General features: G+C 38.5%; 1 protein-coding gene across 2 annotated transcripts; it reads right to left on the reverse strand.

Moving 5' to 3' along the window:
• Positions 1-30523: 30523 nt before the first annotated feature.
• On the reverse strand, positions 30524-59415 carry npr3 (natriuretic peptide receptor 3). Of its 2 annotated transcripts, none has more exons than XM_036527671.1 (8): positions 58424-59415; positions 48287-48406; positions 46651-46820; positions 38428-38563; positions 37026-37120; positions 36541-36661; positions 33997-34081; positions 30524-31097 (listed from the first exon to the last, which is right to left on the reverse strand). In XM_036527671.1, the coding sequence occupies exons 1-8, from the start codon at positions 59082-59084 to the stop codon at positions 30986-30988; spliced, it is 1500 nt and encodes a 499-aa protein (XP_036383564.1). In that variant the 5' UTR covers positions 59085-59415; the 3' UTR covers positions 30524-30985. The 2 variants fall into 2 exon arrangements, with proteins under 2 accessions (XP_036383564.1, XP_036383563.1); XM_036527670.1 differs by having other exon boundaries at positions 33997-34084.
• Positions 59416-60948: the final 1533 nt, after the last annotated feature.

The following is a 60948-nucleotide window of genomic DNA, read 5'->3' on the forward strand; positions in this document are numbered from 1 at the left end:
GGAATGTGTCAGGTAAACCTTCCACACTGGCGAGGCCTCAGAACTTCAATCTACAAAATACAGCCTGGCAATAAAACAGGGTGGATCAGACACATTCTTACAGCCTGAGTGCTTTTGTGGATTTACGTCCCATAACACAGTTTTAAAGTCACACGTTATTTGCCTGAGATGTTAAAGCGAGGTCTGTTCCCCCCAGGCTGCACTCTGAAGTATTTCAGAGCAGAGGAGGAGCCCTCTTCAATGAATATGTTCACCCCGAAAGATCTGAGAAAAATCGAGTTTGACATTGGAGTTGCTGTACCCACGAGATGTCTGATGGCATGGCTAGCCGGAGACTCCAGAATTAAGATCATATTTTTTAAGGGAACATTTCAAAGTTCAAAAACAGCCACAGTTGAGAGCACACTCACGAATAGCATGACTCTCTCGGAGGAATGTTCGTGCAAAAATCAAATCATCTTAGGATGAATACAATTTCTGTGTTTTCATTTCCCTGTCAGAAATCCTCTTCTTGAGAAAATAAACAGTTCCTATTTTGGTGTTAAGACAAATGAAAACAAAATGGTGTCACGGTTTTGTAATATATGAAATGCATATGAGATGGCAGTGGTGAATGAGGTCTGTGTTCTCAAAATATCTAAACTAACTAAAGAATTGTCAAGTAGTTTTGGAAATGTAGACCTGCAAATCACAATGTGTATTCAATATATGTTGTATCAAAGCATGGTTAAAAACAATTAAATCTTCAACAGACTAATATCAATCTATTGATAAAACGTTACAATAAATCTTTGTTAGACTTCAGGCTCCTGACATTTCCCAGCAATTACTGTGCTTTTGTTTTTAATGAGACCTGACAGTTTAATGTAATCATTCTATTTTAGCCAAGACACATAATTTAGTAGTTGAAATAGCCCCAAAGCATTGTTCCACTTATTTCAATGTGTTTTTCTTTTTTCCATTGTACCATGTGTAGCTATTTTATTATCCTGTTTTGTGACACGCTCGTACTGAAGAAGAAGAAAAAAGAGAAGAATAAGGTTATTTGAGTGCAATCATTTCTGAGTGGAAATGACAAAGGGCAAGTATATTGACATAAGAATAGTAAATAGGATGGAAGTTCGGGGGATTGCTGCTTTTTGGCTTATCAGATGTGCTAACTTAATCAGGCTACTGAAGTACTCCTGTTCTCCTCTACTTCTCAAAGTTCACCTGTTCAGATAATCAGTTCTTGTCAGGGACATCTCTTGTTCATTCAGGCTTGTATATCAAAACATCACGGCTCTAGTAAGGTACTGTATGTTTACATTGTGTATTATTTTCATGCATTCACAACTTGGTATCACAGGCTGTTTATCTAATCTTTCTCTAAGCATATCTTCATGCATATGTGTGCATATTTCACCAAAAGCACAAACCTGAAAATAAAAGGTGGAAAGATGAGCAGAGTAAATAAGATTAATATTTAATGCTTTAAAAGTAGGATTAGGATGATGATGGTGTTAATATAGGATTATTGCTGGTGCTATGCATTGTTTGTAAACACATTATCAATTCATACAATACCAAGAATTTCCATGTAATTTTTTTTCCACCAGAACTCATTGGAGAGTAATGCAGTATTCAGAGCCGCAGAATTGATTAATAGCACTTTCATAATTCTTAGCACCTGTCTGTGCAGTAATTCACTACAAAACATGGTTTAATACATAATACCAAAAACTGTAGTGTGAATCCCTTAGAGCTTTCCATAGAGGTACATGACTTGCATTGTGTTCTAAAAGGATTTGCTTTTTATTAGAAAAGTTACAGATGTGCATTTTGAAACAATACACAGATAAGACACAAACTTTGATTATCCTTGCACAACATTTTCAACACATCTGCCAGTTCCATTCTGAAACAAACATGCATTCAGGCTCATTCCTGACTATTAAAGAAACCTCAAGATATCAGGACTGATACATATATTTATATATTTGTCTCCTGAAGCATTGTTGCATGTTTCAATTCAATAGGAACAGATCGCTGTAATAAGATATGGTAGTTCAGTCATTGTTGTTCACTGCAAGGGGGATGGCAGGTATACTTCAGACAGAAACAGTACTAAATTGAACATCATGTACATTATGCTCATGTTATGGAAATCTCTAATGTTTAGGCATTCTTAAGTTGCATTCTCTGACTTGGGATTATATAAAAAATACATTACCCTATTTCCACATCCATTCTGTGGCCATCTAATTGACTGGGGGGATTTTAATAATGTGTGCTATTGATGCCTTTAATATAAACTGTTATGTTATATGTCGTACCCCCAAAAATGACTTGCAGTCACGATCTTTCAGGTCTGACGGCTACGCTTCCCTTCCTCACCCATAGCCTTAGGCCCTAGAAGACTAATTCTTAAAACTACAAACACGTCTCGTGTGGCCTGTATTTCTCAAAGCCTATCCAGTTACTGAATCTTGCGCTGAGAGTACCTGTGGGGAGAGGGAAGAGGAAACACAGCTGAGAACGTCTGCGGTTTGACGGCACTCCAGAGCCTTTCAGACTATTTTGGCAACAGGCCAAATTTCAGTACAACTGTTTCCTTTGGTAATGCACTGAGAACTGCAGGTTTTTTTTTTTTTTTTACATTTTTGTATTTAGTGGAATAGAACTTCAACAGGGAAATGTATATTCAACCAAATGTATACTTGGTCATATAAAACGCACATCACAACACTGTCATTTTTGATGTATTTATGTAAGCAAATCATGCAATAAACCAGTGCAGAACCTGCTGCTTAGAGCTGTAAATTGATACTGAATAAATGTTGTTTGAAAAATGTGTGTCCATTTTGTTAAGTCTGTTACAACTGTAACTGTATATTTTTTACACCTCTGAATGGAATGGCCGGAGCCATTTCAATATTGGTAAAACCTTGTTTGCTTATGTTTACTTTACCTGAAGTAACCAAGCTGACCGTCTTTTTAAAGCACGCAAGTTAACTATGCTTCCATTATACAAAGAAAAATGCTTTGTGTCAAAAACAACAGGCGTAGGAAATGTATAGGAAAGTACTATGTGCTACAAGTGTTTTAAATTTTGTTTGTGAAAGGTTTGCATTTGCCTGAATCCTGCTTCTATTCACTGGATACACTGACCTTCTTTCAAGTGTTTTTGTGGTTAGCATGTTGGTTTAAATGTTAAGATAGCTGTTTATTTAGCCATTACCATGCCCTTATGCCAAGCTTTTTACCAAAGTGTAAATCCCAAGTGAGGCTGCTCTGTGTTGCTGCAGTATGACCTCAGTATGAAATAAAAAAGATAATTTGCTTTAAACTCCACTTCATTACAGTAGACAAAGAAAATGTAATTTTTCATTCGAGACAAGGTTTTGAAAATATTTTGAAAAACTCAAGAATAGATTTGAATTAGTAGCATAGATTTAAATTAAATATTTTGGAAGTTTTCTTACAACAATTGGCTGTTGTGCCCCTAAGGATTAAGAATGAATTGTTCTTCAGTACCAAGAGGACAAATTTTCAGTGTAGATTAATGATTAATTCCTGCTCTCTAAAAATGGAATAAGCTAAATGAAAACATAATCAGCTTTGTCTGTTCACAAATGATTGACCGAGGCCATCTCTGAACATTAAGAGACAGAATTGCTTTGATGAAAAATCTCAGTAAATAATTAGAAGACCCAGGGTGAAACTCATTTGCCTTTTCCTGCACTGTTACATGGGGGGTACTGATGGGGTATAGGGCTGATGAGAAAGGAAGCCCTGAATCAAGTAGGAAGGAAGCCTGCAATTGCTGGTGCAAAAGTTGGTGCATCTCAAATGAGGAGATTGGAAATTTAACCGGGGGAATCATAACTGATAAGCAATCTCTGACGTCTTCTGCACAGTAATACCAGAGGCCACACAGGTCGTGGTAGACTGAGAAAATTGTAAAAAGGCATGGGGAATTATGAGAAAGTAAAACATTGTTGAGACTGAGGCTGATTTTGGGCTGCCACAATGTTTGTTATAACATTGATGCCAATCTGCCCCCGAGTTTATCTTTGCGAGTCAATTTTAATGTGGGCATCACTCCAAACTCCCGCCTGGATGACAATATTTACAGTACAATGCATCCACTTGCGTAAAATGTGCAGCAATCACTCAGTGTTCTTCCTGACCGCTCCGTTAAGTGCTGAAGGGTTGTACCTCCATGTGAAACCTTATTACATAAAGGTCTGACAACTAGAGTGGTTTCTGACAGTCAATGAGGGATGTGAACTGCAATCACAGCCATATTGCAATTCTGGTTGAGAAATAGTTGTTTTTAATCATGGGAAAAGCAAGTCATAAAAAGTGCATGTTCTAAGCTGCAGTACATCTTGTCATTTGTACAGAACATAATTTCATGCCCTTAAAGGACGCCCTTCTCAAAATGTGTAATGCTGTTGACTATGAAACTTTGGCTATTTTCTGTTGGTGGCAGTTTATAAAACATTGAACAAATGGTTTGCTGACCCAAAAGGGTATTGACAGCAAACAAATTAAATCTATTTAATCCAATCCAGGAAATGGTAACAATTCCAGTTTAAAAAAAGAGGGATGCAGCCAGCTGCTATTTAAAAAGGTAACAGCTGTATTGAAATTCTTGAAATGCCTTGTGCCTCTCACAGCATCAGCTGTGACTGATACAGGATGCCTGTGGCACGCTTCACCGGTCAGTGCTTTGGGACCGACTAATGGCTTCAGTGAAACGATTACTCTGGGAGCTGTTTGTAGATTTTGAAAGAAAATGCTTTCTAAATTAATAAATGGTTAGCAGAGCAAGGAAAACGACAGTCTGTCTCTGTACGTTAACTCTTTCAAGCATTGACATGACCGCAAGTTCGCACAGTGGTTTACAGCTCTGCCCCACATAATGTCAAGTAGCGATCACAGAGTGATGTTGGATGTAATGTATTTTTCCCATCGTTGTGCAGATGCGTACTTTTGTTAAATCTCGAAGCCCTTCTGATGTTTTCAATTACCTGACATTTGAATGGTAGCACTTTAGTCAGAGACAGAATTGGAATGCTTTGATAAGTACAATGGATGAATAGGAACCCACCCTTTTTTCATAATACCAAGGTCTCCATTATGTGAACTTTTTTTTACATTTACATGGATTCAGTACAGTACATGCAAATTTTACATCGGCAGACTAGTACTCAACACTAGCAGCAGTCAAGCAATCTCATGGTTTCTGAGCTCAACCAGTAACTGCGTGTATTGCTGTGTGTCAGGATTTCATTGATTTGTAATATCTTTTCTACAAATGGTTCAAAAATCTGTATCAAATGACATTTTTGTACAGAACTGATAGTAACAATCATATTAACACCCCATTATTGATGAATGTTTCAAGAAAATCATTTTCATTTTAAAAATTGATAGGCTTAGACCCTCCAACATACTAAGGAATGATGTTATAAATTAACATAAAGGGTCAGACAATATAAATGAAATGCCACATGTAGTTCTGTCTTCACTGATACTGTTCTCTCTTTACATTTGTGAAAGAAATGGGGTCTTCATAGGAGAATATTTGGCTCATACTCTTGCCAGTGCACACTTAGCAATGTTGGGCCAACGTCCCATTTTCCATTCCATCTATGAGAGTTAGGATGTTTTTCAACTCAGCATGGCCAGTTTCCAGTGCTTTTGTCACTGAATAAGGCCTACTGTCTTTGTTTTACTTACTACAATGGCATTCCATGGTTATGAGCTACCACTAAGACTTGATGCTTGACTGTGAAAACCAATTCATATTAAATAATTACAGCAATACATGAGAATGTTATTTGTGTTTCATGCGAGGTTAATATAGGGTTTTATGTTGGCTGCCAAAGTACAGAGGACTGGAAACTATACTGTTTGGTAAACCAAAAATTAACCTGTAAAGATGGCAAATTTAACGTGAATGTAGTACAGTCATTACAATACAACACAACAGTACAGACAGATTGAAACATATTTAAATGATGAGGAAAGAAGACGAGGGGTAAGCAGTGTGTATTTTGTAAACCAAGGTGTGTGATTGGGCCCTTTGGGAAGAGAGAATTGTGCGCAGAGGAAGAAGGCGGTCATTGGCCGTATTTGGGCCAAAATTATTATAGTGGCTTTCCTCAATGTATAATTCACTGAATTGATATTAAAGGCAACTGGTAAGTGAAAAATGGTGGTATCGAAGGCACCTTCCATCTATGGATAATTAATAATTTTAGTTAATATTTTAGGGTTAAAAAAATTATTAACTAAAATTTTACTAAAAAACTAAAAACTAAAAATGTTTGCCTCAATGAGTAAAACATGGGTCTTAAAGTCTTTGAATGTTTTAAGGGTGCTTTGCTGGAGGTCAGGAATGGTGTGCATGCCCTCAGCCCAGCCATGGCCCTAGACAGAGAAGGGTTTAACTGAGGTGTTTGGTGTGGAGTTTAACCGATGCCGTTAATCCTGCAAGTGAGACATGAACAATAAATGACTACTCAGCACCTAGACAAAAGCCTGGCAGTTTCATAGGATGCTTGCTTGGCTAGGTGACAGGTTACTTATCGTGATGGTTTGACTTCACCTCAGGAGGGTTCCACTGATGTGTGCAAAGGAACAGATATTATTTTTAAAAGTCAAATCAAGAAGTAATAGGTTTCTGCATACTCATCCTGTACATAACATACAATGTTTGGTATACCACAATAACTCGGTAAAGTCTGGTGTACGTATTTTCTCTATATTTTGCTCTTTTAAGATTGAAGAGTATGTTTGTTTTCAGATGGTTAAAGGAATATAAACTATATTCGATTACTATACCCAAACTAGGACTTTGTAAATTTGACAATTTTATCAGTTATAAATGAACTGGATAAAACTCTTTAATTTCTTCACTGTCACCAGATCTGTAATATTTAAAAAGCTGCTAGTGAAATCTGAAAAAGATGAAAGCAGTCCCCTGCAGTTCAAAAGAATATGCCAGTATGAAAAAACACAAGGTTTTATAGTTTAATATTAAGAGTGGTTTGAGAAAGGGGAGTTGACTACCCTTTCAAGAACTTCAGTGTCTTTGCTTCACCGTGCACCCACCCCACTTCAAAAAAAAAACAAACACATTTAAACAACGTGTTCTGCTGTGTATGTGGAAGTGCGTAGATTCAGATGGCTGTGGTGACTTTTCCTCTGGTCCTTTCAACAATCCCATTATGTAAGGAAGTTTTCACTGGGCTAGTTAATATACTCTCTCGTCAGTGTGTTTCTTAAGTACATAGATTCCCCCCCGATTTTGTTCAGTACCATCAGAAGAATGTGAACAGGACACCTGATAGTGTTACTTTGATTTTACCTTGCTGCCAACTTTCCCTATTGTTGTTTCCCAAACAACATCAACAAATTAAACACAGTCAGACTTTTGTCATCTAATGGGTTAATGTAAGAAATACACCATAATTACGTATCACTAGTTTAGTTTCCTACTCTAGTGTTTTCATTGGTTATAATTGCAAGCATACATGTGACTTCATGTACCACACCACCATGTCTATCATATGGTCGTCTGTAAGAACACATTGTTTTGTGTCCCATATGATGCGCTCTTATACTCATGAGGTAAGTGAATTAGTGGCAAGGTACCATGTTTTCACTGAAAACAGTGACTAACTAGACAGCAAATACTAAAGGAAATTATTGTATAGTAACACATTGTACTACAATGCTGTTGTTTTAAAGGGGAGATAGGCATGAGGATTTCAGCGTATAACAGCATTACCTATAGTTTAAAAGATTAACTACCTTGTTGCTTGTGCTTTTGTGTCTATACCTAAAATATTTTTGAAGTATTCATCATTTCATGTCAAAAATTTTCCCATTGACTAACATGGATAGAACATTCATAATCTACACATTCTAAACATGTGCCGCTGACATCACAATGGGCCTATTACAGTGGCCACTGATACAGACCAGCTCTCAAACAAAGTTTGTAATCATGCTAAGCTTTTTCAAACCAATGTAAAATTTGTCCCCAAACTTTCCTTTCTAGTTTCCTCAAGTATTTGTTCATTTTACAGTGTTTGCAATGAGGTGTTTGCAATGTGGACTACTAACTATAACATCTTTTGGCTACCAGGCTCTGGGTAGGAAGGTGTGCAGGCAGTTTTGTACCGCCCAATTTAAGAGACACATGGGTGTGTGAGTGAAGTTTGAAACCCATAAATGAGTGAGTGAATTGTTTTATAAACAAAACTATTTTGTAGTAAGCCTGAAGTGAGACTTTTCACACAAAAAGCAGCAGAGTGCTAAAACCGAGTGATCAGAGCTCAGGTTTTTCTTTCACATGTGTCATGTGTGTGTTGGATATACACCTTCAGATTACATTGGTGGTTAAAAAATCTTTCTTCTTTTCATTGTCCTTTAATTAGTATACAACCTCAACTACTTAGCATTTCTTAGATTCTTCTGTAAGGAAGAGGTTTTAGGGATATGCTGTAATATGATCTTTATTTAGATTTCCACATCCATAGTAACCATGAGATAAAACTGATTTGCTGAAAAAAATGAAGTGTTCTTTTACTATACCATAGATGTGTCTGTCTAGTAATACTGAGGTAAATGACCAGGCAAATAACTGGAAAGGTAAATATACGCAAGTATAATATAATAATATAGAGTATTAACTTAAATTAAATACAGTGTTCTTATAAAATATGACACCCACATTGCCAACAATTTGATTCTAGTTTGAAAAAAAATGGCAGTTAAAGATGTTCATGGGAATGGCAACAATTTTGGTTTTGGCTTTAAATGAAGTCAGCAGATACCGTATGTCACAAACGGGATTTGGGAATCTCGGAATGCCGTGACCCATCCAACACTTGCAGAGTTTTCTGCTGAAACTAGAAACTAGGCTTATAAACACCCCTGAATCAGCTTCTTTGTCCCTGCAGGTTTTGTAAGGATAAAATTCTTTGTTAAACTATCAAATAAAATCATTTAAAATTTGGGATACTGCTCCATTCACTCTGTAATTTAGCTCAGTCTGGGGTCGGCGTGAGAGGAGAAGCCTGTTCGTTTCTTGGCATATAGCATTTGTGGTCGGATTTAAGTGATTGTGGAAAATGAAGGTTTTTAGACTTTGCAGGTTTGAAGCTCCAGCTCAAAACAGAGGGAAAATAGGACCCATAGTGGTGTGTGGTGTGAACTAATTAGTACAAGAGAGTTGTATCCAATTGAGGATGGCTTTTTATATTTATATCAAAATGGTAAGCAGCGATATTCATCAGATTTCCACAGCATAAGACTCACAGGAATGTCTGTTTTACCTCCCTCATATGTTCAGTGTCTTTCAGCTCCATGTTAAAATGTCAATTTTAAGAGCAAAGGGTTATTGTCTAGTGTGAAACAGATGGTAATGTTTTAATGAAGAGGAATAAAAAAGCTAACAAGTTCTGTTGGAAGAGGGCACTCAGATATCCTACTGCATACCTTGACATGAGTGTCTACAGCAAAGACGGTAGTTGTCAGAGACAAAATACATTCAATATATTTATTATGAAAAACAACTTAAGCCAAGTTACCCATTGTTGCTCATAAATGATTTTTTTAAATCTCCTGAGTCCATCCCTGCTGTCAAATACATGAAATTATATTGCCTCTCTTGAAATACAATGCAGTGGCCTTCCGTGTTTTAATAAAGCAAAACCTTTGGAGGGATTTTGGAATTCATACATGTGGCTCAGGGGGGTCAAACTGAAATGCAATAATGATAAATGGACAATGAAATGTATTTCCCCCCCCAACCCCCAAGATGGACTGAAAAGTAAGTAATCTGAATAACATGAAGTAACAGTATCGAGAGTGGTTGGTATGTGTGTGCTGGGTAGGCCGCTGACACCATCTACTCTTTTCAAGGGTTCTGAACACCAGTCCTAACACAAAGGCGTGACACAGTTATGTTCAAAGGATAGAGTGGCTGTTTTGAAGGATTTGAAGTCATTTTACAACTGTGGCACAATACTGCTTGATCATTTTTGACTAACTAATCTAGGGCGAGATTCAGGTATGGTATAATCTGGGAGCAATCAGGCACAGGTAACACATCTGTACTTTTTCAACCATGATTTCAAACCATGACTGTCTGTTCAGGAACCTGTGGCTTGGTTTGTACAGTAAATCCAGGACAAATATATTTTATAGAACATGTTTGTTTTGACAGATGTATATTAGATGTAATTAGTAAAGAGAATCCAAAGCAATAACAGTGAAATTTGCCATAAAAGTTGTGTATGACTGCTTTGAAAGTAAAAGAATGTCTACAGTCAAGCCTCACTGCAGCCTTTGTGGCCAAGATTTAAAATATTGGAGGTCACCCCTCGGACAGTTTTTTTTTCCTTTTACATTACTGTTTGGAGTTTGCACTCTGACAACAGGTTCAGCCCCATAGTATGTAGTCCTTTGATTACAAAGCATTCAAGGAATTTTTCCACTTTGGGTTTCCACTACCAGATGTGAAATAAAAGGGGGACATTGTAACAAGTGTGATTTTATGGGCTTTTTAAATCCTTTAGAGCTAGTTCTTAGATGTGCCGCATTTCTGCAACAGGAGCCTTGAAAGCCATTGATTATTCATAGCTCATATTCTTTAGTATTACACTGTAATCACAAGGAATGATAAAATCATGAAATTGCATACTGTGCTTTTCTCTTTGCAAATTTCCCTTTCTTGATTTTTGATTGAAATGAGAAATTTGAGAAGTGTTCCAAACAGGCAAGCAGCTCTTGGGGTGTGCCCTGTGATAATAATATCAGATGTGGATCCTGTTTTAGCTGCATGCACAGTTTCCCTTGTGGACAGATACATACTCTGTGTTGTTGTCAAGAGAAATAGTACAAAATGAAAAGAGTTATTACCTGAGCTGGTTATGTGCTATTGTAACTGACTGTTTCTTTTGTTCTTTGTTCTTACACATTTTCATACATTGTCTGTATGACATACTACTAACTAGCTGGGGTAGTCTTCTGGTCCCTGAAGTCCAGATTGGTAGTATAGCCTTTTAATCGTTGTGTTGAGTTTCTGTGTCGGGTACCACAGATGAATTGACTTCCAGTCCCCAGAAAAGAATGTTAAGCATGTAATTAATCCTTATTAGTCTATAATTTAAATTGGAAAATGATTTTAATGCTCAACTGGCTTTCTGAAAATACAAGTTTAGAAGTTTGTGACTGGCCATTTAATCCACTCAGACAGCACAGACAGGAAAACAGTTCTGTTACATATCTTTAAACATTAACTATTTACAACTGTTAACAACCATTACCAACTACCGAAAAATGCCTATAACAATAAAAAGAAAAATATTTTTTGACAATGGGCATTTAGTTAAGTGAGAGTATGTGGCCCTTCTGAGCACCCTGCCAAACATGTCTTAAGTAGCATATCTGCCTAGCAACAAGGCCACTCCCCCATCAGAGAGGTCCATCAAGGTTATTGAAGCAGGGGAGGGACAAAACAGACAAATTTAACTCAGCATGGGGTGAGGTGCACTCGGCATGATGTTAGATAAAGCCTTGCTACCCACTGGATAATCATTTAACTGATGATCATCACTTGCTTGAAGTTACTGCTTTGCTCTCATCTATCTGTAGATAATTTAAAAAAAAAATCTGTTAAAAATCAAATGATGAAGATGGAAAAAAAAAACATTGAAACATTGATTGGGAAGGTGTATTACAATAAACTAACCAAAAACTGAAACATAGAAGTATATTCATTGTAATGACAGTGTTTAAATACTGTTCTTAAGGAGGATATCTATATTGGATATTAAAATGTTTTGTAACCAGTAAAAACAGCAAAAAGATATGGGAGAAGTAGAACTCAAAATATATGCAGGCATTTAAAGACCATGACTACCTGTTGATTGGACAGTCTGGTAAGGTGATAATAGGAATTGTAATGGCTTATGACTGATTTGACTTGTACATATTGAAAAATGAAACTGGAAGGATTAAATTAAAAAAAATCTTTTAAATTACTCTTCTCCATCAACTACAATTAAAAATGAAACATTACCAAAGTCATTTTCTGTATTTACTTTATTACACTTTTAAGAAGCAACATTTTAAGCATTTTAACCTTATCAGTTTTTCTTTTGTGTTTATTTAGAATGGAATACCATGGAAGCCTCAGGGAAGTGATCTTGATTTAATGAGTGTCTTGGGAGAGGTCCAGGAAGTAATCAGATAGTTAAAAGATAAACACATGATGCATTCTTTTGATATGAATTATGTGGATGCCCACAGGAGAGCAAGGAAATCAGCTGAGGAGGCATTTGATGTGGTCCAGACATCTTAAGTGATTAGAAAAAAACACTGGCATTCTGCACGGCTAATTTATCTAAGAACATTTATCCCATTGAATTATGTTAAATCAGTTAAATCTTAAAGTGTGTTCCGCAGACCACTGGTGCACCACAAAGGTCTTCCAAGTGTCTTGCCATCTAAAATTGATCTATTTAAAACAGTAATAAGAGAAAGAAGAAGAAGAAAAGGGTGAGAGAAATATTTATTAATAATAATTATCGATCATACTTAATGTTAATGTGTTAATTAATGTTAAAGTGCTAATTAGCGATTTGGCGAGCTATGCTGTCATTTATAAAAAGTGGAGTTAGAGCCATGTTACCATTTCCCACTAAAGCAGTGTGATGAAAGTAAGTCAGGCATATCACACAGGCCAAGGAGACTGGGCAGTGACACCAGCTCAATATGGAACCTGATATGAGACTTAAGCTCTCCAAGCCAGACATCCCCTTGCTCATGTCTCAGTACCATTTGACCCCATTAGGATGGAAACAGAGAGCTTGGGGTGAATGCAGTGACAGTTGTATAGCTTCATGTCAAAGTTAATAATTTGAGAACATTAATGATTGTGAGCAGAGTTTGCCAATACTGTGAAGTAAGCATGTGTATTTATTCATTCCCTAGAGTTATAGGTGGAGGTTAGGTGGTCTTTTTACTGCTGGTTAAGTGGACCGCCTAAAATATTTTAGAACCACTGTTCTAAATAATAAAATAAACTTAAAACAGGAATGAGAAACACTGTTGAGTGTTATGGTGTGAAACCATCATAAACACTTAACACCAAGTCTACAATGTGCAGACACTCACCAATGTCTTCCAGAGAAATGTGTTTTCCATCAGTTTATAAGTAATGTTAATCTTATAATGACATGAATAACGACAAAAATATTAGGTTAAAGCTTCAGATAGTATTGTTAGTTCAAAAAGTATCTAGCAGGATGAAGATTAAACAAAAATACTTTACAAGGACAACACTAGATAAAGGCATTTGTTGTAAAGGAAAAAAGATTAGCTGGAGTTCCTGCCTGATTGCCTTCTCTGACCGCGCAGATATCTTTTCAGGGGAAACTGGCTCCCTGACAGGCGAGAGAAAAGGCACACTTTGATCAGAGCTTTCCCTCCACCTGTTCTGGATATCAGGCTCCTCTGTTTCCAGGGCTCTGCCGTGGCATTTGACCCCCAGAGGGAGCCTGTCTCTGTGGGTTTGCGCGACCGGCTCCCAGCCGTCTTATCTCCCTGAGACACCTGCTTCACATTACATCACTCTCTCATGCACATCGTTCCTTCCTCTGTTCAGGAGACCCTGTGCCAAGACTTGCAAGAGGCTCAAAAGCTAGTTTGAAATGATTTCTTTTTGTGAGGTTTTATTATGTTGCCAATTTCCTCTGTGCTGCCAGTGTGTCAGACAACTCCCCAAACGGTGTGTGTTTGAGATACCGTACAAATCCTCACTGTGATTTTTTTTGTGCTGTTTGTTTTCTTAGCTTGCTTTCTTTGTTCTGAGGATGTATATAATAACATATAGATGAAAATTACCCACATTAACTCAAACGGGAAAAAAACATCACCTTACTTTTGATTTGGGGTGGTCTTTGCCCAGGACAGATCACAAAAGGAGATGGCCCCCTATAAGGCAACTAGCATTGCTTATATTTATACATAGACTAATTTGTTTCAGTGGATTTACAAAGGTGCAGGTCTTTTTCCACCTGATGCTTTGTATCTGGGATCTTAAATTACAGTCCTTATGGTATTCTTATGGATCTTGCACAAGTTGCTCAACATAATGGGCAACATTTCACACCCCCTACACAACCGCTGCAATAAGGACCGGAGGTCATTCCTGCCCACTGCAATAGCCATCTACAATGACTCCCCTCTGTGCCAGAAGAGGAGACTCCTCCACTGAGTGGTAATGCACAATACTTTTAATTTGCACATTCTATTTTTATTCATGAATTGCTACTGTAACACTGGAATTTCCCCTTGGGGATAAAGAAAGTAAAGAATCTATCAATCTATCCAGTCTATCTATACTGCTGAATACATCTCCTGCAGTTATTTCTTAACCTGCAACACTGTGTGTATCATAGACTCTACTACAAACTCTATGGAAAATTTAAGAGAACATTCCTTAATAAATCTCACAGCTGTGCAATCATAGCTACAACTGTGGAATAGCTTATGCATACCTTGGAAAAGAAGAAAAAAGTTTTGTTTTCCTCACATCAAATCCAAATCTTTTCTTGAAAGTTCATTTGGGGCTCACGAGTTGCTCACTTGACAAGGTGCTCATCTTGTGTGCATTCTGAGTCTTGCAGCCCAGGTTCAATTCTAACTATGACATCAGATAACAGTGACTGGTAACCTACAGCATGGAATGGATTGACATTGTTCCGCTAGGGATAGGTTTGGGTAGGCCAGCCAGGGTTTCCTCTCTCACTGCACTCAAGCACCTTGTGATTTTTCAGGCACCTGTGAGTTGCTCAGTTGTGGTCGGTAGAGTATAAGCTGATCAAATGATCAGCTTGTTATTAAGCAGCTTCAGGAGTTCATAACGAGTTGATCATTTGAATCAGCTGTGTTGGAGCAGGGAGAGATCTAAAACATGCAGGACAAGGGGTCCTCCAGTAGAGGTTTGGGAAAGGCTGGTATAAGCTACCCTCCAATTATCACACACTTCACTGTGTAACTTGTAGTGCAGAAATAGCCCTTTGGATGTGTCGATTGCATTCACCGTATTATAGCATTTCTTCACCATTGTACAGGTCGTGGCAGTGAGACAAGTCTAATGGCAGTTTCACAATTGGGTTGTGTAAAGGAAAAAAATTGAAAATAAAAAAGGGAATAATGTATTTTTATGAAAATCAAAGGAGAGGAACTTTACAATGCAGAGGAGATAGATGTTTTACACTCAGTCAGATATTTGACAATCGCTGCAAAGTGAAAATCCAAATGGATGGCAGAAAATAAAGACCTTATTTAATAATGAATTAATAAAGCAACTATATTGAGTTTAACTACAATTAACACAATATGTTTCATGAAGAAGTATCATTTTCAGCTACAATGCAACATCATTATGCTATTAATATACTAAACAAGGTATTTGGAAGGACAAAGTTTGGCAGGCAGGGTCTGTCTACCTCTGATCAAAATCGTTGCAATGTTTGGCCACACTGCAATATGAACCCATAGTGAAAGATTGAGAACTCTTATCCCCAGATGGCAGCAGTCAGCTGAAAAAAGTCAGACAGCCAATTACATTCACACAAAACAAGAAGTAGGTGGAGAATGTCCCCACACAAGACATTGAACTTTTATGGTTATTTGAATTTCTACATTGAAAATGAATGTGAAGGGTCATATGCAATTTGTAGACATTAACTAAATCTAAGAATTCAGGTTGTTTAAATCAGGCCACAATGAAGAATCTTGAGTTCATGCCAGACTTTTTCTATTTCAAAGGTAGAGTAAAATAGATCTGATACCTGTGCCAAATGTCCATTCTGTTCTCTTTTCCTAACAGGCCACAGAGGGTTAGGATCATGTTATGTGTATTCTAAAACACACATTTCTACGTTATTGACAGAGTAGTAAGAGTAGTAATTAAAAAAAGGCAGTCATGTCCAATGATTACACTCTTCTGACAATCGATCAATCTTTTTTTAATGGAAAAGCATAAAGTTGTTCAACTTAAACTAAAATTGCTTCTGGTGCAGATCATAATTCCTCTTACTTTTGCATAGCTCTCAATACCCTGTACTGTATCTGTCAGAAGTGAATAGGCTGAAAAGAGCATTATGGACATAGGGGAGTGACAAGGGCAACATTTCCCTTGCCATGCATCAAAGACAAAGGAGCAGGACCGAATGCTCATGCCACTGGACTTCAGCTTTCTCTGTTATCTTGCAAGCTGCAGTATATTTTGTTTATTAAAAAACAAGGCTCTTTGTATGCTGAAGTTAAAAGTACTTTTTTTTTTTTACACTTTGCAGTTTTTGCTCCTATTCTACTTTGGCATTTGACCCCCCTAGGGGGAGGTCACTCAGGGTCGTAGTGTTTTGTTTGCAGTCAGAGCCCGGAGTGGGACATTCTGTCTCAGGGGACACTTGGAACAGTCAAAACAAGCAGAGAGCTGTTCCTCTGGAACTGACAGCTTCAAGTGTTGAGTCCACCACTTACCAACTGGGAAAAAGTAATTGAGTTCTATGAGGTAGAGACTGAAGTCCTTTGTGGAGCTAGAGCTTTTAGAAAGTAGATACATTGCAAATTGTGTTTATGCTGTACCATTTACTCCATTTTTTACCTCATGTGGGAAAACTATATGGCACACGATAAGTACTGTTACATTTGAAAAATGGTACACATATTTTAAATGATTTTATCTATTTATAAAATGATCTTAATCTGTTATTGAAGATTTTGTCAAATAACACCCTTGAATAGTTACCATGCAATCAAAAAATGAATGTACCTTTAACAGACTGGCTGATTAAATTCAGGTTACATCAACATGTTGCAAGTGCCATTTGCAGTGTTGCTATGTGATTGGTACTCTGTAGTACAGCACGTACTAAGGCCTGATCCCAATGTGGTTTGTTGTTAACTTCACTGAAAATCTCAAATTTGATTTGTTGTTCCTTTCTGTACACTTTATTAGATAGTCAAAAAGAAAAGTAAGATACTTATTTCACAGAAGAAAAATACCAATTTATGTCATTTTAATGTAATACAAATAGATTGTTCTTATCCCACCTTCCCCACTAATAGTCGTGTTACACTACTAAATATTATACTATCATGAATATGTGTATATACATAATATTAATACTTCATCCCATATCTAGCCTGTTCTGCTTCTGTAGGAAAACAAGATTCATTCTTGATAATCCTGTTAACGAGCAGTAAAATAGGGGAACTGCTGTGTATGTAGTATTTATAATATTCCGCTCTTACTGAATATACCTAGGCCTCTGGCTTAGATGTGTCATGTGGGGCTTCTGGGCTAATCAGAGTCAAATGTGTTGAGTGTCTGTTGAGTAAAAATATCCCCCTTGTTGAATTTAATTGTAAGCCAAGCTACTGCAGAATATTTTCCCTGGGACATTAACGTTTAAAACAAAGTTGATTTTTGATGGTTCACAGGCACTGGACAATGTTCAGCAACCACATAGGTAAATTACAGCCAACTTTTTTTTTATGTAGCAAAATCACTTCTCCGCTTGTTACACATAAAGGCTCGTGTTTATGTTGCAGTGTGTCAGTCTTTCCCTTTTCAATTTTGTGGTGGGGTTTGGAGTGTTTTTGCATACACATAAACATTTTTCATAAATACATTATTGCGGCAGTCCTTCTGCTAGAGGATCAAGCATGGATACGGAAGCATGAGCCATGCCAAAGAAATGCAATGTCGAATTTGAACTTGTGGATTACACTCCCAGAATCCTATATATACACTTTTCACAACAGTCCTCAAAAGGACAAAAGTAAGCGAGTGGACAGGGTCAGAGGAAACCAGTAGGTAGGTGGCAACAGTTGCAAGGCTCAAGCAGAGTCCAGAGACTTTACCTCATGCGCTGGTGGTTGATAATATCCACAGGAAAGGATAGTTGTATGTAAATTGTCTCTGTGAGTCCTAAGAGCTGAAGTTGTGTACCGGAAAAGCAGTGTCACTGATGTGATGAATTGTCCTTCAGCACTATTAGCACCTACTCTACAGATGTGACAAGCCAACGAGCCGAATCCTCCTCTATCCAGACATATGTGCATAATGTTTTCCAAAGAGTGTGATATTGAAATCCTCAGAGGTCATGAGGCATTGCAGACTCCAGTATGTCTAAGCTGAATGCTTATAATGTTTTGCCCATAAAAAGAAAAACCAGAATTGTGGTCAATCGCCTTTTTTTTTTATTTTTCAGAGAAAATTGTCTTTGTTGTGGAAAGCTGAGTTGGTCTGCTCTATTAGCATTGGCAGGATGGCCTGTGTACACACACTTAGCTTACAACCTGGAATCGTATGCCCACAGCAACTTAAAAGTCTATGAGGAATTTGAGAACAGATGTACACTACTTATGCAACACCAAGGCCTTTGCAGCCTAGATCTTGTACTGACAAAGGATTTCATTAAATGATTGCTGGTGCTTTCGTTTTTATTTGAGGGACTACAACATCTTGCTGTACCAGGCGGTCACCTGCCCACAATTTATTGTTCAGAGTATATATAATGAATGCACAGTTCTGTGAAGTCTAAATATTTTGTGACAGTTTTGCAACAATGCTTGATTTAAAAATCAGAATTTAAGCAGCAATATTTGAATGATTAAGCTACTATCACACCAGACAATATTTTAAGGACACAAAATTTTCATTTTTTAATTTGGAATATTCAGGCAGTTGTGCATGAGGATGGTAAAACTACATGAATGTCACACACTGACAGGAGCCAAATACTTGCTAATGTCTCTTATGTACACAGATCAGATACTGTATAATTAAAGGTAGCCTGAAGCATACCTATCTAATGCACCTATACAGATCAAACTAACCGGCTGTATCTGTCCTTTAGTATGTTTAAAAGTCTGAATACTTTTCAATACGTAGAACAACTGCTGCCAGACTTCTTTCTCAGCAGTGAAATAATTAATGTCTTGTTCCTTCCTGGCATAGCTGGCATAAGTCATTTCACACTCTGTGCTGCCTTTCTTTTGTGACAGAAGAGCTCCAAATCTAATGCTGCAGACAGCTTTGCATTGGTCAGGCTAGTATTGGGGCTGACACTAATGACTGATGTAGAGCTTCAGATTCAGTTCAATCTTCTGCAGTAATAACTCCTACTACAGTCCAAAACTCTGTACTTCTTTTGCAGTCCAAGACAAAGGTTAAGACTTTTTACCCACAACAATTTCTAAACACAGCTCTGAGTAATTTTAGGAGCCAAAAGCCAAATAGAGTACATGTATTTTGCTTTAATTTCAGGTGTCATTTTCTAGCTTTGTCAGTAACAGAATGACTTCACACTTATTACATTCAATATCATTGGTCTGAAAAAAACTGCTAATGCTGGAATGTTCAAGGAGCACTGCAAAGTCCAAAAAGCAAACATTGAACTCAAATAACACCAGGTTTGTGATGAAAGCTGGCTCAGTATTCAAGGTAGATCTCTATCTCTCAGTGCTCACTTGTAAGGTCCAGGTCAGGGGAACACATCAGGTCAGCCACAATGATAAGGCTTCATTAATGCATGGGAATCCATTGTTTGCTGTCAGCTGATTGCGTAAAGAGTAGCAGCGACTGACACAGACCACCGTTCATACATTCTAACCTAGAAACGCTATTCAGTGTTCCAGAAATCCAGAACCATGCATCAATATGGTATGTTATTAAAAAGAAAACCGTAATCTTGGCTAATGTCAGGGTAATTAACAGATGCCCTACATTGTCTTGACCATATGCTATGTAAAGCATGCATATCTGTCATGGTAATATGGTATAAACATGAAAATGTATGTTACATACCCCATATACAGTACATACATAATGAAATTATTGAAATACCTGCTTAAAACTATTAGTTTCAAATATAAGTGATAATACTGTTTTAATAGTGGGGACACATTAGCATTAGCTATACCTTTTCAAATAAACATGTTTACGCAAAATGATGTACAAAGAAAATAGTTCAAAATGACACCATCAGCAGACAAATATGACATTGTGAAATAATGCTAAGAATCTGATTTTTACCTTTTTATGTATTAGCTTGTCAGAATACTTCTAAAAATGATTGCTCAGAAATTCACTTATTGATGACATCATTAACAAACTATTCTTTATTCTTTATTCTTTATTTGGATCCCCATTAGCTGCCACTAAGGTAGCAGCTACTCTTCCTGGGGTCCACACACAACAAAACATAACACATATAACAAGGCATATAACAAATGTTACAAGTCCCAAAAAAGCATATTCAAAACAAGGAAAAATCAATTAAAAAACTAAACATCACAACACATCAAACTGCATTCCATCGTGGTTGTTCAGGTCAGTTAGTTAATATTAGGGTTATTATTAATGTGTTTTTTTTTTGGTAGATTTTTAAAACTTGCCTTGCTGGGTGCGTCAATAATCACAATTGATAACTTGTTCCACATTGTGATGGCCCTATATATTACAGATCTGCAGACTGCATTTGTTCTGGGTTTTGGTTTCACAAGATAACCCCTAATAGCCTGCCTGGTAGTGAGACTATGTTGATCTCTCACATAATTTAATTGTGAGTACAGACAATTTGGTTGTTTACTATAACAGATATTCCTAAAGAAACCCATTAGATTGCATGCCAACCTCTCCTCTACTCTGAGCCATGACTGACTGCTATGCACTCTCTCCGTACTCCGCCTCACACCTAACGGACAGGGCAGTGCGAGCCTTGCAGCTTTATTCTGAGCTATTTGGAGCTTAGACAGATCTTTTTTGGCTGCTCCCGACCAGACTGCTGAGCAGCATTCACGATGAGATAAAACTAGTGCCTGTGTCACTGGCGCTCTAGAGGCAGGGGTGTGGAAAGAGGAACATCTTCTGATGCATGATATTCCTCTACCCATTTTCTTAACTATGTTTTCAATATGTTTCTCCCATGACAGCTGCCCATCAAGTGTGACACCAAGCAGATTTGACTCTTGAACCTGTTCAATATCCGAGCCTTTGAGTGATAGGCACAGCTGATTATCATTATTAGTGGCGTATTTGGCCCTGAACATCATACTTTTGGTTTTTGCTACATTCAAAACAAGTCTAGCCTCACATATCCAATCAAGTAATAGTTGCAGTTCAGATTGAAGTGTGTTCTTTAACTCAATTATATTATTTGATGCAAAATATATGGTTGTATCATCTGCAAATAGAGTAGCACTGCACTTATCCAAAACATAAGGCATGTCATTGGTAAATTTTGAAAAGAGTAGCGGCCCAAGGCAACTCCCCTGGGGCACGCCGCACTGTAAGCATTTAGGGGAGGAAAAAGTACCATTAAAAAACACATCCAACTGATTGCTGTTGGACTAAACCCATATGCAGTTAGTTTCATTAATAATAACTTATGGTGTACAATATCAAATGCTGCACTAAAGTCAAGTAGTGCGGTTCCAACCATCATTTTCTTGTCAATATAAGATAACCATTTGTCGCTCATCTCTGTCAGTGCTGTGCACATAGAGTGATCTGCCTTGTATGCGTGCTGGAAGTCAGAGTTTAATTCATTCAGTGAAAAATAACTAGTATCTGTTCAAGAACAACTTTTTCCATTAGCTTGCTCAACACTGGAACAATACTAATGGGTCTGCTATTGGTAGCCGAGAAGCTCTCCCGTTTGTTTTTCGGAAGAGGTACAACCTTGGCAGATTTCCAAACCTGGGAGAATAACCCCTCCTTCAGACTCAAATTGAAAATATGACATATTGGTAATGAAATTATATTTGAAACAACTAAGTAATCGTCCATCCAAATTATCCATACCAGCTGGTTTATCATTGTTTAGCCCAGCAAGTAGTTTTTCCACCTTTCCATTTTCTACATGTTGAAACTCAAAAAGACATTGTTTGTTTCTCACAATAGAATTGGTTATCATTTGAAACAACATACCACCCTGACTAGGGGAGCCCCTTTCCTTTCTTAACTTACCAACCTTTTCTGCAAAGTGATCATTGACATGGTTTGCAATGTCCTTTGATTTTGATTGAAATATTCCATTAACCTCAATGAAAGAAGGTGCATTATTCTTGGCACTACCTATTATTTCATTCAGCATTTTCCAAAGTTTGTTACTGTCATTCTTCCTCTCCTGAATTTTGTTTTGATAATATGCTTTTTTATTCTTTCTGTTTAACTTTGTAACTTTATTTCACATTACACAGTACATTTACCACTTTTCAGATCGTTTATGATCTATTGCAGCTTTTTTCAGCTCATCTCTTTTACGCATACACTCCCTAAGTTCTTCATCAATCCATGATGCTTTATTAGATTGTACTGTAAATTTTCTTAATGGGACATGTTGATCAGCCACAGAAAGAAATAGCTCAGTAAATAACTTGAGGGCTTTTTCCACCTCACTTAATGCCAACACTTGGTTCCACTCAACCTTCTCTGTATCTCTAACAAAATCATTTTCACAAAACGTTCTATATGACCTCTTATATAGTACTTTAGGCCCAGCTGTGGGAGTTATGGTTTTTCTTACTATAGCCACAATATTATGATCACTAAACCCCACAGGGACGGATACTGCTTTGGAGCATAATTCACTGTTATTAGTAAATATGTGGTCAATACAGGTTGCAGATGTTTGACCAGCATAATTGCAAAACACTCTAGTTGGCTTGTTCACCATCTGAGTTAAATTACAAATGAGTGCAGTGCTGTTCAACTTTTTCCTCAATGGACATGAATCCGACAGCCAGTCTGAAGACACAGCCAACGAAAATCTGTTTACGGTGAGCAAGATGGACCTCCAACCCATGAGCCTTGATACTAGGAACCATCCGGTCCAGTCTAACCAAAGTGTGGTTGTTGTTAGCAGGGCTCACCCAGCTGTTGCTGTGGAGTAGGCCGAAACCAATCCTTCAGATATCCGTGGTTATAAGAACCATCCACAGTGTTTGACTGTATGGTAGTAGGTCTATTCAAACACACTACCAATATCATGCAAAATGTTCATTAATTCCTTGCCAGAAATCAAAGAAATATTCATTTCACATATGTCAAACAGTGTCAAAGCTCTCTGTCGGCCATTTTGTTGCTAGACACCATAAAGAAAAAAATGTGCAAGATGTCATTTATAGCAAAGGACATTTACTGAAAGTCTTGCTAGAGTGGTATAAATTAAAAATGAACCATTGTCTCTGTTGACAGTCATTGTGGCAACATTCATTGTTTTCATACATAAATGTAACTTCTCCCTCTAAAAGTTTTAAACTGGTTTGAAATTTTCCTTCACTCAGATGTCCAAATGATTACACCAGATGAATGAATTGCTGTGTCGATGTGGTAGGAAATAGATCCAGCTAAGTTGTTTGTTCCAAAAAAATATTTCATTTTTATTTCCCTTCAGGAAGGCACAAGGATATAACAGAAATATTCAACAGTATTCCAAAAGCAATTTCAGGGAACTCCTGTTCAGTTCATTTTAATAGGTTACCAACATTCAAACAAAGAAGTATAGAAAACTCTTTAATTACCCACTACATTCAGTGGCCAATTTATAACAATATTGACCTCTTTTCCACACCTCAGTTGCTATACATAATGATGTCAGCCTCCGGTTGGTGTGGACCAGATACCTGTAAGCTTTAAAAACAAACAAGTTTGCTCCAGGTTAGAGCAGTGATAAAGAGCCTCAGCTTTCCACAGGGAACTTTCTTGTCCATGATTGCCATAAGCCAATTAGTTTTTCCCCCACACATTATAGAAATAAAGCCTGATGTCACAACCATTGGGTGGATCAGTATACCATTTGATGCACATACACTGTACATTGCTCTGTACATTTCAAGGAAATATGTGGAAACATTATGGCCGTAACAAGCCTTTGAAGTCTACCTTTGTTGGGGATTATTATCAAAAAATTCTCATTGCACTGAAATGACATCTGCTGAACCACTGGTTGAAGGGGCATGAAATTTGGACTGTTTATTGTATTAAAGTTCAATACTTAAACACATCTGTTTCACAACACAACCAAACATCTCATGCAAATACATTTAGAGACATAGCCTCCACCAGCCACAAATGTTGGACAGGAACCCACTTTATCAGACGATGCACACTAAGTACTCTCTAGCTGTCAGACCTTCACTATGAGAAAGCAAATTTAGATCCCATCTCAGAACGTGTTATGACGGTAATTTCTTATTCTGAATGTGACATATTGAATTATACAATTGTATTGATTGTGCTCATTTAATTAAATGACTTTTTAAGAGCTTATTGTATACTGTGTCCGTCTTGTCTTGCTCTTTTTTGGAAGTCAGTTTTTCAGCACACACTTTGGTATGTACAGTTGCTGCACACTAGCTGATGGCACAGTGAGCACACTGATCTCCATTCATAACCCACCAAGGGGCATATTTAATTCTGAATGTTTTCAAGTGTGGGAAAAAGCCATTATTCTTGCTCATAATTAGAGAAATAGTTCTGCTGCAGTTTTGTAGACACTAATTGGTTTGCTTTTGCTTGGCCCCTGTGATTGCTGCATGCAGCTGTATTCACAGTCTGAAAGGGTAAGAAATAGCCTTTTTTCCTTCTGAAAATGATTGTTAGTGTATTGACAGTATTGAAGTGCCTGATTGTACATACTTGAAAGGCAACATCGGACATGATCATCGAGCAAAACTTATAACAATGATAAATGAATTAAAATACAGTTTCGGAGCCTCACTCAGTGTGACATATTTCCTGGAATAGATCTGGATTAAATCCAGACTTAAGTCTACCTTGTGACATGTCACACATCACCCACTTAAATGATGGAAAAACTGTCCGCTGTGTAATTGTGTGCAACTATCACAAGTAGGAGATAGAAATAACAAACATGGTTGCCAGCTCTCACACCTTCACCATAATACTTGTTTTTTTGATGCCTGTTTTCATTCTCTCTAAGCGTGTGTTCAGGAATGTCTTACAGTGAATGTGCGAGAGTTGCAACTCTTGTGCTTAGTTGAGCATGTAAGTAAAATGGCACTTAAAAGAGGTCATTTTATTGTTTTTTTTTGTCACAGATCAGGCAGGTTAAATAATGCTTAAAATCTAATTATAATAAATTAGTCACTGTAATTTAAACTTTAATAAGTTTAAAGGTACAATATGTAAGGTTTCTGGCCCTATGTCATTATTTGCTGTAGACTTACATTATGTTCTTATTGTTCCATCCTACTTGGCATATATACCCATTGAAATGCCCAGGATGGTACAGCTAAACAAGTCTGTGTAACATAACAGTGTGTAGGTTATGATCAGAAAGCATACCAGCTGAATGACTGTAATGTGATGCTGGCTAATGTTCAGCATAATGCTTTTGGGTCCAACTATCCAACATTAGTTTTCTGAAATAAAATACTGTCCACTTTCGAATATCTGGGCAAACGGTGGTGATGAGAAAGTGTAAACGAAGATAACCTGAACATTTTTATTTTAATTATTTATTTACCTTTTAAATCAACAAATAAGATTTAATACTAAATAACATCAAAAAGAAATACTAATGGGGCTGTTGGGTGGCTCATCCTGTTAAGGCACTGCTCTAGTGTATGGATGGGCCCCACAGTCTGGTATCTGTTATCCAGTCCATGCCAGCGCTGACTGTGGCTGGCAGCCCCACGGGGCAGTGCGGATTTGGCCGTATAGTCTTCCCAGGGAGGTAGGGGTTCATTTATGGAGGATGCCCATTTGGTATCACATCCCCACAACCCCTGCTGGTCAAACAGGTGCCCACAGTCTGCCTACGTAAGGCTACACATGAAGTGTCTTCCTCTGACTCATCTCTGTACAAGCTCAGCTTGTTAACTGCAGTCTGAAAACAAGCAGCAGCTGACATCACATATTTTAGAGGCGAGCACATATTTGTCTGTGCTTTCCCAAGTTGACAGCAGAAGCAACTTGTGAATACATGTTACTTACTTAGAGGCTGTTAGCTAGCTTTGATGAGTAGTTGAAACGATCAACTGTATTGTAGCTTGCCATTTTAACCTCCATATGCTAGCGAACAAAGCATTGCTGGACAAATGCTTTATTCACTAACATGTGGAGAGGGAGAAAGCAGCACCTAAAACAGCGTCAAAAATTATTACGGAATGTTCATGCATACATTTTCATCCACTAGCACCCATAATCCTCATTTACCCAGATGCTGACTGTGACCACAAATATCTGAAACAAACAACGACAACAACAAAAACAGTATCATGGTGCCGACAAGGATTTCAAATAGTTAAAAAAGTTTAGTCATCACTACCTTTTCACTGTGAGTCTTTTCTTGTATAGACTACATTATATGTGAACACGGACTTGTAGCCAGGAAATAATGTTGATACAATGCACTGAAGCGGCTATCTACTTTGCTGTCACATCTAGTCCTGTAACACTTACATCACAAACAGAGGGTATTGAGCTCAGATGATGCTTTGCAGCTATTAAACTTCTTTTTAGTGGATTTGGATGGGGAAGAAGCCATTAGACTTTTTTTTTTTTTTACAACCTTATCTTAGTACTGAAGTATTATGTCACATATGTCCAAATGACAAAATTGTAGTAGTAAGTATATGTACATCTGGATACATCTGGATATTATTTGTTTTTATCATGTATAAAACATTCACTCATGGTGTGGGCAACAGCGTGGAAAAAGCAACAGATGGCAATGCATTCTGTCATTGTTTTCTCAGGATTTACTGCACTTTTTTGATCGACTTATGAACATCTCTGATTCTTTATAGTTTTTATACTGAAGAAAATAAATTTTCCCAATAGACAAACAAAATACATTTTACATTTTTATTGATCAATATACCGTGGTAATCTAAATAACTTACATGTCTGCAGGAAATGTTTACAAAGCCATGTACACAGAATCATTAAGTAATAGATGTGTGGAAATGACATATTTTGAAATAACTTGCCTTCTCAAAATAGAACACAGTATATTACACAAGAGAACAAAGTTAAATCTACAGTAAGGAGTATCAAATTTCTACAAAATAAGGTATCAATAAATAACATCACATTATATGCAGATACTTCTACATACATCAGTACATTTTACCTATAGCTTGTGCAGTATTGAAGTTTCCTCTATGCACCCCACCCTACCCCACAATATTGACTATATGTTTCCAAGACCAGCATATATTTTAAACCCTGATCCCCAGCTTAAGAAATCATCAGATTTCTGTGTGTACATATCATACAAATATATCTGTTTTGCACATACATGTAGTTTCACATTTTCAGAGATGTGTGTGAAAATAAATTGTGCATGTTGTACATTCAAGATGTTACAAAGTATGTAGGTAATGATTAATACATAATCTTATATCATGGACCTTCAGACTATATTTTTGAAAATCTTTACATGTACAATAATTATGGATGAGCCTCATTATTTTTAAACATTGTTTTACGTGTTTTACGTGAGGGTTAATGAACTTATTAGTGGGGAAATTTGCCTGTAATTGGTTGGGTCTCTGTTAGAAAAAACAACATACTATTCTCTCTTGGAAACTTGTCAAGCACATACCTTATCCAAGGTATATAATTCCTTAATGAGCACAATTGAGAAGGTTAAAAATGTGAGTAGAAATTTCTTTTCTGAACTAAGAAATGGAATAGTTTCTAGAAGTCAAACAAATGTTAGTATATAGAAAGTGGGTTGGTACTACCCAAACATGCCTGCCTATAATACAGCTTAATCTCTGAACAGACAGCAATTAAGGTGCACACATTTTTGAAAGATTTCATCTGAAGTATAATCCCTTAGTGTATATTACCTAAAATGCATATGATACACATGTGACACAGATCACAGACTGAAACAAAATAAAAACTCATTAAAAACACCAGAACAGGTGATACAAAAACAGAAAATGGGGCACATTAACATCTGCTGTTAGATGGCAGATTTCTGTCTATAAGTAAGTCTGTTTCCTGGAGAAGGAGCAGATGAATGACAGTAGAGAGACCCTTTGTTCCGAGCACTTTATAACACTGCAGGATTGAAGTGGATTGAACATGCATCTAAAAGGCTGCCTTAACCATGCTGAATCAAGTAATTCAAATGCTCCATGGAATGAAGCCCAGATTTTTTCCCTTCCAAAATGCCTATTTTCTTTAAGTAGTTGGTTTGAGTAAATGATTTAGATAATGTCATTGGAATTTTAATCACCATTATATCATTTGAATCTCCAGGTTCTGGGCACATTTTCAATGTTAAGATGCCATCCCTAAGAAAATATCAAGCCTTCTGTAAATGTATTTACCTTATGTAAGACATGCAATGACTGGCCCTCTGTGTTTGCCCTGACTTCACTCTTGCCAGGTCATTTTTTTGGCAGGTAAGTTTGGATTTTTCATATTATTTTTTTTCCAACTGACAGTACATTTTTCCCATAAAAATGTCTCTAAAACATAAAATATATCAGCCAAAAAATAGATGTTTGAAAGAAATGAGGCTAGACTAAAGACTAACTTGCTCTGGCACTTAATAAAAAGCTTCCCTTTGTACAAAATATGTAATTTGTTTGATGGTAAAAATGGAAGAGGTCCAAGAATACAATCATTGTCGCAATGATTATATGTCATCAGCTGATACATATTCCCTATTAAAATGAGTTCTCTTCTTTTTCTCATCAGAATATAGCAACATGCTTCAGTTTCTAGTATAATAAAGAATATGTTATCCAATGAAAGCCTGAAATCTCTGAGCTTTGACCTTTACTTCCAGGTCTAGGTTTTCCAGCTTTCAAGGGATAAGGTGTCTGTTCTTGCATTAAAAGTGGGAAATCCAACCAAGTAAGAAAACCAACAAACTTTTCTATCTCAATAAAACCAAGGATTTGTCCAAATGTTCTGTGATAAGGTTTCTTTCTCATCTGAATCACTGTCTCCTGCAGACAACACAAGACAGCATTTCAAATAGTCATTTCTTTTCATGAAAATTCAGAATCCCCACACCGAAGCAAGTAAATTTTATATTGGTCAATAATGTGTACTTCCAATCTAACCAATAATGGTCAATTGGTCAATAATGTACACACTGCAGATGTTACGGTTCTAATATTCACTTTTTAACCTTTGCAGACAAAAACCTTCCACATTACACGATTCAGCTCATACTTTACTCTGCTCATATATATGGTATGTAGTATAGTATTTATTTAGATAAAATGTGTGGGTGTGTGTGTGTGTGTGTGTAGAAAACTCATTGGCACAATGTAAAACACTGAAGGCCTCTTACATTATGTTATTTCGTCTGAGTACATGATGTCAGACTACTATTGGTTAAGGATAGTAGGAAAAGCTAAAATACCAGCAGAACCTATAAAATGAAAAGGTATCATTTAGCTCACCTAAAATTTAACAGGACACAGTCTGCTCAAAAACTGTTTCTCACAAGCAAAAAATTGCTTCTCAAAGTCCTCTAATTGCTGTACCTTTTTACAGTTGAGAATATTTGAAATGAACTCAGTTATGTACAAAATAATTGATTCATATGTAGTTTCATCTCATTGATGTTAATTAATGTAGTATCAGAAATGTTTTGAGTTCATAGATTTAAGTTTTACTTATTGTAAAAAAAAAACTACCTGTGAACTGTCTGGAGTGCAGAGTGTCAACATGTACTACTAAACGAAAGGCAAAATTGTTACTTCATAAAGTAAGCAGTGCTGTCTTTTGGCTACAACATTCTCTTATTCTCTCATCTTTCCTCATTTATAATATTCTCTACATCATTTGATATTGTAAAGGTGATAGAAAAGGTTTTTTTTGTAAAGGTGTGTGTTTCTTAATTTAACACAAATATTTCAGCACTAAAATGTTAGTTTCAATACAAAAACAGTATAAGAAAGAGCAACATGCTTGGAAATGCTGAATTAATCTGAACTTGGTTTTATTTAATTTAATTCAACAGAAATCTTCCTAAAAACTGAAAAAATGAAAATCCTATTTTACAAAGACACACCTGAAGGCAAATCAGAAGCTTAATTTAGCGAGATATATTATGTGCCATGTTAGAACATGCTTTCTCCTAAAAACAACACTTGATTTAGATTTAGTGTTATTTAGATTATTCAAAATGTGAGATAATCCCATATCCTGAAGTCTGTAGTCAATATACGTAGTGTTTAGAGAAAGCTGGAACATAGAAGCTGGACATAAAATGCAGACTATGCCTGGACTATGACATGATAACACTTCCTAAACCATTTGTGCAAGACTTGCTGGATATGTCAAACAGCAACAGAACGAAAAGTTACTGATTCCCTGACCCTCACCGTGAATATGTACTGCCATTCATATGTCTTTATGTTGCCATGCTATGTCCCACTATCAGAAAGTGTTTTCCTCTGTGTCTCCTGCTGTTCCTGATGTGTGAAACACCTGGATAAAAAAAAAACCTTTGGTGAATAATAAGGGATAATTCATTTATTTCCATAAATCCCATGAATACTGAACTTATAATTTTTCATTTTTAATGTTCTGAATGTTGAGAGTTTTTCAGACAGTGTAATTTTATGTATTAGGAAACCGTTGCTGCCTGTAACCTCTATACTGGCCCTCTTAAGAAATAAAAAAAAATCTACAGATTAAAATACATCCTGTTTTCTGTTGTTTTTTGTTTCTTCTTTCCTACAGAGATGAAATGCCTTAGAAGTGGCACTGTGTGATTGATACAACTTTCCTGAGTTTATGAAAGTCAAAAAATGGAGATAAAAACAACAACACTACAGTATGTCTTTAAATAAAAGGAGTCCTTTGACAGCCTTGCAGAGTCTTTGGTCACATTCCGGGACACACTTCCCTGGAACGGGAACGCTGACGGTCCTCCAGTGCACTCTATGCTGCCGAGAAGTTCGACCTGATGGAGTCCTCCCGCAACTGACGGTGCTTTCCGATGTCACACTCCTCCCGCTGAGTTCGCCGCTCGATGGTTATCCTGTAGTTCTTTCTGTAAGGCAACACGAAAACAAGTGCATTAATAGTGATGCTGAAATAACTCCCCTTGGGGTAGTCTCCTTGGGGCTGTGCTCAGGTACAGTACACTATTTGAATTTGGCATTGACATTGCTCCCAGGTTCGGCTTTTACTTCTAAGTGATTTCTGTGCGCTAAACACATTTGAAGTTTACATTCTCTATGGCTGGTGTCTGTTGCACTTATATGCCATTTGTGTCATAGTGCAAAGTGAATCTGCCAAGATTCCAGAAGAGAGGTTGGATAGCTACATATTGTTGATGCACTACTTATGGCTTTATCCTTGAAACAATAAGAAACAATGTATCATCTAACCCAGCATAATGCACCATAAGATGAAGTCATGTTCTCACTTGAGGACGGTTGTGATCAAATTGTAAATGTCCTTTCATGTTGACACAAATTGTCCTGCTTTCTCTTTGAAGCAAAAAGTGGTTAATATTCATACAGAATATGACAGAGTCGAAAGAAGAGAGACCCCTTAGTGCAAATGTGTACACAGTCCCTGACGCCTATATTCATTCTAACCAAAATGCACTGCTTTATTTATTTTAAAGCAAGTGTTGTTCAAGGTTTATAGAAGTCCTATTCACAAGGGATGAATTCAGCTCAGTAAGTTTATTTCCATGTCAGGTGGACAGTTTCCCGACACACACCATAGTTTCCTGTTACAGCTGAGATGACTCACGGCATGGAGATGTTTACTGTACTGATAATGGGTATCTGCTATCCGGTAGAGAGTTCTTTAATACTGTTTGCCAACATTTGCTGTTATGCACAACACTTTTCTTTTTTCCCAGGGGTAGCTGAACCATTGGTGTCGCTGCTTTGTAGTCCATCTAACTGCAATAAAGTACAACGGACTGTAGTTGGTTGAAACCACAACATCTGTGTCATTTTTGGGTTTTCATGTGGCAATTGTCACCTGTTGAAACCCCCATCCCTGTGCCAAGGGCATGCCCATATTGTTTGTGTAAAAAGTGAATCCAAGTATTCAATGTGGATAAAGTTCTCTGGGGACGTCATTAAAACTAGTTCTGTGAACAGTGCATTTTTCTTGTTCTGAGTGATAGCCAAATTCATAATGACACCCAAGTGTCTGAGTTTCAGGCATGAAATGACACATTGGCATTTTCAGATATTAAAATGAATTCTCGACTTGCAAAAAAAATGCATGTTGTATTATGTGAAAATATACATAATACTACACTATTACAATACAGTGTGACAATACCAGCAGTATTGTCACACTGTACTGTGAGATACATAAAACAGAAACAAGAGAAACAGAGAAAATGGGGAAATATATACTAACAAACAACAGGTTATGAAATCTCTTTTCTTGACTCAGTTAAGACTACTGAAGTGCAAGCGAAAAGATCTTAGAAGTGTCATAAATCTAAATTCCTCTCTGGCTTTGTTGTTTTACAGTGCCCTCACTATACCTCAGAATCATTTTCAATGTGCCAATGCCTTTATTTTTGAATCATCAGCATATAAGGGTACAAGACGGGCTTACAGCGTTCTCAAGTAGCTGAGCACAGTGGCCTGACCAGTGTGTAGGGTCTGATGATTGATTGAAGATAGGGTGGAGCCATTCCTTACACTGCTTAGCAGGCTAACACCAACATTCTGATACATATGTGAGTTGTCACTGGAAGCAAGTGGGGAGAAATCAGGATGCATGAGACATTGGAGAAGCTGGGGACCATGCAGCACCATTTTGAATGAGCTGCAGGGCTTTAATCTCAAATGCAGGTGGGGAAGCAATAGTCTATGTGGGAGAAAACCAGGGCTTGGGCCGAGAGTTTGGCTAAGAAGGTGGTGAGGAAAGGGAGGATTCATTAGATGTTGTATTGGACTAGTCTGCAGATCCTACTGATTGCTGCTATGTGGTCCATGTATGTCAGATCACTGTCAAGTGTCACCCCAAGGGCTCTGACAGTCCAAAAGGCTGACACCAGGAGGACAGGATGATTTAATGTGCTGAAGACCACAGAAAGGTCTAGAAGTATAGAAGGACAGTAGACTGGGAGGTAGCCCTTGCAGAGTGAAAGGCATTTGTATAAAGGGTTGGGGTCATGCAGGTCATTCTGCATACGAAAGTGTGAAAGATGATTAAAGAGTTTTGGAGGGGAAGGGTGTTGGAGAGGGAACAGAGATGGGAGATGGGGCAGAAGAAGGGTCCGGTGTTGGTTTCTTGAGCAGAGGGGTGACATGAGCCTGTTTGAAGACAGAGGGGGACACAGCCAGTGGTCAGGGAATTTTTGATGAGTTAGGTGACGGATCACCTGGAGAAGAGGAGAGGGAAGCATGCCTAAGGAGCAGGCATTGAATCGGTTATGGATTGCTTGCTGGTGGCAACTTTCTGATGAAAATATATTACAAAGTCATTGGCAGTGAGAGAAGAGATAGGAGAGGGTGAGGGTGGAGAGAGCAGGGAAGCAAATTTGTGGAACATTTGCGGGGTAAAGTGGATAACTGAATTTTGTAATGAAAATACAATGCCTCAGTAGAAGGCAGAGTACAGTCAGGAGACAGAAAGTAGATACACTGAATACAAAGCATCTCCTATCTTGTGATAGTTACCAAACCACCTAGCACATAAATTATTTTGAGAAAAAGGTGGTGCAGTGCTTGGATGCCAGTTGACATGGCACAGGTGAGGCACCACAGTGTCAGTTATGAAGTTATCATAGAGATCCTCCAAAGTGAAATTATATATATATATAAATATATATATATATATGTGTGTGTGTGTGTGTGTTATTCTATTAGTGCCAAAGTGATGAATGCCTCCTTCTGGTGGACTAAAGTTTGTAAACTTTCATTGTTTGTGACTCTAAATTGTCTTTGTTCTAAATCACTACCCACCTGAAAAAGTAGAATGCCATTAGCAATGCAGTTCCCAGAAGACCTCCAACGATGATACCAGTTACAGCAGATACCCCTAGTCCACCTGCTTAGGAGAGAAAGGGAAGCTATTAGTAAGCAAAATGGCACCTCCCTGGTCCATTAATGTAACGATGTTCATAGGTGATGAAATGCATTTTTTTGTAGAAAAACTGATGGTAAATAATTAGGCAAATGTGTCATCTATATTACTGATTTAATGCTGAAAAAATGGTGCACTTGTACCACATTTATATTACAGTGTTAGTGTTGTTTTAAGGTAGCACTCTGTGTCTGACATAAATGTGTGATAACACAAATGCACCCTACTGTTAAAACTTCTATCAAACATTTATTTGTGGAAATACATGCAGAACATACATTTTCATTTATAACCCAAAACAACAGTATTTTAGGAGTCTTTTTTGGCCATACTATTGGAACCGAGTCGATTTCAGAGCAGCATATAAGGCCTCTAACTGATACATTACTACTTTACTGAATAAAAAAAATTCAATTTGCATCCTGACTGAAAAATTGGGGGAAAAATATGGGCATCAATATGACATCAGAAATCAAGGAGTTAGTCACTGGGCTGTCTGTGGCTTGACAGACCCAAATTGGACAGATGTGTGTGATTCTTCACTTGCATTTTCTACCACCTGCTTATGTTCCATTCATAACTGACATTATGGAGGCCACCCAATATGTTGTATTTATGATTTGGATGACTTCAAGAGAGCATTGTAGCCATATCAACAAGCGGAACAACAGGCAATCATGTAGCCTACTACAGCAATTTGCTAGTGACAACTGATTAATTTCTGCTGTAATGAAATGTAAATGCTCTCTGTTAAAATAGAACTAGACTAGGTAGCAAGCCTGATAAGTTCCCTTTTAACATTTTCCCAGTTATTATCTGATCAAGAAGGTATTGCATTGTGTCTAATGTTTTGTATTACAGGCTACATACTATAACTTACAATAACAAATAACAAATAGCTACTGCATTTAGGCTGGAAATGTAAAGGTTTGGATATAGGACCAAGTCTGTGTAGCTATTTCAATAAAAACTAATGTTAGCATTGTAATATATTAGGGTTTACCAGTCATTATTCATTTACAAGAGCACATATATTGGTTGTTTTATTACTCTCATACCATAGTTATTTTCAACAGAAATAATTCAACACTGTTGCTGTTAACTTTTGCTTTTGTATCTTTTGCTGCTGTTATTGGTTTTAAATAGAATGTACAGCTGAAATTGAATGCTTAAATGGACTTGTATATTAATATGGAAGGTGCTTTTATGGCCATTTTAACTGGATTCGCTTATTTAAAATTGTGTTATAATCCGTAATATATAACAGCAGCCTACTGCATTTTCGTTTCCAACTCGCACTACTCCGTCCTGCATGACATTCAATGAACCACACATCACTGACACGTCTTCTTGGACAAATTTGTTTGAGGAAGTAAAAGCTGTCCAGGTTAGAGATGTTACAGACAGGTTTGGACAGGTCTGAGTGTCAATGGAGACACTCACGGTTTGTCAGATAGTCAGTCTGTAACCTGACCAGTGGAAACAAGGTAATATTCATTATGTTGGATATATCAGAGATCATGTAAGAAACGACAGTCTTAAGGACTGAGAGTGATGCCAATGATTTCAGACTGGTATGCTGGTAGGGTTAGGCTTTTACCTTAAATAGCATTTCTTTATGCGAGTTCAGCTTGGTTTAGTATTTACAGCTGCAGTGGGAAATCTCAGAGTCCACCTTGCAGATAAATTCTAACCACTGACGACGTGTGGTGGGCCTTTGCGGAAAACCATGAAAAGTGCTCAGTCTGGCAGAGCAACCAAAGACGATGAATTTCTGTGAGAAGGCACAGTGTCTCACAGTGAACACATCTGTTGTCACATTTGTACAACTTAAGTAGGGACCATGCCTTTACCTCAGAAGGTGGCATTTCCTCACCTTGTGGAGAAGATTAATGCTTTGCTATAATTATGACATTACAAGGAATGGACAAGGATAAGGACAAGCAATCTTGGAGATTGTTCCAGCTGCCCTCAGAAATCTCAGTTTTTAATCTAAGTGCCATTTTTTTACATTTTTGGAGAGTAAAGGTAAATCAACAGGGAATATACTTGGATATACCCAAACAGTGTATAATATTAAAATTTCTTCTTCAAATGCCCAAGGCTGGTAGCTGTTGGTGTATGTGAGGAGACACCTAAAATAGCCCAATGAAAAAATAATACCAAACAAAATAAGAGTCTGGTTATATGAAACATTTACCAGTCAGAGTTGTAAGGGCATTGACTTGGTGTGTGATTGGTACCTCCACCTAAAATATTTTCCTGAGACCACTGATAGGTCAATTGGTCAAGTTAAGCTGTTAAGTTTACAAGCTTTGGGGCAACAAGCCTTGGTTCCCTTTTACAGTGTAATAGTAAGTGTTCCTCACAGGAAGCAGAAACACTGAACACAGACTGGGAGACAAACAGTAGAGATAGTTTACATGATTTATCAGGGTCCTCGGACTTTGGGATCCGGTGTCTGACTTGCAAGGTGAAGCGGTCCCTGTTAAATACAGGCATCTTCTGTAAAGTCCCGTTGTTACCATAGTAATTAAAAACAGCCTGTAAACACAAGGAAGCCCAGGTCATAAAGCTGTCATCTGCTCCTTTATCATTAATAATTGCAGGAGCACTCAGATAGTGTAATTTGGTTTATTATAACAATTTATCAAATTAATTTTCAATTGATCACACAATTCTTAGTGAATCAGCATAAAGAGGCTGTGATTATTCTAAAATTAGGTGATGGAAGGTTGCAGTTTTGCAGACACATTATAACACAGTGTATTCAACACAGTATGGAAATTGCAAATGACAAATGCAAAAAGAGTATGAATGCAAAACCCATGGTCAAACTTTCTACCTCTACAGTGTGTCTGAGTATTTTTTCCTTCTTTTCTTGTTGCTTGGTTTGGTACACTCTTACCTCATAGGTGCCTGCCTGTAGGTCTGTCATGGTCATTACAGAGAAATCCCCATTTCTATCACCATTGGCATCTATAGACACCTGGCCCGCAATGCCTGTCCAATGGAATGCAAGGAATGTGAAAATTAATTAGCTACAAGACTCGTACATTCCAAGGAAAACAAGAACAAGAGTCGACACATTCCGGACGGCCAATACAACAGGAAATCTCATCCGTCTCTCTGCGTTTTTGTTGGCATCGCCTCCAGAAATTGTAATTTCATCCCCGAGTCTGCCTTCCCAAATTCTTGACATTTTTAAAATATTATTTCTTTTAACAAGAAAATATGACCCTGTTTTTGACGATTCTGCTGAACAAAACATTGTTATTTCACGTTGAGTGCTGGCAACACAGCCATTTAGCCTTTTAACCGGTTTCAGCAGAGCACATCCGTTTTGTAACTGTAGCTTAATGAATGGAGATGAACAGTGTACTCAGTGATGCCTTGCCTCTCCTACTTTAGTCAGAGTCTTTAATCCTTCAATAACCAGGATCAAATCATGTGAGTTCCGGAATGTGCAAATTGACATGTTCTTTTAGTTTTCTTTTAATTTTAGTCTTTTTCAGACTTTTAATCTTCGTTTAATCTTCATGCTTTTTGGTTTGATCCACATTCCCAAATGCACTCCTGCTGTTAATCTCTTTATCTGAACCAAATGCTGAGATTAAGAGATGGACGGCGAAAAAGGGAAGGCTGTTCTCAACAAGGATATTAATAATTGTGAATTGATTGTACAGTGCATTTTAAAAGGAATGCAGTTTTACTTTTAAGGACTCAGTTATTCAATATTATTGTCTTTATATATTGAGGGTCATGAATTTTATTTCTTGAAATTGCAGTAAATTACTGTTGCGGTTACTGCTCAAGCTTAGAGGAGAAAATACCCAGGACAATCCAATGTTCCTCTGTCAAAATTCAGAGAAGTAAGGCTTAAATAGCTGTACCAAATCTGAAAGCTTTTACGGTCCATGATAGTAAAGACACCATTATTTTCCTTTCATAGTCACGTTAAAAAGTCTAAAGCATTCCAAGGTCTGGACTGAACTGACAGTATTGCTCCAATTAATCAAATAAAATGGCCAGATGTGTACCAGACAGGTTCGGAAAGATGCTCACTCCGAGCCAAATTTGTCCGTCTCAGCATTAGAGTGCATTCCAAGTGTCTTTGATCAAGTGTACAGTGATCCGCTCCTCTGCTGGACATTAATAAGATCTGACACAAAGATTAAAGAGGATGCAGTAATAGTGTCTTTCATACAATGAAAATGATGTATGTCTATTCCTGAGGTTATTCCAGAGCGTAGAAGACATTTGGTAAAACAAAGAGCTGCAAGAGGGGGGGGGGATGCTCTGTCTTTTACCTTCAAAAGTTCTGTTCCACATGCGCTGGGTAATTTGTACTCCGTCTTTCTTGTTGGATCCATTTTTTATCACGTCATGAAGGGCCAGTGCATACAGCTGCAAGGCATCATGGAACCCCTCCATAAACATATTGATCTGAAACAGTATTAGAAAGAAGAAGTCTGTTACAGGAAACTGAGAGTAGATCTTGAATTTTGTTTATGAGGGAGAACCTGAAAAGACTAGGACTGTGTTTGCTATTGTGTGACCAAAACAATTGGTCTTCATGACTAACTGCGGTGCATCCTGCCAGGAATATGAACGCACATCACAGGTGCATCGCTGGTGGACTGACTTGCTAAATCACAGTCACAGAAATTAACCTCTTTTTGACAAACATGACATAGTAGCGTAAATGTTGCTGATATGGAAAATTGAAAATAAATGTAACAGAGAAATAAAAGAAAGACCCCAGTAAATGTGTGATTGCTTAACTATCCATTTTACTGTTGGGCTCTTTCATTTTACTTACAGTTAAAGAGAATTGGTTGTGGCCTTGAAGCGTTCATTCCGCAAAAACATAGCATAGGTATTATGCGACACTTGACTGGGACTATATTTAACCAAGAATTATACTTAAACTTCTATTGAGAGGTTATATCATCTGAACCAATGAAAAGTTTACATTAACTTGCAGTGGAATGTAAACTTTGCATTGGTTCAGAGTCTCGTGTAAGTCATTCTTTGCCTGCCATTCAACACAAGACAAGTTTGTGATAAACATGTGAAATACCGTAAAAGAACGAGATTCATCTGACCAAATAAATAATTTGCAATGGATGCCTTCATTTTCCAGTACCACAGTGTTTTTCACACAAACATTAGACTTTGCAGTTTACTCTGTTACCACAATTATGTGAAAAGGCAAGGATATTGATCTGAACGTCTCCAAGGATGTACCTACTTATTTAACTTTTCTTTTTTTGAAGTTAAGAATTAGCAGTGTTTGAATCTGGCGTGAATCTTTTACCTTTTGCTGTTTGTCATCAAAATATCACCACACAGAACACTGCATTCAAGGTTTCACAGACAATTTACAGCCTGAATACCAGAAAAATAATTAGTCTGACTAGGCAGTCTCTTCCTAAACAAACAATTAAAAGATATTTGTTTTCCCAAGAAGCCATGAAACTTACAAAGACTTTAAAACCAATTTCCCACACTTAGGAACAATGTACCATTGTAAGATATTTATCTAGTGATGTTTTGTTAACCTGCATGCTATATTATAATGGCGCAATAAAGGCTGGAATGACGTTAGGTGGTCTAGATAATTTGGTGATTCACATGAGCACTGGATTACAAAGAATATACAAAAAAATAAAGCCTTTCTTTGCTTTCAGGAGAAGATATGTTCTTGGAGAAAGCCACACTGTGCCATCCATGCAGTTTCTGTTGCATGAAATCAATATGTTGGTTATTTTTTCTGCTGATATTTATAGCTTGGTAGTTTAGTGTTTTATAACAAACAAATATTGAAAAAGCTGTGGCAAATATACAACTAGTAACACATATGTTATGATTGGTAACAATGTCCCATTCTTATCTCTTTGCTGTCCAATCCAATCTAAGCTAAAATTACACCAAAAGAGGTTCTATATTGAAGAATTAAATGACTTAATATATATTAGATTATTATAATAGATTAAAAAAACAAAAACCTTAGCTGATGCCCTAAGCTGCTTCGGCAAGAAACCACCCTCCCCAATAGAAGTATCTGTTTTGGTCATACTAGTAATCCCTGACGAACCAAAAAACTCATGTTCATATTGCCAGTCAGCTCATTTTTAAAGTGAGTAACCTAAACTGATGCTTTTTCAGCATAATTAAAGCCTCTTGTCTGATGTAACTAATGTTACTTGTTAGTCGCACAACTCCAAACAGCCAGTCAGGTGACAGACCCAGGCACGTCCTGTTTAATCAGAACACTAAACTAATCCACCAGATAGTTTGCTGAAATTTGCCAGCGGTCATAGGTGTACCTTGGCTGAATACAAGAAAGCACAGTTCAATACAGTGATTATTCATGGCATAAATATTGCAGTGTGTTGGTTTTTCAGTGGCGAAAGGTGCATATCAAGATGTACAGTAATGTACTGGCTATTAGTCCAATAAAGAGACATATAGTAATGTACATGCTATTAATACTATGAAAGGAGATGTACGGTACTGTACAGGCCATTAGTGTAATGAAGGGAGATGTACAGTACTGTATGGGGCTGTAGTACAATAAAGGGAGATGTATAGTAATATAGGCAATATGGGTACACAGACATGTGTGGGCTATTAGTGTGACGAAGAGTGGCTATAATGTGTGGACCATTAACACTGTGATGGGAGATACAGACTATGAACCATCAGCACAATAAACGAAGATGTAATATACTGGCAATGTGATTTCCCAAAAGGAGAACCGGGAACAACACATTGTGCTGTGCCTGACAGCACTTCACTCAACACAACCTGGGAACGTGATTTCAGTGCTCAGTGTTTGAATGTCTGATTGGAGGACGAGAGCTGCGCGTTGATTTCAGTAACTCCTCCAGGCACTAAAGCGTCACGGCAAAAGAATGGAACCATTCATGGTGACAAATTATTCCCTGAAATGTTTTCCCCCACGGTGGGCAGGCACAAAGGGAGCCTACATTTAGAGAAGCGCTTAACTTGCGTTACAAAGCAGACGGTCTGGGATTCCCTCGCTGAAAAGCCCCCCAAAAAAATGTACTAAGTATTGTGGTCGCGGTGGTGTCAGAGATGGGAAACCGACCGTGAGGACCACACAGGGCTGTGACTCATGTGTCATCAGAAGGGGATGAGGAATTAGAGGGTGATGTAAGCTCTGGCAGCAGGCCTCAGATGCGCGTGAGCGATTTATGGGCCCTGTTACCTCACAGTTAGCAGTCCTCCAGTTAACAGCAGACACGGGTCACCTTTGTATAGTGAATCTTTGTGTACAGTCCCTCTGACTCACCATTCTGCTCCCTCCATGTAGCTTAGCACACAACTGAGGAAAGGTCACATGTGAAATACTAATATATTCTTTGTTTCACAGTATTTTCTCCAGAAGGTGCATGCATCGAAGCTCCTTTCCTTAGATTTAAAGGCTAGAGCAGATGTTAAAAAGGGCTTTGAGGTTTGAGGGAATCCCATTCCCAACAGCTGTGTCGTCTCCAAGTGCACGGTGCATCACATGACACAACCGGCGGTGTTTTTTAAGGACACACTGTAGACACAGGAGTGGGCAGGCAGCAGCAACACGCGAATCCCCAATCTAACGCTGTACTGCGCCTGGCCAGGCGCCAGAGGGCTCCTGAGCTTTAACAGTCACCGACTGTATCGTGTCCACCCATCAACTCACGGGGGGACGACTTCTCTCTAAATGGTTTTAAGTAGGAGTGGGCCGATACTTGGAGCCGGGAACTGCGCTGGGGCGGCGGGGGGGGGGGGGGAAGTGGGGGGAAACACTGGGGGAATTCATAGGCCATCCCCGGCGCGATTAGAGAGCTTAGCCAAAAAATTTCAACGTCATTAGGGGATAAGTGACTAGCCAAAGGCCTCTTATGCTGCACCTTTCCCCTCCCCTCCGTGGAGTGCTCTGTGTACTTTGTTAGCTGTAGTGTTTTGCCCCTGCTTTTTCTCAGCCTTGATTAGCTTTAGGGATTGCCACTGAAAGGAACAACCACATGTCAATTTCTTCACCATGGTGAAAAGTCACACAGCATGTCCTGGCCATTGCCAGAAAGGAAAACTGCAAGACTATGACAGGAGGAAGCAAGAATTTGCTGGGATTTAACACCAGAACACAGGCACCTTAATATATGGTTATAAAAAAAGAAAACAAATTTTACATAGTTTGATGATAATACCTTTCACTGTACCAAACAAGCATAACATAAAGATATCTATGCACAACAGTAAAATTAAAAAGCATTTTAGGTACATCTGAGGTGAAGCTAAACTCAGCTGCCTGTGTTGTGTGTGAGAACGAGTAATGTAAAGCCCCTGTCAGGAGAGCCCAGGCCTTTTGTCTAACAGGTTGAACCGAGTGAACCAGAATTAGCAGTCTGCAATAATGCTGGCTGTGCTGTGTCTTTGTTTTTTTTTTTTTTTTCCCCTGCGCGCACATCCGTCACCGACCCGTCCAGCTTTCCACCAGGCTCAAGTTCTGTATGGTTTGTGTTTCCTCTTTTACCCCCAGCGAAGCAGTCTGCAGCAAACTCAGTGAAGATAAAGGTCCTCAGGCTGAAGACAAAAGGCAAGCAGGGGTGGCCCCGCATTCATCTCTAATCTAGTGAAGTGAATTTGGACACATAGGCAGCCTTCACAATTTGGCTGTTTCACTCGGCTGCCCTTTAAGGCACGGCTATTAACTTACAAGAGATCCGTTTCAGAAGTATTAGATTTCCTTCCCACAGTTTTATCTGACAGCTTGTATTATTAAGGTCCGGATACTTCACCTACAGTTCCACAGTAATCAGGAAGGCAAACTACATAATGCGATGCCATTTTAATCATTATTTTTATTGAGATTTGTTATCTAAACTACCCATCTACACAGCTGGATACTAAACCTGAATTTAGTCAGGTCTGGTATCTTACCGTACTCCAGGGTACAACAGCAGTGTTCCACCCAGGACGTGAACCTGCAGTCTTTTGGTTACAAGATCAGTTACTAAACGACTATCCTGAATCACATTATCTGGCGTAATCAAATTCTGCTCTTGCAATCACTTTGTCAGGTGTGACCAGATTGTTGCTGATAAGTCTAATTACTGGAAATTAATTTGGCCTCTGGGACTGTTTTCAAGCTGCAGCCTGACTGCCTGCAATGACGCAAGTAGAAAGAGAGGGACATTGCTGGAGCAGCGCACATCTGCCAGGCAGCTCTTCAACATTACTTTTTTTTTCCAGCCTCACCCAATGCAAGTTTTCATCCTCTCAACTTGACGAGCAACATTGCGTGCGCTTCATAAAAAGATAAAAAGACTCCAAAGGTGAATATTTCGGAAAATAATGCCCAAGGTAAGTGTTGGATTCAACGAGCATTCTTACATCAGCCTTGACTTGGTGTGTGCTCGGATTGTCCAACCATGCACTTCCCTTGGGGTTCATTTAAAATTCTCATTCAGGATTTCTATAAATCATTCAAATTTATTTCAAGGTTCATTTTCGATGTATGTGTTAAATGATAAATGGAATAAAAACTACAAACGATTTATTCAGATGATAGCAGTAGGCACCCTTTCAAGGTCTTTCAACATAGACTCGTAAATTAGAAGATTCGTATCCAGAGGGAGACATTCTGCTTCTCCAAATTATCATCCAGATGGGCTTGTACAGATCACTCTCTCTGTTTTGGCTCTGTCCTCATAAACTGCGTAGAAAAAGCACTCTGAGCTCCTTTGTAACTACTGGCTCACACCCTCACCAAGTGAGAAACCGTTTCTCCCACTACTGGTTCTGTGTATAAGCCGTTTGTTCCAGTCTTTTTTCTCTCTATTTGCAACAATGCATGTGACTGTGAACCGATATACAAGGCCGAGTTCAACTTCTGCGTTCAGAAATACCTATAATTTTAGTTTCAGTCAACTTCTATTGTTTATTCCTGTTACAATAAGGCTCCTGTTTACAATATGTATTATGTATCCACTGTAATAACGGTATAATAATCCAACACACCCACCTACTGGTTGTCATTGCTCACAGATATTTTGGATAGAGGCAGTCCATTAAGGAAATACTGAATGCTCTGTGGAACAAAGTTCCAAATGGTCAGGTTTTGAGGCTCCTGGGATTGAACATGTTTGGTTGGATCTACCACGTGTTTATGAATCAGCCATGTAAGTCCCATTGACTTGGACTGCTATTAGTGTAACCAAGTAAACACATTGCCTGAGTTTTATTGTCATGCAAACATTGATATTTTTCCAGAAATCATTTTAAGTGCCAGTTAGAAATTGAACATATATTACTATATTGCAAGTAAAAAAACAGATACATTTATATTGGAGCGCAGCCTTAAATGCCCTTTAAACCTTATGTTTGTGTCTTGTTTGCAGCCCAAAAAAGCCAGAGGGAGTAGCCCGAACATTAATGCGGAGTGGCGTGATGGCTCCTCGGCACTGGCGTGTGACGTGTGGGCGACCGGCTTTGTTTGAGTGAGAACATGAGTGCCTTTGTCCCTTATCTCCACATCTGGCTCTGACTCACTTTTTGCATGTTATATTTCACAAGTGGTTCAGAGAGAGATCAAAACCACGAGTCGCTTAATTTCCCTCACGGCAGACTACCCCGTCATTACTGCTTTACTCTGACTGATTCTTATCTGTTGACTGCTTTCCATTTCTACTGACAGCATGTCATTTATGTACCATTTGATGTTTAAATGTGTTATGCATCTGTTCGATTGGTGTATCAAAAATTGAAGCACAGATGAACTGTGAATTTGAAAGACAAACATGTAGACAAGTTAAATTATTTGAATTTAAACAGTTTGAATTAGAGGTAATATAGTCAATCCCTCTCCAAAAGAAAAATGGATTTCTAAAACATAATCATTTAGCATGAAGGTATATTTCAGTAATGGTTAAGAACGCCATATAATATCTTGTTCTAATTCTTGTTCTGTATCATTTTGTAATCATCATCAATCCTCCATTCTATTTGTAATAAACGAATAATTTTAGATTATGATCTTGTTCCAATTCCATCCGAGTCCTCTGTTCAATGGGACTTAATTGAATAAGACCATGATTGTACAAAGGGCTCTGGAGAAACTGTACAGCGACTACTTTTGACACAGAGAAGCCTTCTGACCATATTGACAATGTGGCCTTTTGTGATGTTTGAAACCGCTATGTTGTTGGCAATTTACATATGTGACGAGTAAACTGTGAATTAGCCGTTCAACATTCCCTAGCGGCAACCATGCGTGGCTAAAAACGGGTCCTGATGCCCATGAGAACATTCCACACAGTCAGTCAAACCGAAAAAATGTATCACCTTCCTTCTTAACGAATAACACAGGCATGCTTCATCCCAAAAATCCATTCGTTTTAGTATGCATCAGGAACACCTTAGCCAAATTGGAAGGACATTAAATTCCCTCCCCCCACCCCACCCCACCCCCCAAAAAACACAAACTTTTTCCAAACTAACTCCAGACAGCCATGGAAAAGAAGGTTTGTATCATGTTTTTTTTCTAAATTTTGTGTAAGGCTCGCATTTTTTGATGGATGCACAATACAGGAATTGTGCTCTGTACATTGAAAGCTCGACATTCATATTTGGAATGAGAATGCTCTTTGTTGGCAGCGGCCAGTCCTCCGTCGTGCGGGGTTTGCGGTGACACCTCACCAGCAGCTGGTCCCACACTGGAGGCCACGTTTCTCCCTTTGTGGATCAAGTTGATCCCTGCTTTGAGCCGGTCGCAGCCGCACGCCCCCACTGGGGTTATTAACCTCGCCTAGTCGATTCATCAACCGTCGTTTGTTCCAACATGACGGCTCCTGCGGTCCCCTTTCACGAAGCCTTGATGGCTTTTCAATGAGAGCTGACACGCAGGGACAATAGCCCCGGCTAAACGTCAGCGTCTCCCTCAGAGTCTCCTTCAGAACTGTATGGGATCCCGGGTAGCGCCATTCACTGGCGCAAACAAGGGGGATGCAGGTTCCTGACTTCTGGCCACATTAGGCTGTGCCTAAGACCAATCGATTACCCTCACCAAATTAGACGGCATTGCACTGGATTGCCATTTGGAATCCAGATAGCCTGGTTGGAAATAGGGGGGGGTGAGCGGGGGGACTCTGTGAATTGCTTTGACGAATAACTGCACAACTGCTGCTATTTCAGCAGAAACACCAGAATTGCCTTCATTTTACACTCTGAGGTTCCAGTGGGTGGAAACTCCAGTTTACACGAAGTCGACCAGCATTCTGTTTACAGAATGTCTGTGATGACTTTTTTCCAATGTTTTAATACACTTCTAACCCCAAATAGTCCAGAGAGAGGAATTAAATATTGGCATGCTTACAGTAAAAATGCCTTTAAATAAGCATCAGGCTAACGAGTGTGTTTCTGTAAAATATACAAAAGCATGTACACTGACAGCTTGACCCGCTCCTTTTTTTTGTGTGTGTGTGTGTCACGGTTTGTTGTGGGGTGGCGTGGCAGAACTTGCGTACATTGGCACCGTCTCCACTGATGCCTGCTTTCTGCATGGACTTCTTCACCTCCATGGAGAAGTTCTCGAACTGCGGCTTGACGGTCCTCAGCAGCGTTACCACATTGAGAGCGGCGTAGGCGTGCTTGGCATCGGCGTCGTATTTGTCTCCTCTCTTCCACGATCCGTTTCCTGTGAAACAATGCTTCAGCTTGAGCGCCACAGAACAACAGCAGCAACAAAAGGCTGGGTTTAGGGCTAAAATAAATATGGCAATTTGGAGCTTACAATGCACCGTTGGATATATTTGAATCGATATACAATTTAGACAAATGATGTCCTGTTTTTAGATTTTCTGAAAATTGACCATGCCAATGCGCAGGGCGCTCTATACTGCGTACCAACATCCCTGTGTGTCCCTGGCTGTGGTCCGCACATTGTAGTACGTTTTAATGGAGTTTTACGACAGCCGCTGTTTGTTCGTTTCACACGCAGTTCCTGGGACTGGAGTGGTTTACATATGAATAAGACAGACAGGAGATGAGACATGCTTTGAGGAGGGGAGCGATCAGGAAAGCGGGCAGTGAATGAGCCTCTGCAGGTGGCCTACAGAGCGCCGTGGCAGTCACGGAGAGGAAGCTGCCGCGCGGTTTATAGATCCCGTTCCAGCCGCATTGTTCTGTCTCTCTCCATGAGAATTACGCACACTCATCGCACCGACACAAAGGCCAGGCGGCTCCGCGCTTCCTGAAGTGTCGCAACCTCAATTCGCATGCTTAGGCACTGGGGGGGCTGGGGAGAGAAATCGTTTCATCTTGCCGGCAAAACAATTTCTGATTAACTCAAATTTGAGGCTAGCAGAATCACATCAACATTCTTCAATTAAATTTGTCAGTTGGGTTAATGGTGGCAGCTCACCAGGACTGAACCCAGATCTCTCTCATCAACAAAAAAGCATCTACTGTAGGGTTTGCATTTGTATATATACACTTCTGCAGGCTGTCGGGGCAAGAAGTTTATCTCAATCGAGAAAAAAGGACAACACCAGGGATATCTGGGTGGATCCTGATTCTAGTGAATCCTTCTATAGTCTTTCCTTGTCAATTCTTCTGACAAGCATTTTATTTAGGCCCACTGTACCTCATATTAACTGAAATTCATTCTCCCTATAGTCGGATAATATGTTCTGATTCCAAAACAGAGTTGGAGCAACATCAGGCAGATGTGATACGGCATACTTCACCTTGTGATCATGTATGTGTGTAATCTAAATAACTAGAAATAATAACAAAAATGTCTTTGATTTAAAAATACCAGCCTTTATGAATATTGTTTTTTTTTTTTTTGCAGATGTTCATTGCGTTTGGTCAAATATGTCTTTTCCTTTGTTTGATCTAGCACACAAATGTACAGAGCCAAATATATACACCATTAAGTGCTTTTTGGAACATTTGCGACATTCCTTGTTCCGCTTACGTTATACCTGTCTGTAAAATTACACCTTTTTACCTGAAGGCATACACCACCTATTTTGGAACCAGACATAGCACAGAAAGAAGAACAAAAAGGTATTGCAGAGGTTGGAAAGTGTTATCTCAGGTGAAATAAACAGTGTTGTGTGCACTTCCATGACGCCAGGTTTAGGAGGATGGTTTTACCATAAGATGAGGAGTTGAACAGTTCGATGTTGAAGAAGATGGAGTTGTTGGTCAGTCTCCTCCGATATGCAGCCAGCATGATGTCTCGGATGATGTCAGCCCCCGCACACATTATGACAACTGTCAAGACAGGAAACAGTGTCAATGACATCTAAAACCTTGACTGCAATGCACCGCAAGTGTTTCACTACAGAAAAAATGCATTAAGTACAGAAATGAGACTCTTGGGTTTCTTGGCACCTGTCACAATTACAGCATACACAATTAGGCAAGGAATAGTGTAAAATTATTTCAATTACACCAAAGAATGCTTCAGGAACATAAAACAATAAGGCCTGGTTCAGCAGAAAGCAATAAAAATGGTCGCTAAGCATAAATACAGGCATGCAGTGCATATGCTTTGTAATGACAAACACCTTTGCTATTGTGGGATGACGCCCCTCTTGTACTTTTGACCTAATTTCTCAGTCAGATACAGAACTGTCTGCGTAACAATAAAGCATTTCCTTATTTTTAATGGCCCTACTTAACAAAATAAATTGCTCACACATGTTTTACTGATAATGTTTTCAAAGTAGTTGGGAAGACAATAAAGTACCCCGTACTCTTAAAACTTTTATATGCAATGATGGAACGCCTGTATTAGGTAATTGCTCGCAATGTTTTTGTTCACATCTTATTGTAATACTATGCTCACACAACTCTCTTTGTAGTCCTTTTGACAATAACACCTACATATTTACCCCGGGGTGACATCCCAAAAAAAAAAGCAAACCTGTCCGCTAACACATACTGCAGATGTTCACCTTATATAAATACAATAGAACATAAAATGTACATGCATTTGCAGAATCCAAATATCTTAGACCTGAAATCATAATGCTAATAAAATGAGCTCAGCAAATGAGATCATCAGGTAAATGCAACTTAAAGCAGACACACTGACTTAGGTGTGGTGGCGGTATTGTCCTGACTTTCCCTTGGAAACAGACCTGTGCATAACCTCAACTGCAAAGCACCCCCGCTGAACTCATCTGCCACGGACAAAGTTCAGCAGCTCTTAATCCATTCAGTAATGTCCAGTGGCATGCAGTTCAGCCATTCAGGGTATTCTGTGAGGTGTATTTATCCCCTGGAAATTCATTTCAAAAGAATATTATGAAAAGAAAACATGACCTCTTGACTCACTGCAAAGCTCTTTTGCATGAATTAAAGCTTCAGCAGTTTCAATTAAAAATGTTTTTGTTTTACACAGCCTCTGAAGATAATTTTTCACTGGCTGGGAATAAATTTGTCCTTGTCAAACATGCATCTCTGGAAATAAACTGATGATCTTGACAAACAGATATTTAACAATAATGTTATATTGTGTCTTGAAAACCCTCTGGTGGGAGCAGTGCATTAGGCAGAATTATATATCAGGATGTTGAAAGTGCTTCATCACAGCCACAGAGGCTCTCTGTAGGGCCGCAAAATTCTGCAGAAAGACCAGAGGGGTGTTTTGTTGGTCCAATTTGGTAAAATCTAGCCTTAAACTGGGGATAGTTGTTGTGCAAGATCATCACTAGGGTTAAGGTTGCACCTTACAGTTGTGGTGCCAGCGGTGTAATGGGGTACAAAGTGAACTTTAAAACAGAAGAAGTCTGTGTGGTTTTCAGTTCACGGTTAATGTACAATGAACCATAGGTATCATTGCTTGTATTTAGTAAATTATCTCTTGCACTTCAGTTGATAAATGAATAGAGTAACAATGGAATGGTCCAGATGCTTCAATGCACCTTACAAGTGTAAGATGTATGCTAAGACTGAAGGACTTATCACTAGTATCACTAACGTGCACTTATATTTTTACAATCGCAACTATGATAAAAATGGTTGGCTAACTTTAAATGTGGGTGTTGATACAATAGCTTTCTCTCAAGAGTTGTGCAACTTCATTCAACCCAGTTCAACCCGGAACCAGCAAGCATGTGTATACCAAAGTGAACATCCTGCCCATCTATCTAACACATACCTAATTGAACAGCCAGGCTTACAAAAATGTCACTTCTTGCAGACACAATGGTTGTGGGGACATTTTGGAAGGCGGAGGAGGCCACTATCCACTATCCTTTCTTATTACCCAAACAGCAACTTTGCTAATATAGCAAGACCCATTCTCGATTTTCTATTCATCCTTAATACACCATGCACCATAAATACTTCTATTTTTATTATTCCCTTGGACTTTCCCTGCTGCTAACTCCCTGGATAACAAATGTGATCGCACTGTTAGCCTGCCTCAGGCTCTCTAATGTGGTTAATGATGAATAATTAAAAGCTGATACCCAATTTAACAGTAAAGGTCATGCTATACTGTAAGTCCTATGCTTCGTTTAACACTTTACTGTTTCTCCTGCCTGTGGTTCTTGGTTCTTCTTCGATGGTGTTTAATGGCAGCTAGTGAACCAAAAATAAGTGCACCACTACCACCTGCTGTACTGGAGAGTGTTTTTTTCTTGCACAGACACAGACCAATGTTACCCAAATGTTTTAAACCACAGTGCTTCAGTTTGGTTTAACATTGCTTATTGCGGCACATTATCTCATTTACATTGTTTCACAAGTTTCACTGAACCATCACAGGTCTTCTCTTTATGTACTATCCTTAAGACATTGCAAATGTTGCAGCTGACTAGGAAATTAAGCTATCAAGGTGTTCCACACCACCAAGTGATTTTTTTTTTTTTTAAATGTTCCTATTCAATTCTCATGGTTGTGGCATGTGTATTTACACTATATGCATGATGTGCCATTGTTATAGTCACAGTATATTGCAAGATACCTAGCAATATCTGAATTTTTCAGTGCCTACATTCTTATAGATCTTGCTCCCACCCCCCATATATCAGGATAACTAACAAGCCAGCATGAAGGCCAACAATAAAATCTCTGGTTTCCATGACAACGTGAGACCTGTCTGTCATTTTAGCGAATTATGCACGCCACTTCATGTAAAACTGTGACAGTCAATGAGGAAAGGACAGGCATAAAATTAACGGTTCCATGATGTTACCTAACTGGTTCCACTCGAATGCACACCTAAGCTTATTAGGACGATCAACCAGCAGCCTGAACTACACAACATTATGTACCTCTTTAGGGCTCATATATAGCATTCACAGGTTTTGGTTCTTTACAAGGCAAGTCAGCTCACACAGTGAGTCAGGAAAAGGCTTTTTAACAACAAGTGAAAGAAGCACTGATTGAGCAAACAAACGTGTGCACACGGTACTGTGTTAACTAGCAAGTGCAGTATATCAGCTGAATGATGTCTTTGTCGATACTGTTAAAACTGCCACAAAAGAAACCACAACATGTTATCTGTTATGACAAGATACGAAATATGACAACAGCATTGCCTGCATGATACAGAATAGCTGGCTGTATTGCAGATCTGGCATAATTTTGTATTTGGGCAGTTGTATTTGAAATGACATTATCAGATGTATCCGAGTTATTTTCAAATACATCCTGTCTACATTTCAAATCATTCTTCCACCTAAAACCCCCAAATGCATATGTTATCTTCAGATACTTTTTAACTGCTTTGCAATTTACTGTCTTACATTTCGGAGTCTTCAAAGACAGTTTCAAACTTCAGCGCTAATTGCTGACATTTTCCAGATGTAGCTTTCACACAATACTAATTGCAATCACTGCTCACTGTCTTTGAAACCCTGATGTTATTCTGAAACGGCTTTGCTGTGAGTTTCATGTACTTGTAAACTGAGGCAAAAGCTCCGTTACATTTTTTCATAAACATAAATGTATAAATTTTCAATTTGTGTTTGTTTGTTCAGCAACACACATCATGTATCTGGGCGCATCACTAACATCTGAACATACTGTAGGTCAAATACCTTTCTAAAAAGAGGATTTTAAAATAATTCCAATACTTATGTGACTCAGGTCTTCGAACCAGTTACCTTATCATCACACCGGGTATTCCCCTACTAACAAATGAGCTCAGGAAAACCAAACATATATGCTGCCAAGCACCTGAGGTAAGAAAAAGACATTTGAAATCACAGGGCAGAAAAATGCCTGATATAGTACATCAAATATTCAGTTTGTGAATATTTATATTGCATATTCAAGATTTTTTAAATCAAGCTGCATAATCTAGTCAGTTAATGGCAAAAGTAATCAGTTGCAAATCAAACCAATGTGGGACATCATGGCCCCGCATATTATTTCCACATCAAATATGATGGTCGAAAAGTTCAATGTTGCTCAGAAAATGAACAAAACAAGCATTTGAGCACGAAATATTTTCACATGGCACAAGGGTTAAAAATAAATAAACAAACAAACAAATATATTTTGAAATAGCGAAGTGGCCCATAAATAGGAAGATTCAGAGAGTGGAACATTCCCCACAACTCTGTCACTGTAGCAAGCCTCCTGAAATATCCTCATCTGAGTGGGACAAACTTCACCTCAGTACTCCTGCACTGTGGCACCCTTTAATTACAGAGTGCACAACACACTGCAGGCCCTGTGTCGACTCCCCTGCGATTCCACGGGGTAAAACTCCAGCCAGCAATATTTCAAAAATCTGGATTTTCCCTCTCTGTAGGGCACTGATGCTAGTTACAAATGAACTCAGGAATGCGAGGGGTAACACAGAGTGCTGGTTACACTGCATTTTATATGCCTTCAGGTCATTATAAAAGCTGAGTGTAAGTGCATATGCAAATAATACCGTTGTGACATGTAACATCGCTACTGAAATCAAAATTTATGGTCACCTTGTTTACCCAGGCATTTGGTTCTATGGCACCGAATGCCAAGTGAACAAGAGTAAAATGAAATGTCTCCACTCAGAAAAGTCCTTAATCAACGTTCCGCTGCCCGAAGCTAGAAGTATAAATAAGGCTTTTGAGCTGTTGGATAATAGCAGCCGTTTTATTTCCCTTTTACAAATGCTGGGATACATTTCAAGAGCAAAGTACATTATAAATCTACTCTAATTTGAATCCAGTGACTCTACTGGGATGGTCTTGGCTTTCACAGGACACACTTCAGGGCAGAAAGTTTAAACATGTTCAAAGGAAATTCTGTTTCTCTCTGTGTAATTGAAACATGTGTCAAAAAAATAATGCTTGTTCTTTCGATGAACAGCTACTATAACTGCAAATAAACTACTTTTTGAAAACATAATTGAGGTTGGCATCTCTACTAAAAGCTTGACTGTTTATTTTCTGGGGGGCTGTTTTGCTACCCCTCACTGCCCCCACCCCGAGCATTTCATTCTGTATAGATATAGCTGTCTTTACTGTTTAGACTGGGGCTTCCCATCACATCCCCTTAATGCATCGATATGTTCAGATCCGTTTATCACCTGTAAATGATTTCACAGTGCTGGTGTTACCATGGTGTCTTAGCATGACCTCTGACACTGTGAGGAAGGTCATCATGCTGTGAGCGTCCAGCGGCGAGGAAGGCAGGGATTCCTCTGTGACAAAAACTTTATTGAGCCTTTAGACAACTGGGTGTGTCCAGCCCCCTGGGGCTGCTCTTTGCAGACTGACCAACTGCACAGACAAGATTTTCTTTCCAAGGCCTAATTGGTTAAAGGGTCAGTTGTGCTCAAGAATAAGGCAACACCCCTCCTAAACAGATAAAATAAGGTTCAGGGCTGGCCAGTTAGACCATTTTTACAATTTTGTTCACTTTTTAATGCTTTTATTTGCATGCCCCCTGACAATCTGCATAGCTACATTATGCAGGAAGATTCATTGTGGTGACCATTGCCATTAGTGTAATAAAAATTCATAACTGGAAACTACGACTTACCTGTTAAGAATTATATATGCAGTATGCAATAGATTCGTCACAGTAAAGGGGATTTGGGGTTTATGCAAATGGTTGCTTGTTTTGGATGCTGTGTAAGATTTCCCTTCACTCAAAAAATGTATTCATATGTTTTGCATTTAGTCTGCAAAGCTCAGCTGATTTGAAGGTGATGTGCCACGGCTCGTGCTACATGCTCAGACTGAAATAAAAACACTCTCTGTTAATGACGCAGACACAGCAACAGGTTATGAATCAAGTAAGACGCCAGCGTTGTTGGACAGGGTCCCAATGACGTCTGCTCTAGCACTTCTACCTTTATTCTGCTCAATACTCTTAACAAGGATGACTCCGGGCTACAAAGAACTGTTAGGCAATCTGTGTTGACTATCAACTGGAAGATGATTAAGTGACATAAAAACAGACGTGGTAATATATTCCACCACCAAAGAAGGTTCATGCAGTATTTTGTGGTGTTTATTTTAATTAAAAAAAAAATCATCTCAAGATTTTGATGTTGACATTAATCTACAGCTTCAGCTAACAAGGGAAAATAAACCTATGGGGACTGCCAACATATTGCATGGCTTTAAGCACAACAACAACACAACCTATGCTTATATGTGTAGAGAACTGATGCATGTCAGAACAGAACTGACAAATGTCAAAAGACATTTGGTCTACCAATAACTAGTACAGAGTGTGAATGCTAAGGCCAAAAGATAATTGATAACATTTTGGTCTGTATGAATTGCAGAGTTTGTCCTCACTCAGCCCTATAGCACTCATCTTCTTAACTATAAGAACTTTACGATTTTCATTTATCTTGAATCACTAATTACAATTCTGATACACTGTAAAAGAACTGTAACCTATGTAAGTCGCTTTGGATAAAAGCGTCTGCCAAATGAATAAATGTAAATGTAAATGTAAACTTTGAGCAACATTGAGCAAATCAGGGAACTTTGCCTGAAGTAGTGAAGGTGTACACTATAACCACGAAGCAGGTAAGGACAAACTGATAGAGAAAGTGCATATATATATATATATATATATATATATACATGGTCACATCCCCAAGAACTATTTAAGTACATTCATATGAAGTGCTCAGTTGCTGCAAAACATAAAACAGATGTGATTCATCTGGTGTATTTACATTCTCAGAGGTATGTGTGCACTCCATCTCCACACATCAGGTGATAGCTGTAAATCACCAATAACACACATCGTCCAAGAATGGAATATTACTGTAACAACACCACAGAGTAAGTGCTGCAAACAGTTAGATTGAAGCCATTCTTTTCATACACATCATCAAATGTGCAACCTTAACCTTTTCTAAACCTAACATTGACCAATATTGTGCTTCACATGCTAAGAATACTGATTCCTACAGTTACCAGTATTCAAACTCTTAGCATATATGATATAAACTGTTTAGCATGTATGATATATGCTAATACAGAGTATACAGTCACTATAACACAGGAATTGCCATGACCACAGGATTGCAATCAACTAGCTTGTCATCTGTCACTATGATCTGTCAAAACAATTAAAGCAAGCTTCCATGTCAGTGTATTCCATCAGATATTTTTTCTCTCTGCCTAAAGCCAGCAGAGTTCTTTCCTATCAGTTTAAGATGAGTTTCATGAAATATAAACCTTAAACTGACACCTGTCAAGACACATTAAGTCTGCTAAAGGTACCTGAAAGTTATGAGTACATACATGTGCATCCCCTCAACCATGATAATGCTTGGGTCTGAAGAACATACAGTATGTGTCACCACAGCAATTTGGCATTTGTCTGTCACTGGCAAAATTTCATTCACATACGTAGTTTCCTGCAAATTGAGTCATATCAATGTGTTACAGCAGCCTTACTCATTTACATGTGACCCCAATGTGATTTTACACAATGTGACATTCGTCAACTTTTCAAAACAGTGCCTTGGATAACACATCACCATCCAGGTTTCAGGACAGTAACCTGGACGTTTGCAGCTGAACAAGGATACTGTGGTGACATCACTAGACTATATGCAAGCATATGTCCATATATGAGTTATTACAGCAGAATTCCCTAAAATAATGAAAACCACAGGAATATTTTCCTTTACAGTGCTTCATGTTACTAATAAATGGTTGCATCAGCCCAGAACCTTCAATTACCTTAACAACACATGATTCTCATCATCATAAGTTCTCATAAGTAAACTGCCAATTGATCAGAGGGACTACAGTGCAGTTACCAGATAAATAAGAATGCTACTGTGTAGCATCTGACCACTTCCTGTTGGTACAGGTGGTATCCCGCTCTCTCCTGTACTGTGCTGTAATGGAGGAACTGTTTCTATCTTTGATGTGTTGACAATGATTCTCCTTCTCCTGCACTCATTTAATTCAACTACGTATAAAGAATAATTTGCACTGACTTTGCTCTTGCAGCTACCTTAATTGTCCCCCGGTTCTGCTTTCTGTAAACCTTTACTTAAGTGGTTCAGGTTTTCGCATGCTTGTCCATTGTAAACATTTTACCAGGGCTGTATCACCTTCATTTGGACCCTGTGTGTGCAATGTCAGTCCTGTCCACAGCAGTAAGTGTCTTCAGATAGTGATGTCAACTGAGTAAATATAAGATAAGCAATAATCTCTGTAGCGTGAGTTATCTTATCTCAGACGTCATGGAAACCCACTGCCCACAACCCTGGGCCCATTGCTTCTGACTCTGGCAGATGTGCGTGCTCACTGGCTTCATGATTTGATAATTCTCGCTCATGAGAACTCCCACACATTTAAAGGTTAGCGATAATTACTGAAGCAGTGCCACTGATTAGGGTTATGACATTCACACATAATTAAACCATTGATTTCCCTCTCACTTCTTAACAGCAATTATGCCATAATATCCTTTCTGAAAATAGTGCCCACATTATGCAACAGTCACATGAGGAGGAAGTGCATCTGTTGTCTAGTACAGACAAAACTCCACCAGACACATAAAAGATAGGCCACTAATCCAAGTCTCTCCAAAGTCCCATGGATAACAGCTGACAGGTATAACAGTTGACAAGGAAGAGGTGGTGTGTCACCAGAAAGAATGACAAGAGGGCTTGGTGTAATACTGATACAGAATTCAGTTTTGTCAGCAGGCAAATCTTTCATTGGCCAAAACATTTCCAACAGCAGCAGCACTACCCAGAGTTCAGAAAGTGAGCATGCCCTTTGGCCAGAGGGCTTCAAATGGGGCGTGGTTCAGAAGAAACAACACCTGAGATACGGAACATGCCCACTCACTCACAGTTCCTGGTGTTTGATTGGAGTGGTTTAAGACTTCTCATTATGAGACATTAATAATGGTGTGCTGGAGGTTTCAGCAACGCCCAAAAACACACTTGTTAAATATTCCATGTTCACCTGGCTTTGAAAAATGTGTCCTGTGTGCAATCCCCGAGGATTGGATCCTACTCTTTGCATACTCCTTCGGTACAAACGCAATCACGTAAAAAACGGTAAACCATGCAAGATTATTTTTGATCTGTCAAGGTAATAAATGTGAGAAAAAAAAGTGAAATATTGGTCATTTGTCTTAGGGTGCTGTGTGTTTCATTTTCCTGTATAAAGACAAAACACCTGTCCACCAACATTCGCAGGCAAGTCATTTCAGTAACTATAGAAACCTAAGCCCCCTGTTGCACTTGTTTTGATGCTTGTTCGAAATGTCCATGACTCCAAAATTGGTCATAACATTACTAGGTTCTAAGGGTCAATTCAACAAAAGACACAGTGCAGTGAATTATCACGAATAGAATTAGGGCGTTAGGTTAGCTTTGGAAGTGATGTGCACTGAACAGTCTCAAATATGAGCAAAGGCTCACGGCACATGCACAATTTTGACTGACATACACCAACAGAACATTTTTAACACTTGAATACCTATGTCTGCGCCCAAGAGGGTTTGTCATGTTCTGTTTCACAGTGCATCGTCTTTAACGTTTTCTCATTCTGACACCTGCCTGCCTTTCTTGCACTGTGTTTGTAAAGGTTAAATTTGAAACTTATAGAAATACGCAAGGGACATCGCGTGTCATGCTCGCCTCTGTGCAGCAGTGCTTCTTTGGAACGCGCGAGGTCCATCGCTATCGCAGTATGTTACTCACGCTAGAGGGACACTTAGGAAACTTGGCACTGTCTTTGGCAAGAGAAGGACAAGACCACAGACTTTAAAGACAAGATAACTAGTGTCAGGGTAATTCTCTACTTTAAGAACTTATTGTAGGGATAATTTTATTACCGTCATAGTCGTACGTCTCCTTGATGATCTCATCGGCATCCACTTTAGAGTATATGACAACAACATGTACATGGTAATCCTCGGCATCGAGAACGCTGTGGACCCCCTCTAGAGTGAAGTAACAGTTCCGCTCCTCCCTGTCATCGTCGTAGATCAGAACCGCACTCTTCCAGCTGAAGTCGTGGAACAGCGCAGAAAATGTCTCCGCCATTTTCAGGTAAGTAGGAGCAACTCTGGTCAGATGCGAGTATTCCTTCTCTTTTTGGTTAAAGCCGGTGGCCAACGCACCTGCCGAAATGACTGGGATGTTCCAGTGCGATGCCATCCTGACCACCTGCGCCGCGGCGTACTCGCAGACTGGACCGAGAATCAAGTCAGGCTTCTTCATGCATGACCTCTCCACTAGACTGAAGAGAGCTTCATTGCCACAATCGGAATTCTCATAGTGGACAGTGAAATTGAGTCCAGAATAGGGCAATCCATTCAATTTCATCGTTTGCGTTGCATACTCTATAGCTGGTGTAACTCTTGAAATTGAGAATAGGTAGGAGTTGTTTTTTGGCAAGAAGACCAGTACCTCGATTTCTTCGTTCAGTGCACTTGTCCTTACAGGTAACAGAATTAGCCAAACATAGAGACAGCATGACAGCAAGTATGACATATTGGTACTTAATTACAAATCTCCTTTATGAGCTGGCGATTAAATTAAAATTTTGAAATATAGACCTTTGTTATATTTCGCTGTCTGTTCCCTAATTTAAATATTTTCATCAGAAATCACAGGTAAATTTTAAAAAATAAGAAAGGTTCTCGTCTTTAAACTTAAATTGAGTTATCCCTTTTTTAAGTTTCAAGATTTCAGTAAATTATGTTGTGTGGGATCCTGCACTTAAGTCTCCTGAAACCCTCTCAACTTGTTCAAAAATCTCTTCTGTTTTCCTTACTAATTCTCCCGTTTCCCTTGTTATTCCTCTTGTTTAAATATGGTAACTGCCCAGCTTGCTACCACACACGCTGGCTTCGGGGAGGAATTTTGAAGCATCCTTTCATTATTATTCCTGCGTCATCCTCGTGCAGTCCACCTCCTTCTTAAAGACACAGTGCACCTTTTCCAAGTGCCGTTCAGAGTGAGGTCAGAGGAGCAAGTCCCTTTCCTTCAGAAGCTTGGCACAGCAGACAAATTCGAGCGTTGAGCTTTGCCGCAGAATAACCAAGCAGAGCATGTCACAGATGTAAGCATGGCGTTAATCCAATCCATAACCGTGTTCAGATTGTTGAGGGTGATTTTCATTTTCAGAAATGCTAATGGTCTGTTCCTAAGCTTGGACAGGTTTTCCAAAATCAAAATGAATGGAATAAACCTTTTGCAACTCACTTTAATTGTAGAGCTCACATTTTTACATAAACGTGAAATGAGTGAAGTAATTGGGGCATCTTTAAATCCATAAATAGCACCATTGCAAGTTTGTGCAAAAGAGATATCAATTGGTACAGTAGGTATTAATTTTAATGACTCGATACTGGTCATTGTTTCTTTATTGTATCTGATTGTAAAGATGTTGCACTACAAAGGTCTCTTTGGATTAAGCTGACAAAGTTTTAAGGTGTACAATACAATACTTTAGGTCAACGTAGAATGCCGCCTTATTCAGTATTCATAATTTCCTGGTGCACATACGTTGCAAAAATATGAAGAATATTTACAAATATATGATCAGTGTACAAATATAACTGAAATAAATAAATCACGAAACTGATGCTAAGAGATGGTACTTGCAAAAATGACTCGCAAAAAGCCTTTTGCAGAGTGCCCCCTGGTGGTCAAAATTAAACATAGCATCAAAAGTACAGCAGTCAGTGGTACTGTTTGCTCTATTGTTTTGGACCTACCAATGAAGACGTTCACATTAAACCAGTACAAGTATTTTATATGCACATTGACAACTGACACACCTGCTTTTTGAGGAGATTTTTGGAGAGGAACTATTGAGCTGCAAAGTGATTTGTAGCAATGGAAATTGATGAGGCCTGCAGGTAACATTAGATGTTTTTTGTTAGTCTAAATTTTATATATGTTGTACAATTTAATGTCTGGGAAAACTGAGGTAAATATGCCTACATATTCTCATAATAGTCAGCACTGAACTAAGTGTTGAAATAACAGGGGAACATGGCTGGGCAGAGTTATCATGGCTCATTAAGATGACGGACTTAAAATGACTCACCCAACAACTTCTCCAAACAAGCAACAATCTTGCATTCACGTCACTTATAAATGTGGGCTTACTTTGTGGCTTCTGTAATTTACCAACACATATGCACTCCAGTACTCCATGCACTCCAGTGATTGCATTCAGAGCTGTTAAATGATTTGGGACCAAAAAATCATTTTTGGACCAATCAATGGCACAAATCTTAACTTGTTGCATTTATCCTGTTCTAATTGTCCCAGTGGGAGCAATTCAGAGTATTACGCAATTACAGACCATCTACTTATGTATTAGACACCTTGTTGCTGTATTTTA

Source organism: Megalops cyprinoides, chromosome 4, assembly GCF_013368585.1.
Source record: "Megalops cyprinoides isolate fMegCyp1 chromosome 4, fMegCyp1.pri, whole genome shotgun sequence".
NCBI lineage: Eukaryota > Metazoa > Chordata > Actinopteri > Elopiformes > Megalopidae > Megalops > Megalops cyprinoides.

Coding starts and splice junctions, on each gene's coding strand:
- npr3 (XM_036527670.1), bottom strand. CDS start 59,084: ATGTCATACTTGCTGTCATGCTGTCTCTATGTTTGGCTAATTCTGTTA. Junction 46,821..48,286: donor GTTCAACTCCTCATCTTATG/GTAAAACCATCC, acceptor ATTGTTTCACAG/GAAACGGATCGTGGAAGAGA. Junction 36,662..37,025: donor TACAGGCAGGCACCTATGAG/GTAAGAGTGTAC, acceptor TTGTGTTTACAG/GCTGTTTTTAATTACTATGG.